Consider the following 72089-nt stretch of genomic DNA (forward strand, 5'->3'; position numbering starts at 1 on the left):
ACATCTGATTGTTTAGAGGCGGTTTTTTATATAAGATGTAACTCCTCTATCGATGTATGCAGATGTATTCAAAATCAGTAATCTGTCAAACTAAAATTTGCAGATGTTCATGAAAGGTATGAAGCCTTCGGCATAGCCGAAGACAGCGCTGCTCTTACTTGTTTTGATTATTTCGTGAGAATCAAATCATAGCACTTCTCAGTAATTTCCTTTTGGGTTGTCTTGCTGGTGTTAGTCGCATTGTTAGCCAAGGACATCAGGCCTTTTTAAGAGCAGATATCGACGCTTTCTGCACGGTAGCGTAAAATGGCTCGAAAATTTTTATCGTTGTGGTACTGTAGACAACCATATTTTTCGGTAATTTCTTCTGAATGCGCCCCGCCTCTGAAAAATAGTAGATGTAACTTCGAGTACTTAATTGCTTTGCAGATAGAAGGCATATAAGTCTTATGCATACTTCAAAGGAATTTGAAAAAAAAAATGAGGCATGCATTCTATGTAAGCTTTCTTTATAATCAGGTTGTTCATCGATTCCGTTATCATCGACTAGGGGCTCGGGTTCGTTTTCTCCACAACTTTCCGTCTTGCTGCCATTCAGTAGGGTGGAAAGGTGTTCTCTCCATAATTTAAGTACGTTCTGGACATCAGTCACTAGGTCGCCATTGTTGGTCTTGCTAGATCTCGCCCTGGTATTGAAACCTTTCTTAATTCACCTAACTTTCTGGTAAAATTTTCGGCCGCTTTTCTTGTCGGCCAACATTTAAAGCTCTTCACACTCACGTATTTCAGCCTCTCTCTTCTTATTGCGGCAAATACGTCTCGCTTCCCTCTTCAGTTCCCTATAGCGGTCCCACATAGCACGCGCTGCGCCCGATCGCAGCGTGGCCCTGTAGGCGGCATCCTTTTTCTCTGCAGCTTCTTGATACTCCTCATCGTAACAGTTGCTCTTTCGGGCTCGCTGAAATCCGACTACTTCATCGACGTCGGTATGTAATGAGTGGGTAATGTGACTCTACTGCTTGCATATTTCTGTTTGTTGAAGAGTGCTCTTTGAGAGCAGGTGTGAGAGTCGAGTGGCGAATACTGTGGCTGTCTACTGAGACCCCAGCTTTTCGACGTTGAGCTTTCCTTGCATCGTTGGACGCACATTGTTTGCTGAACAGAGGCGAGTGCTTATCTCGGCTGCAAAAAGATAGCGGTCCGAGTCAATGTTTGGGCCTCGGAATTTGCGCTCTTTTCTGCGGAAACTGTAGTAAACGTCGCAAAGCCCTACATGTGTCTTGCCTTGCTCCGTCCATCGCTTTTCTTGGATGGTGGAGATGTCAGCTTTTGTCTTTACGAAGCATCGACCAGCCGGGCAGGGGCACCTTCCCCATTAAGGGTCCCGACATTCCAGGTGCATGCCCTCAAATCGTATTACTTTAAAGGTGTGCCATGGTCGTTATCAAAAGGGGGGAGATCATCCAAGGCTTTATTGAAAATTATTCACTGGAAGTGGTTTTGACATGGCGGGTCCCAAATTCAGCGCAGAACTTATTGCTGGGAGGGGGTGGTTTCTCAATCGAATACGCGTTAGAACTGGATTGTTTCTTCTAGACTAGATTAATTTGTCAGTTCATTTAATTCGAACGCAATATTTGAATTTTTTCTATTTGTTAATATTTCTCATGTCGGGGGAGTCAGTATTCTTGAATGTCAATCGATGAGATCTCTGCAAGGCTCTGAAGGATTATTTTGCCAAACATTCGTAATCTTCTTCTGCTTACAGAATGTCTCTGCCTGTGATGTATTCTAAGGAAGAGCCTTTCTCCGACTAGTAAGTTGAAATAGAAAAGATTCAAACTCTGAAAATGCACTAGCGATTTCCTTTCCATTTCAATGACTTTATTGCGATACATTTATAATATATATTTTATTGTTCCACTTCCTGAGTAACGAACAACTTTATCATCCATTCAATGTAATAAATCAAAACTGCTTTTGTAATTCTCAAATTGACAATGGTCTGAGAACTAAGACTTTGCCAGTGTAAATAGTGACTTTGTGGATCACAAAAAAAAAAAAAACCGAAAATAAATGTTAATATTCACAAGCGAAAGCTGTTAGTCCTAGCACCGCCCCTAGGACTTGAAATACTTAAAACCGCAAAAGTCACATAAATCTGAAAATCACTTGTCGCATTTACCCTGACAGCTGAATGAGTTGTGTGCGATGGAGTGTGAATGTTTTCCGAAAGGGAAAGAGGCATTCTAGTTACTTTGATGCTGGCAGCAGAAGAAGTGATATGCATTAAATTTTACGCAATATTAAAAGCCACAAATAAACAGCAGTTAGTAACTCACTAAAGAGCAGAGAACGATAGATAGTTCTTAGGGAAGTAGAATGAAGAGCAGACCGCGTTGTACACCGAATTAGGCGCATTTGTAAGCGTAATTGTGTGTAAGAGTCCAGTTGTGTTAGAGAAGATACTTTAAGGACAGTGATTCGGTTGATTTTTTGGCGGATGGAGAAAATGGTTAAGGAGTGGGGTTACTTTTTGGCATGGTAGCAGCACATCATTCCACTTCATTGGTGGCTTTTGTAACATTTGTTTGTGACGTTAATTTATACAATAATTGCGGCTGTTCTTGTGGCCACACAAATAACAACAACCACTTTGGAATAAGACAGTGAATACGTAGTCGTGTCTACCCTCTGCACTGGTACCCTTAGTACGCGGCATAGCAAATGGACACTCGCGGGAGGGTAGTAACTGAGGCATCGTTTTTAAGCAATTGACTAAATGCTTGGCTCTGCTTAGTGCTTATTATTGTTGTTTTAAGCTACATCAACGGCGGCTTTTGCAGCCAGTTGACAAGCCTAACGAATCGCAGGCCAAACATTGCAAATGAAAGCAAATAAATAACTACGCCAAAAGAAGGTTTATTTGTACATTAACAAGACAAGAAAATAGCAGGAAAGTTAGTTTTGAATAAACACAGATAAAAAAATTCAAGATTTTCTTTTAATTAACTAAATTTTTTTTTAAGAAAAATTTTAAAGTTCGGGCTGATCGACTTCGACAACGCCGGAAACATGGTAGTATTAGTATGTTCAAGCATAAAAAGGTCCATCAAGCTTGCGTGGTTGTCTCCAGATCGAAAAACGAGAAACCAAATCGATTATGTTGTAATAGACGGAAGGCAAGATTCCAGCGTTTTAGACGTACGTACACTCCGAGGACTAAACATCGACTCGGATTACTATCTTGTTGCAGCCAAGATACGCACCCGCCTCTGTACAGCGAAAAATGTGCGCCCAAAAATGCATGGAAAGCTGAACTTCGAAAAGCTGCAGTCACAACCGACGGCAAATGCATTCGCTACTCGACACTCACACCTCCTGTCAAAGAGAACTCTTCATCAAACCGACATATGCGAGCAGTAACACCATATTTCTCGTTTATTAAGTACCGCCGCTGCAGAAGTAGTCGGACTTCAGCGAGCCCGAAAGTACAGCTGGCATGATGAGGAGCGTCCAGAAGCTGAGGATAAGAAAGACGAGGCCTTCAAGGCCACGCTGCGATCGGACGCAACGAGAGCTATGTGGTACCGATATAGGGGCCTGAAAAGGGAAGCGAAACGTATTTGTTGTGAGTGCGAAGAGCTTGAAATGCTGGCGGCAAAAAAAAAAATCCCGAAAATTTTATCAAAGAGTTAGGCGACTTACGGAAGGTTTCAAGACAAGGGCGAACTTCTGTTAGAACAACAATGCCGACCTGGCGACCGAACGTACTTAAATTATGGAGGGTACACCAGCTCCCAGTCTATGACGATGGAGTCGATGTCCCATCGCCTGATTATGACGAGGTACAAATAGTGCGGCTGAAAAACAACAAAGATACTGGAGTTCATGGCCTGCCAGCCGAGTCTTTCAAGTACGGCGGCGAGGAGCTGATAAGGTGCATGTATCAACTCTTATGCACAATATGGGCAAATGAATGCATGTCCGATAACCGGGGACCCCGCCATTCGCGTCAGCTACAGATTGATCAACCTTCGATATTGTGTGAAAGACTAACGCCCACCGTAAACGAGCTGATTGAGCCTTATCAGTGTAGCTTTAGAATTCAGAATTGAGAAGGACCTCTCCGAACCGTTTGATACTAAGCGAGATTTCAGACACGGTGACTCCGTTTCGTGTAATTTATTAACTTTACAAGTGCGTACAGTTGCTGGCGATTGTCGATGACATCGATTTCATCGGTGAAAACGAAGGTTACGTCTGTTTGGCGTAATTTAAATTTGAAATGATTTTTGGTTCTTAACCAATTGTTTGGTTAATATATGTACAAAATACTTCCAGAGTAAAATATAATCATTTCATGAGCATCCTCTAAGTTTATACTTAGAAACTTAAAGTTTGCCACCAGCACCGCTTTCGGCAAGAGAAAATATTTTGGAAGATGCGCCGAACCCTATTTAGGAAATTTTTTTTTGGACCACTCTAATGTACATACACAACAAACATATAGGAATTATTTGAATGTTGTTTGAGTAGAAGATGATTTTTCAGGTATCATCACACTCATAGAAAGTGTGGTCAAATGTACATATGAATCTATGTATGAAGGTACATACATATGTATACTTAGTTCTATAAAAATAACTGCATACATTAGTGGATACAATGCTCGCTCATCTTGTCAGGATACTTACATATACAGGTAGCTATAAAGGTGAGTATGTATGAGCGGCAAAAAATAATATTAAAACATAAAAAGGTGCGCAAACTGAAAGAGCCATTAACATGTTGCATGGAAATGTCATTTCAAAAAGTTTTGAAATGCAAATGTTGACAACGTTCTGTACAAGTACTTTTCTTTGTCGGATATTTTACACATTATACTTGTATACTTACATATATGATCACATATGCATGTACATTAGGGTGGACCAAAAATGCAGGTGAAAAAGTAAAATCGGAATTTTTATGTTCTCATGTGTTTAGAGGTCGCTCACTGCGCTCAAAGTTTTCCATGTATTTCATTTCGGATAAAACAACTTTTCGTAGAAATGGTATCGAATTTTTGAAAATCGCTATTTTTCGATCGGAAAACTTTGGTTCTCTTCAGAAGACATTCAATAATAATACCCAATTGTTTATTTAACCATTTTTTAATACAAACTATTTTTTATTGGTCCCCCCATTGCATTTTTAGGGGTTTTTGTAAGTTTTTGGTGGACCTATTAATTATTGCTGCCATGAAAAAATGGATATTCATTACTTTTCAACAATTTAAATCGAGAAAATTGCGTTTATATTGTTTGAGAAGCTCTCCTATCATAAAATAAATAATAAATAAATTTGTTTGAAACCTACGGTTTTATTTAAAGAGGCGTTGCTAATTTTTCTCTCTGACGTCAGAATTTATTTTAATTTCAAAGATAGATTAATTCCAAAAATTATTTAAAAAATTCGATGCAATATAGAATACAATTATGGGTACTAAATTAAAGAAATATTTAAAATTTTTAGGATTCATAAGGACGAATAGGTATTTTTTTAAGTTGATAAAGTTAGAGGGACGAAATTCGAGGATGTTATCGAGTTTATATCAGTCCTTAACATATAATTTTTTCAAAAACAAATATTGCGAAATTTCAAGGATACAATTTTGAAAGAACATTTTCAATACTTCTCAATCCTTATGCACAAGAAAATTGGAGCTGTTTAAATTCTGCAGAGTTCCTTTTTTAATTTCCCGTTAGAGTGAAAAACTAGAAACTCAATTTTACTATATTTGGCCCATGGTTTCGCAATTGTATTGATTTTTTGTGTAGTATTTACTATCGCGGTATATGTATAATGAGCTAAACATTTATGAAAAAAATATGAATTGTTAAATAAAAAAAATATATATAGCCAATACTTGTCAAGAAAATGAGTTTCTATTATTGCCACCAGTGCAAATTACAAATCCCGGGATTATTTGCTAAGAATCCCGACATTTTTTGGGGCCATAAAAAGGCCGGGATCAACATTCCTAGTACATATATATGTATGTACCTATACGTATGTACATGTGTATCAATTCGATTGTTTGTATACCTTTACAACGCGAAACATTCAAAATCCTCAGGTGTTAAAGAAACTTTTATAGAGCGTTTGAGTTAAAGTTTTAACATTGTGGCGGGTCTTAAAATTAGAGAGATACCAAACTAACCTGTAACAGAAACTATTTTTTTAGAGGAGCTTTATGCCACCTCGCAGATTACAAACTCAATTTCTTTTAATGAAATTTTTGAATGATTCGAGGTCACAAATATATTCAGCTAAGAGCTATATAAAAACCACTGTAGAATGTTGATGGTCCGCTATGAATAAGGTTAGACTGGGTAGAGCGGTCTTATTCACAACACCAACCAACCAGATATGTGTATGAGGCTTGAACTTATCCTCGTGAAAATCGTATGCCAAATATACTTTCAGACTCTTTGGCGATCGTCGACCGCTGGCCCTGTAGTTGAGCTTCAACGAAAAATATGACACTTCTCCTCGCGAGTGCTGGACATTAATGGATTATTCAGTCTTCTGTTAAGTGTTGCCATTTTAACTGTTTTCCGGCTAGATTTAGCCGGCTGCGATAGCAAACAGCCGGAGAAATTCCGATTTAGCCGGCAGCCGATTTGTTAGCCGTTTTGCAAAGAAAAAAAAAATAGCCGTCCTTAGCCGATTTTGCTATTTGCCTTGTTTTCTTAAAACTCAAATATATATGCTTCAATTTTTGACTAAGCGATCCAAAATCTGTTAGAAGTGGCTAATAGCCATATCGCGGAGAAAATTTTCATGGCAGGCTGGGTTATATAAAATTGGGCCGATTTCGCTTATTTTTATTTGAAACGAATTTATTTTTTCTAAAGAAGGCCGTAGCGGGGATTTTTTTTCATAAAATGTTTGCTATGAATGTCTTAATTTCAAGTCGTTTGTGTTTGGATACAACACATAGAATCAATATTACAGTTCTTGTGTTCCCAGATATCGCATATTCAATTCTGCCTTAATTACAAAACATCATTGTTGCCCACGCTTAATGGTTTAAGGTAAGGGAAAAATAGATATTTTCGAGCACTATGTACATATATGTATTTTTTTAAGCAAATTTCTTTTTGCTGGGAACTTATTTAAATTCCAAAAACCGAAGGCCAACTTTTAAGGAACCAACACTGAAATGCGTCAAAATGAAAATAAAAGAGCACAAATTTCTATGTAAAGTAAAGCTCTCTGGGAAGTAATGCGTTTGTTCGTCGAAAATTCAGCGAGAATTATCTTTCAAAATATCAGATAGTAAGAAATAACGCTCCCAAATTCTCTCTCAAGTAGAGAAACTCGCAAATTTCTGCCCGAACGCAAATTTGCAGGAATTTGCAAGTTTCCCTGCCAGCTAGTGTCCACGGTAGCAGTTCAAACATAAGAAATTTGTATAGAATTTTTAAAATTCTTTCAGAGGGGCAAAAAACAAGATCTACATATATATTTCTTATTATTCCCACATTCTTCAATATACTTTTCAATTTCTTTGTCGTAGTAACTGTCGGGTTCCATATATCGACTCTGGTTGAGATTGCATTCTGATTACGAATACAGTGTTTTTCAGCCGAGTACCTTTCAAATCATTGCAATTATCTAAATAAAATAAGTAAACAAGTATTTACTTACATTTTTCATTTTAAAATCGCTCAAGTTTGTAAATTTTTAAATTTAACGAACTTGTTTACTAAAATTATCGTCGCTAGAAAATCCAACCATGTGCTACAATCATATGTTTTTCCTAATTGCAAATTCTTGCCGGCAACATTTTTTCCAGCTTGAATTTGCAACTTCTCTCCAAGAACTAGTCTTTCTACTTGTGATTTATTTAAATAAAACATGTGAAATTTAGTTGAAACGGTTTAGTCGTTTTTAGCCGTTTATTTTGCCAATTTAGCCGGTTGGTCCAAAAAGTTCTGGCAACACTGCTTTTTTTTCTCCCTCGGATTTACATTTCCTGCACTTCTTGTTCGTTAGTTTATAAGCATTAAGCCCCGAGCCCAAATACCTTTCATAATTCACATGGTCCAAGAAGTTTCTACCTGAAAAAATTTCAGTCTTAAAGAAACTTGAAAGACCTACAGATCTCAAGTTACGCCCAATATACGGCTGCTCGAACCTAGCTCTCTATTTTTGAACCAACTTTAAAACTATTTCTGCACCTTTGCTTCAACCATCGTCCTCTATTTTAACATTAGGAGACTGTTAGAAACAACAGCGAGGAATCATGTAGCCAATATATGTACCATGATTAAAAGTATAAGGCTCCATGGCAGTTGTAAACGATATACATAATTTTAGCTACAAGATCTATCGGTGGCATGTGCGAAATGGTGTGAGGTGCCATCGTCGGTGTCAGTGTTGCCATCCTTTCAGTTTCAAAAAGCACCAAATCTTGGAAAAAGAGCGTTTTACCGCACTAAAAGCACAAAATTTTTTTTTTAACCAAAGGATACTCTTTTTATAACAGTTTGTGGTAAACAAAAGTAAGAAAATAAACAATATTTAAATGTATAAATAAATACACATTCATGCTTGCGAAGTAATACCGAAGTACTGCACATTAAAACTGGTACATCTGGAGAAGGAACAATCGAATCGCAACAAACGAAATTGAGTTTTAAAGGGGAAGAGTAATACTTAATGATACCCTAAGTAGAAATGTGCGAAAAGATTTGTTGTTTTATAATATAACCTCAAATTTTGCGAAAAACCGTGTTTTTACACTTAGAGGCTAGGATATCTCAAAAGTCTGACTTGGTATAGAAATTCTGCAGCTAGATTTGTATTCAACACCGAAGAATCTACAAAAACCGATGCACTCAGGTGGCAAAAAAAGTTAAAATTTTTCGAACTGTGTAATAATCAACAATCAAGAAAATAAAAAAAGTAAATACTTAACTTACCTGCGTGCTAGCATTTTCAACGCGAATACAATTAAACAAGAATGCAAGAACGTGGGTTTGCAACTTCATCTTTTATCAATCATGGTTTGCATTTTAGTGCATTTAAATTTGTAGATTCTTGTAAATTCAGAAATTATAGATCAGAAAAAAGCACTAAAAAGGGCACTAGGCACTAAACCATTTTTTTGGCGTTTTAATTTTCAAAAAGCACTAAATCTAGTGCTTAAAGCACTAAGTTGGCAACTATGATCGGTGTAGTCCTAATGGCTCCAGGAAATAAGGAAATTTCGACTGTCGCCGTAAAAATGCAGTGCGAGAAAAAACTCCCTAAATGTTTTTCTTACGCCATGAATAAGTAACCACGCGTTTGATGAATAATAATAATTGATTGGCGCTTACACATAAGATACTGATTGGCCGAGCTTCTCCTCCGATTTGTGGCGTGCGCCTTAATGTTGTCATACAAAGTGGTGGGACCTACAGTTTTACGCCGACTCCGAACGGCGATTGTATTTTTATGAGAAGCTGTTTTTCATGGCAGAAATACATTACAATACAGGTTTGCCATTGCCCGTCGAGGGGCGACCGCTGTTAAGAAAAAAGACATTATTTCCAAATTTTTTTCTAAATTTTCGTTCGATGAAACTTTAAGGAAAACGATAACAATGGATTACACGAAAGTGATAAGCCACAGCGCATTATTTTCCATTGCAATTACATATAGAATATACGAAGAATCCTCTGCAATATATTATTTTTATCCCTTTGATTAATGCATTTCCATAACATACATACAAATATTCATTTAAACCCCGATTCGGAGACATGAATATTTAATTGCATAAAAAATTGTACATAACCGTTGTTGATGGATTTGGTGCAAAAACGTCTACTCTCTCACAATCAATGATTGCACATACTAAGTGTGCTAATGTACCCAGTTATGTGGAAATACAATTTCTAACGTCCAATTCGTTGATCCTTCCATCCTTCGCATTATTGTCACGTGAATTCGCAATTTCACGCTAATACCACAAAACGCTGATCGATTATGATTGATGAGGATTTGTGCGGTTTGACGCTGTGTTGAATACTAAAAAAAAAAAATATTCTGAGATATGCTATTGTTGTCCATTCATTTGTATGTATGTGAATTATGCAGTTTGCAATTGAATTGTGTAAGTAAAGCATTTTCTTGAAAATCAAATGTAAATGGGCGATTGTGGTAGCAGTTATAAGAAGGCGTGGCTGTGATATATTTAATACAAATGCGGTTGCTTTTCCATTCTTACATGATAAATATCATATGTGTACATTTGTATGTATGTATTTTTGTATTACCTATAGTTTATACATGTATCGACTATGTACATACATGTTTGTACATAAGTAAGATATAACCCAGTGGGAAAATCGGGAATGCATTAACTTTTTTTACCACGAAAAAATTAACGACTACGATTGAACGAAAAGCTGCATCGCAATGTAAGCGAGCGGTTAATGTTTAGCCGAATATTTCAAGCCGAATCATTGGGATAACCGAATTGTTGCATTCCTAAACGGTCGAAGGATAATGTGTATTTATGAAACAAAAACAAAAACAAAACAAAAAGTTTGAGTACAAATTTAAGTAGTATGTATTTTTTCCATATTATCTCAACAGCTGCTGCAGCGTCTTCGACTACGAACTTGTTGGTCACTGCTCCAAATCCTGTGGCACGGACACAAATTCTGCTTTTGGTTTTCTTGTATTCCTGGTTTTGTAAAGCGGCACGCGACAAATTATCTTCATATATCTTATAATGTATTGACTATAGGGGCGATACATTGTTTTAGATGAAGTGAAATAAGGCCCGCGGAAATAACGCCCGTAGAATTTATTTCCTAAAAAAATGAAATAAAGCCCGCGGGCATTATATCCCTTTCGAAATGGAAATAAGGTCCACCGGCAAAAGGCAATAAAGACTGCGGAATTAAATTCCTTTCCGAAAGGGCAAAAATGCCCGCGTGCTTTTTTTGCTAAAAAAGGAAACCAAGCCGGTTCATTTTATTTCCTTTGGCTTTGTTGTATTGAAACATACTGATTGTAATTTTGTATTAAGATCGGAAAGTACACACCATGATAAAAATATAGTAAGGTAGAACCGCTGAGAGTCACTTTTAAAATTCTTGACGTTTCCAAACAATATAATTTTTAAATTTACTCACAAACTCACACACAGATTTTCATTTTCAATCTCAAGCAACAACAATTTCGAACAATTTCAATTTTTTATTTTCACTTTTATATGATTTTAAAATGTTGGCAAACTTCAAAAAAAAATCATGGCCGACAAATTGAGAGAACGGTTCTACCTTGCTATGTTTTTATCATGGTACACACAATGGAACGATATTTTAAACGTCACTCTAATTTTTCATAAAATATCTTTTAACTTATAGAAAATTATCCACAGTAGTTAGTTCTGCGTCCAATTTCCTTCTGCAGTATACCCATAAAATCGAACGGTATTTCTAGCTAATCACTGGTAAATTCTTATTGCTCTTAGGCTTCAATATTATGCGCATATTTGTTCTCAGCTTCTGACGTTTTCCCTATCGAAATGGAAATAACGTCCATCGACACACGAGGCCCAGTCCTCCAAGAGTGAACCGCAGAGGACAGAGTCGTCCTAGTTGCTTCATATCCGATGATATCTTTTCAAGGGTGGCTTTCCTTGTCAGGTCTATTAAAAAGTACTCTGACGCACCACCATAGCGTTCAGGGCACTGCTGGTCGCCTGACGTCAAACTCTTTAGCCTTGAGTCTACCCCTTCCTTGATGGCAGCCATGTCTGCCTGAAAGACGCTGCAGAAGGCCGGAAACCTGGTCGATCTGCGACAATCCTGCATGTAATATCCACAGGCGCAATGCTCAACATGACGTTAAACGTCAGTGGAGGTGAGGCCGCCATCACGAGCAGGCGGAGTGGCCCCATTGACTCTACGTTGAGTGCAGGCGCTCCGCCATGACAGTTCCGTCCCGAAATAAGCTCTATATGAGCCTTATTCGGTTAATTTTAACTCCCAAATTATCAAGAGACTAGACTATTGCCTCCGGAAGTAAATTGTTGAAGGCCCCCTCGATGTCGAGAAAGGCTTCACAAGATTTGTGATAGAAGGCTTCCTGTATCCACTGTACTAATGTTTGTGGACCGTTAATCACTTACGTTCCTTTGCAATAAGCATGTTGAGCTCTCGAAATACGGCCTCGAGGCATGCCGTTTCTTATGTCCAAGTCAATAAGCCTCTTCAAAAACAGACCGAAAGGCATCAAATCCTTAGGGGAAGCATGAGAGTCTTTATCGGTCTTCAGAATTAACGCAATCCTGATAACCCTCCAAGCTTTGGGATGTACGTGGTCCCCATGCAGTGCACTTAAATAGGAGCCAGCCAATTGCACGACACCTCCAGAGCCTTTTACAGCTCCGCATTATGATGCCATCGGATCGCGGCGACTTGAAGTGTTTCCACGAAGGCCATGTCAGGTTCATCCAGAAGGTGTGTGCGTTGCCCCAATCGAGATTTTTCGTGTGGAAGGGTTGCAAGGCAAATGAGCATCAAGGAGAAGCTTTAGCGACTCTTTCACGCTCTCTCCTAATTTCCACTTATGTATTCCAATCAGAAGACAAGTCCGACTTTATAAAAAACCAAATCAGAAGACAAGCCACTTCTACCGGCCCTATTAAAGAGTCGTCTGCTCGGTGAACCTAAACCGGGGAGCTCAGCGGTCCACCAGGGTGGTTTCTCTACTCTTACGAAACATCAGTAGACACACGCTCTCAAGAGTCTTCCTGCATGAAGTACTAAACACTTTTACCTACCTACTCTACCGAGGACCTGCCTCCAATACTCTAGCATACGATAGCGCCGAGTCGACCTCCATGTTCATGGCGTCGCCCACCTCTCTATATCCCTCTGCCGCTTCCGGAGGTTGTGGGTCATCAGCTCTGCCAGGGCTTTAGAAATACCTCTTTTTTTATGTTTCTCGGACTAGTTGTCTAACTCTGGACATACCGTGTGGTAGTGCGCACCTCTAACCGCCAGACCACAGCGATACATTAGCAAACATTTAATTTTTACACTGAGACGTAACGTACAAACATTATTTGCGACAAAAGTTTTTGTGATAATTTCTTTGAATGAAAGTATGTCTCGTTGGTTTTCAAACGCAGTAAAATATACCAGAATATTATTATCACGAAATTAATTGCGTGAAAATCGGGTTCGTAATACAGCTTTTGCTTGTTTGAAGCAGCTTATTTGCGTCATTATCTTCGGACTTTTCTTGCTTANGATTGCTTAAAATTCGGGTTCGTATACAGCTTCGTTTGTTTGAAGCAGCTTATTTGCGTCATTATCTTCGGACTTTTCTTGCTTAGATGCCAATTCGTAGTAAGAGATCCGTCTTTGTAAAATGCTTTATAATATTTTCGTTGACGCACCACAGGAAGGACAGACCATTCGTTTGGGACTTCTCAGTTTTCAGAATAACCCTGTACCCACACACTTTTTCTGCCCATTAAAATATGGAAAGATATATACCGTGATTATTAAACGAAAAAACTTTAATCCTTGGAAAGCGTCGCATGACAGCTTGATCCGCCCCGGGGATTAGAAAAGGGCAGAGATTTTCGGTAAGATAAATGTATAGGGCAACTTTGGACTAAGGAGCAATAGAATTAAATCCAAAAGCGTTGCAAGGCATAACTTCGAGAAAGTTCCTTTTATGCAGTAGGAGGGGAGCTAACTATGATTTTTCCGAACGCTATTAAGTCTCGTTTTCACTCATATTCTGAATTAAACTGCTGCTTTTCATAACAAATTTATCAAATCAATGTAACAATGAACAATGTAAAGCTTCTCTGAAATAATATTCTTAATATTTATACCAGTAGCATGGGAGCATTTATACGAGCTTATAAAATCTGTCATTGCAAGCGGCACAGTGCAATTAATTGCTTATCAATGACAACAAAAATCATGAAAACGTACACAAAGTTGGAAAATTAGCGAGATGAGAAGAAAATAAATTAGTTAAATAAAAGCAAAATATTGCCTTAACATAAAATCACGATTTTCTGGTGTTTATGGGCGTTTGTAGTATGCCTTAGGAGATCTGGAGAGCACCCGCTGTGAAACAAATGCATAAAGATAAGTTCTCTTAGATAGTACAAGTAAAGTTTATTGTGGTGGTGATAAAATGAAGAGGACGAAATTGTGGGTTTTGCTTATGTGGCATAAATTAACGTTTCAATTTTCTTACTTTTACCACCACTGTCGCTGGATAGCCACAACATTTCTTTGCTTTGTTCTTATTATCGCTGAATTTAATTGCAGGCATCTGAAATTAACAGTAATATATGTATATGAGAGGAGCATATGAACCAATAGTAGACATACAATTAAATAAAAATGGTGACAACGATTTTTTCAATGGCACAGAAGGCACTAACAACCATAAGAAAAAAGTACTTAAATAAAGTCGCCATTCAAAAGTAGATAATGAAAACTTCAACCGCTTTGCGATGCTATGGAGTGTACTTCTATTGAAACATGGATGCAGAATGGTGGAGAATCGTATCATACATACATATGTACATACATACATGCATAGAGTACATATAACTGTGTAATGCCCGGTTCTTGAATGGCTAGAAGGAGCGTCTATTGCTAACACCAGCGACTTCTTCAAGTGGTTCTGCTGCTTCAGCATCATTTCTGTTTCTTACGTCCTCCGTTATTTTTTCTGAGGCACATGAAAGTATATTGCTTTTGACATTTAACAGACGCCATTTTTATTACTGCATCTCAGCGCCACTTATCCGGCTTCCACCCCACGCGCCACTCGTCACTCGCTTATCCGCCACTTACCATTTCCCTTACTGTTTTTATTTCATTTCAGTTTATTTTTGTTCTCTGCAGTTTTAGAGACTTGAAAGTCATTGAAGCTGCAAAAAAAAAAAGCTTTGCGAATGCTCTGAAATGTTTTTGCTTTTCGCTTAATGATGTCGCACTCGAGTAACAACAGTTAAGTGTTTGTGTACGGATGCGTTCGCTTGATTGGCTCCTAGAACTGCGCTAAGGTTCTTATTATTTCAGCTTCGGTCTCAATAATTTCAAAAGTGCATTTGGTTTTCGATGCCTTTTGTAGATTTTTTTGCCACCGCCTACATATCGAACACCGCCTTTAAAAGAGGCACAACTCAAAATTTGTCATTTTTGAAATTATGCACCAGAAATGTACACAGAGCTTTTATTTACCTTTCAGCAAATGCTGGAGCAAATTTTTGTTTTAATATGTTAAAAAAACCTAAGGTGAGAATTCCCTTGCGCATATTATTATCATGCGCTAAGGAAATAGTTTTTCGCATTTTCTGACAAACGTGTAATTTTGAGTTGTGTCCCTTTTGCAGACGGTGTGCGATATGTACTTAGCATCAAGATAAAATTTTCAGGACAATTGCGCCGAGATAAATACATACTAGGGTGTTAGATACTTTATACAACCGGTTTTTGAGTTATTCGAAAAATTGCAATTACAAAAAAAAACATTTCCTTATTTTGACACTTAAAAAAAAACCGGATAAGCCCAGTTTATTTTTGCTTACTTTTCATAAGTAGTAACGCCAAATATTCCCTTTTTGGAATTAAATATGATATCCTGTTCACCCCCAATTAACCTAGGATATAAACTTAAAGCTATTTGGGGGTTTCCTTTGAACTGGAAAAAGTCGTAAAAACTTTGAAAAACTCAAAACTTTTATTTAGAGGTTAAGATTTGTATGAGACGAAAAAACCGGTTTGTTCGAAAAAAAAATATGGTTCATTCGACGGTATTCGAAAAATCAAGATTTCAAAAAAAAACAAGTAAGAGCAGCGGTCTTCGGCTATGCCGAAAGCTTCATACCTTTCATGAACATCTGCAAATTTTAGTTTGACAGATTACTGATTTTGAATGCATCTGCATACATCGATAGAGGAGTTACATACTTATATAAAAAATCGCATCTAAACAATCAGAGGTATGGAAGATATACTTTATATGGCACCAATCTAAGTGATTTTCACTGCTATGTGATCGGTATGTAAACCGGTAACACAATTTATTGGGTTTAGTTTCCTACATAAAGGAGATATATGGCAAAAACTGGTATCTGAACAATCAGTGCTATAGGAGATAAAGCTTATACAGCATAGATTTTGACGATTTTCTCAGTAGACTTTGTATTATTATTTATAAAATATCTTACGAAATTTATCGGTTTTAGCTGTTCAAATAAAGGAGTTTTACAGTAAAATCCCATATCTGAACAATCAGATGTATGGAAGATATATGTTGTAGTCACCCGATCCTTGTTATTTTCACTGTAAGTATTCTGTTAATAATGAGTGAAAATGGTGCGAAATTTCATGTTCCTAGCTGCATAAATGGAGGAGATATGATAAAAGACCTCATATCTGAACAATCAGTTGTATGGGGGCTGCAGGTTATAGTGACCCGATCTTCGTTATTTTCACTGTAAGTCTTCTGCTGATAATGAGTGACCACAGTGCAAAATTTCATGTGCCTAGCTACATAAATGGATGAATTATAACGAAAAATCTCATATCTGAACAATCAGTTGTATGGGAGCTATAGGTTATAGTTATCCGATCTTTTTAATTTTCACTGTAAGTTTTCTGTTGATAATTATTGAAAACAGTGCGGAATTTCCTGTTCCCAGCTATATAAATGGAGGAGTTATAACGAAAAATTTTATATCTGAACAATCAGTTGTATGGGAGCTATAGATTGTAGTGAACCGATCTTGGTAATTTTCACCGTAAGCATTGTGTTGATAATGGGTGCAAGTGCTGCAAAATTTCATGTTTGTAGCTGCATAAATGGAGAAGTTATAACGAAAAATCTCATATCTGAACAATCAGTTGTATGGGAGCTATATGTTATAGTGGTCCGATTCTTCCGGTTCCGACAAATGATTAATACATTAAAAAAATACACCCACCTACCAAATTTGATCCGGATATCTCTAAAACTGAGAGACTAGATTGCATACAAACAGACAGACAGACGGACAGACGGACAGACGGACATGGATAAATCAACTCAGCTCGACGATCTGATCATATAAGTATACATTTTAATGGGTCTATCTCTTCTTATTCTGGTACTTACAAACATCGGACCAAAGTTATAATACCATTTCATGCTCATGAAAGGTATAAAAACGGTGGAAACCGGTTTGAAAAAACCGAGTCGATTACCCTAATACATAACCATCTTGAACGTACAATAAAATATGCAGGAGATGGCGTCCTCGTTTCTTTCTGCTACCTGTGACACCAACAACCACTCTTTTAGAGTGAAGCTCTCAGGGTGTATTAGAAGTTTAGATCACTTTTTATCATCTTCTGACCAGATTTTCTGACAGGTTGCTTCCGCGGCCCATCTGTTATTTGCATCGTTGATGAAAATCGTTTTTAACCTGTCCAAGCAGGAGCCTGGGGAAATGCCCACTACAAAATAAGCCTTTGAAGCTATTCTATTTAGTTTCTAGGAGGGTGGTTTAATTAAAGTATGGAACGAAAAATTACACTGAAGATGGCACAACGCCGTCAACGGTTTGTCTTCAAAAAAATCTGACAAGGGATAACGGAAAATCGTTCCACAATACATCACAAAAAATAGAAATTTACATTGTACTTCCTCGTAAAAGCTACGATCACTGTTCTAATGGGGTTTACACTGACTACACACTTCTTAGACCCACGATGTAGAGATTAGAAATGGGGAGCCTTAAGAAGTAGTACCTCTACTCTGCTTTTGGTAAGTACTAAGTATGTTCTCCTACAGATAGTTACTCAAAAAATAATAAGAAATAACTAGCTAGGAATTCATGTTGCTGATTTCTTCGAGCCCAGCGATTCTTTATTCTTTTTTATTTTGCTATCTCTGAGCGTAATATTAAATTTTTCGTCTATCTGCCATTTTCTGTCGGAAAATTTCACTACCAGTGTCTACCTGTAGCATATATGTATGTACAATGTATGTACAACAAAGTTGAGAGTGAGTGAACCACCAAACCCATTGCTTTTCTTTGATATTTTTTTACCACCAATCATGCCTTTGTATCCCTATTAGTGCATTAAATATTCAAATAAAGCTATTTGATTTTAATTTATATGTATGTATGTATGTAGTAATATGCATAGAGTCATTTGTACATATCAGGTTCGTAAAACACTCATACATTAGTAGATTAAGTAAATGGAGGTTACATATAACTCCAGCAGAGGGAATAGCCATCGCGATGAAATGTAACAAAAAGGGGTTATTAACAAAAGTCCGAACAAATAGGGTTTGCACAAAATTACTTCGTAATTTGTTGCTTTTAAATTCCAAATTTAATATCAATGTAGAAAACTTACATATGTATGCATTATTATGGGCATGAGGACATATGTACATATGTGTGTGTATAGCTTACCGTTAAAAAGGGTGGTTCAAAACTTGGCTTTGTATTTGTTATCCCGAATATTTACATAAATAACCATATCGCCGGCTGAGTGGAAGATCGACCTATCTCGACCGCCAGTTTGAAAGCTCGCTATCTCATAAAACTTTCCAGAATTCGATTGAAGAACGTCCTATTTCAGACGACGTCTCTCAACATATTTGAAATATATGTATTTTCAGTTGAGATAGGGCGTTTTTGAACAAAATTCTGCGAATGGGTGTTTATAAATCAAATTAGGAGATCGGGAGTTTTTTAATCAAATTCCAAAATAGGACGTTCTTCAACCAAATTCTTGAAGAGCTTACGAGCCGGGTGCCGAGATTGGTCGATCTTCCACTCAGCCGTCGAAATGTATGTACATTAGGCCATACCGGAAAAAATTTCGCCATAGAACACTGAGTCCAAAGTAGTTTTGCAAGATAATTTCGATATTTTTTTTTGGGCGAGCGGAGGAGTCGCCAGTTTAGAATTTTTTCTGACACCTTCGGCATTTACAGTCGGATCTTAAAAACCATCAGGTCCTGTGGCGTCCTATAGTAGCAATATAGAAAACGTCTCGTACTGCGTATTAACGCAGCCGTGCCGATTTCTGGAGAATTCAAACCTTCTCCTTGTGTTCAAAAATTCAAAATTAATATTTTTGAATCACTCTTCGTCTCACGTGGAAGAGTTCAAGTATGTATGTACATACAATGTGCAATCTATTGTTTGTATGTATGTATGTATATATGCATGTGGTGTGCTGACTCTATCTGCATTAGTGCAAACATTTCAGGCATTTCACTTAAACAACCTAAAAATATGCAATTTAAATTGCATTATGACTTCATATGTTCAACAGCTAAATTGCTCTTGATTGGAGTTAAAGAAACAAAAGGGTGAAAAACCGCAACGCACAATAAGTATAGAAACAGCAACACCGTAAATGTGTTATTCTACACGGTGCGGTCGGTAACGGTTTTAGCGACAGTAGCAGAGGGAAAACGTTTTTGAGCCGGGCAAATTATGTTGTGTAGATCATTGTTGGCGATACATAAAATTTGCATATCATTTACATACATTAACCCACTGTACTTGTGGTAAGCCATGTAAAGGCAGTGGCTTTAGCTGTGACGCCGGCAAAATCGTTGTCGACTTCAATATTTACTGGACAGTGTTGCCTTTTCTCAAGCACCTTTAACCCTATCATACACATGTATGTATGTATGTATGTACTTCACTCACAAACATACAAACTTGTAGGCTTTTTGTAAGTGTTGCTATTTTAACTGTAGTTAATACGTAGTGAATTGTCTACTTGTTAATAATTTAATTATGACGGTACTTGCGCTGAATTTTATTGAAAGGTTCCCACCCGGCTTTATCAAACTTTTACGATTATCGAATGCATTTCGAATTGAGAATTGAAAACGTAGAACGGAAGGTTGAAAAGCTTATTTAGAGCGCACGTGAAGCCATCGCGCAAACACAGCTGGCCAATTAACCGACTGTATCGGCGGCCAATAGACGCATGACAGGCTGTGGGAATTCGCGGGCTTTTTTTTAACAGGCTGTCCTTCGGGTTTCGGCACCTTTTATTATTCACCTACCGCTGCCTCCCGTCACGCGACTATGTGCAATTGATAGTTTTCCTATGGTATTGAGTATTTTAAAAATTCACACGCGTAACTGGTGCAAACGCGTTGAGGGCGACTGAGACTTCGCATAAGTATGCATGTGCTATGCCTATTACAAGGCGGCATTTGCAGAGTGGCTGAAGTATTTAGAACAAAACTGGTGATATTTTGTTTCCTCTGCTCTTAATTTGAATGACGTTCTTGAAATTTTAATTAATTCGTAAGTTTGAATTCGTACATACACCACAAGGCTTTGTAAGTATGCCATTTAAAGTGATAAATTATGTGGTAACTAAAGTTCAAATACAAAAAAAAACAAATCGGCATTTCTTTGTCTTCCAAGTTTCAAAAATCAACTTTCGTCTGCCATTGCGGCAACCACCTAAAACAGTTGCTGTTCGCTTGTTTGTGACACCAATGTGATTGACAAATCACCGAAGCAGATAGCAAATGCTACGTTCAAGCAGCAAGCCATACTTCACACAGTGGTCACCGTTTCGACAACTGACAAAAGGTGTTATTGGCCGATCTCCCTCATTAGGCATTCAGCTGCTGCTTTGCGAAGAAATTTACGGCTGCTACGTAGCCTTTGTTTACTTGCATGCTTTTGAAATTTTCTCTCCATTAATCTTCAAATAGATAGTTGACATTTATCGCATAACGCTTGCGCCTATTTCAGAGCGAAACTTCTTCAATTTTGTAAGCCGCTGTTTTTAGTGTGACAAATGCTGACAATGGCACGGTATGCGCGATGATCACACACGTGACCTATCAGGTGAAACCTTGAATAGGGGCTGGATAATGTTAATTTTTTAGACTAAAACCAAGTTTAGTCTTCAAGTGTGAGCTTAAAAGCTCGTAACGTTTTACTTTTGTTGATCATATACGCTAAGGAAAAACTGTACCTTGTTGTTATTGCGCTGCTGCAAGATCCAAAAAAAGGGGTGAGAAGAGTTGAACTCGAAAGTGTGCTGTAGTGATATTTTTCACAAAGTTGGTAAGAAGGTGCTGCTCTGACTATGAAGAAGGACGGTAATTCCATAAACATCTTGGGACTTATCCAAACTATGCCTGCACTTATTAAAATTAATAATTGATACTACTCAAGGTGTTTTTAGAAAGTACTCACATTTACTCATACTATTTCGAAATGGGGTTACTTGGAATTGCTGAAACAAGAAGAGTTGTGTAATGGCTTTCTTATTCTCATCGGTTTCTTCTTTTTTATTTCTGTTTCAAAACGAATTCTCGATGATGCTACTAAAATCATAGGCTCTATCGAAAATAATTTGAAGAAAATAAGCAAAAAAAGGAAAATACCTGCAAATTCTATTAGAATTACAGAAAGTTTGGAGACCAGGGCAAACTCCTGTAAGATCCCAGTAACCGATGTCCAGAACCTACGCAGATTATAGAGCGAACCAATTTCCACATTTCCGAATGGTGACAGCCAGGGCTGCCAACTATCTTTCGCTATGAGGTGCCATATTGAGGATAAAAAAGTGCCAAATAAGGTGCCATCATTTTTAACCCTTCACACTTAGCAATAAAATAAGAAAAACATTTCTAAGACATAAGTCTAATGCCAAAATAAGATAAACCAGTTGAATAACCTTTAGAAACTAGGCAATTTTAATTGAGAAAAGGAAGTAGACACCAAGGATTTCACAAAAATGTGTTGAAATATTACTACTATTCAAAAGTGCCATTTTGGCACTTTGTGCTAAATTGAAAAATCAAGTGCCATTCGATTTAAAATAGGGCCAAGAATGACACGGTGTGAGCCAAGTTGGCAACCCTGGTGACAGCTCTTAAACTATTGGAGAAGATGAATCCGAATACCTAGTCGATGATGACGGAATCGGTGTCGCACAGCCCGGAGACGAGGTATCGACGAATTGAAATCTCGCTGTTGCAAAGGGCCTGCCAGATGAGCTATTCCGGGGCATCTCTACTCTTACATTTATAGAGTATGGTTGAACAAGTGGAAGCTTGAGGACTAGAATTCAGGTCCCCGATTTACACGAAATCTAACCACTCCACAAGTGTAAATTCCCGATGGATTAGCCTATTAAACGTCGCATACATATGTACATACATACATATAAAGTCTTTTCGAGCGTATAGCGTGAAAGGCTAAATGAAAGAACAACAACCTGATTGGACCTCGTATATGTATGAGAAAAAAAAACAAATTTTCTTCATAAGCCTTCCAATAGTAATACCCAACTGTTTATTTAACAATTATGCATTTTTTGTAGGACCTTTAAAAAATTGTTCCTGAAAATAAATAATGTTTTCCGATCGGAAAATATTAATTTTCAAGAACTCTACTATTTCTATGAAAACTTTTTTTTCATATATAATGCATGGAAGAATTTGACCGCTTTGAGTGACCTATAAATATTTTTTGATTATTTTTTGTTTGATAGAACAATCCTAGGAGAGATCATATTTATGCGCATATAAAAGTTGACACTTAAACGGTTGACAAACGGGATCGATTATTTGCATAAACAGCCTTTATTTGCTTTGCCTCATGCATTTTCCTCTTTAAAATGCGCATAAGCAACCGAACAAATGCACGAAATTTTTGGGAATTAACTCGGATCAGGGGAATTTTCGATGACAACACTGGTAAAAACGGCTAACTTTTGTCTTTTGTACAAGTAAGCAAACAAAGCCGGCGAGTTTCTCGTCCGCTGTAGTCGAGTGGTCAGAGTTGCGGGCTACAAGCCTGTAGCTGCCAGGTTCAACCCTCGGTTGGAGGGATTGCGAAACACTTTTTGGTTTTTATTATTTATTTTATTTATTTTTTTATTTTATTTGATTTATATATTTAATTTTACTTTATTTTACTTTCATTTGCTTTATTTTATATCACATTTTTTATTTTACTCTTAATTAATTTAAATTTTTATAGTGGAATTTTATTAAAAAGTCAACAACAACTAACTGAAAGCAACGAAAAAATGTAGGACTTATAAAAAAAAGAATGAAAACAAAATAAATGAAAATTCTACTGGCCGTGGGACTCGAACCCGGTTCGTTTATTCGCATTACTGCCGTTTGTAAGGGTAAAATTATTATGCGCATATGCATATGCAAGATTATATGCATAAGCTATGCCGTCTGAATTCGACACTAAAGGCTATGTTACATAAAACGCTGGCTTCGCTTCCCGTGGCAGGTTCGCTTTGACAGACAAGATGAAATGTATGATAATGCCTGAACCATGCCGAACCATATGTAGACAGTTTTAGCTGCAGCGTGAAGGGAAAATATGGCCAACTCCTTACCTTTTTGTGCGCGTTGACCATATTCTGGCAAAATTTCTATTTTGTTTCTCTCAATTTCGAGTTTTCATGCAGAGACATAAAATTTAATTACAATGCTGATATTTTTAAAAGTATTTATATAAATAAAATTAACGTGGCATTCATTGTAGCATACTTTTTGCGTCTTCCGCTCTGCTGGCAAAGTAATAAATGTCACGCAAAGCCACAAAGTTTGATCTGGCATGACCTTAAGCATTTTAGGTATTATGGCTTTCAGCGCTCACGCTGACATATAAAACCTATAGCTGAATAAAGCACTTAATGCTTGAAATGCGTTGGATACCGTAAAACTTTGGTTTGGATTCCTAACTTAAGTCCTTCATGCAGATTTTAAGCGTAGATACGTATGCGCGTAAAAGGAACCACGGCTTTACGCTAAAGTCTGTTAAACTCATTGATTTAACTGTTTATAGTATTTTTTTTTACTAAAAAGCTTAAAATGTCTAACTTTGAATACGGACCTTTAGTTATATATACAGTTAAAAATACTAGTTAATATATGGCATCAAAAATGTTCGAATGTATGTAGTGATTGCGGTACTTATTGCACTAACACAAATGCGTTACATAGTGAAATATTTGCACATAATTATAAAATAAAATGCATTTTTTATTAGTAATTAAAACATCAGTTTTCGTGTAAATTGTAATCACTTCGACGACACATTTCAAACTCGGTATGCGTTTACAGTCATTTAATATGCATACAAAAAATATAAATCCATTTATATAAAATACATATTAATGCATGATTCAACATATGCACATCCGTACTTATTTAAGTAGATATATATACATACGTATGTATGTATGTATAATTCACAAATGAATGTGAATATGTTCATACAAATGTATGCATGTACATACATACAAACATACATATGTATGTAATTTATTTGCGCCGTTCTTTACGGTCTGCTAACCAAATGAATGCCGAGCAGGAATCACAAAAATCAACCATCCGCATAAAAAAATAAAAACAATGTAAGGCCAACTAAAATAACAAAGAAAACAAAGTGCATATTCAAAAATAAAATAAAATTATGACAACAAATATGCAGGTGTGCAGTGACCATTTTGGAATCACTGCGGCAGGTTACGCCCCGGACGAATGGGACGCTTGCAGACTTTAATGTTTGTATGAAAAGAGTTGAATCAGGTGAAGCAAAAGAGTAAAAAAGTGAGTGATGATGGAGACAAAAAGTTAATTATGATGTTGCATGTGTTGAAGCAGTGTTGCCATTGTCGCCACAATGGGATCGAGTGGGACACTTGACAAGCTGTTGTTGCACCAATACTTATCCATACATAGAAGTATTACATTAGGAATATGACTTTTTTTTTTATTAAATATACCTCTGAGAGGATGAGGAATAATAAAAAACGAACAAAAAAAGGTTTTTGCCAAAATTTTGGGGAGCTCCAGGAAAGAAAAAAAAATTTACCGAAAAAAAACTCACACATACACATCTGTGGAAAATTGCATGTCAACGAAAGTATGGTTGCGATCAAAAATTAGGTTTAAGAGATATATTTATTTATATTGTGTATTTGGAATCTGTCATAGATGTGTATGTATATGTAAATATATTCATGTAAGCTTTTCAGTTACACATATCGCTAGTTTAGAGTGAAAAGTTGCTAAGTCTCATTTTGCAAATTTTATAGAAGAGGAAAACAACTCCTTCCTGTATACATATGTATGTATGTATTTACATATATCGTCGATGGCTTTGAAAAACCGCCCATCGACCAATTTCAAAACTGCTTATTTAACGGCACTCAAATTTTACAGGAGAGCGGAAAAACGGATTTTCTTTGAAGGCATCGGCTAATATGCGGTATTTTCTTTAGCTGTTATTTTACAAAACTATTGGTTTAATAATAAACGATTTTACGATTTTTATACATATATCTCGATAGCTGCAGTTCAGGATTACCAAATCTTATTTTTGCCACAACGGGAATTTAGGCGGTTTCGCAACTAATCGATGGGTGGTTTTGCAAATGCATCGGTGATATGTAAATACATATGTGTTATATGCACACACAGTGGTAAGCAAAAATGAGTATACGGCGATTTTTGTTTTCACCTTTTTTTAACAAATATTTTTTTTTGTTATATTTTTATTAAAATTTGGGCCATGCTTTAACGTAAACCATATACATATCAAACTTTCAAGCTTTATAGAGAGCTTAAAAAATAAAAAAAATGTTGACTAAGAACTTTTTAATCTGAATTTATATAAAATTTTTGTGTTTGCAATTTTTTTAGTCGGTTGAATTTTTGTATAACAGAGTTTAAGTTCTAAGCGGCTAAAAATCGAGCTGATTTTAAATAATTTTTCATTTGCCGACACCTTTCTGCGATGTTTTCCATATAACCTTGAATTTTGTATGGTAGAAATTGCCCAAGACTTTGGCGAAGAAAAAAAATTAATGCCAATTTTTATAAATAGCACGTGTTATCTATATGAAAAAATCCACAAAAGCCGTCAGCAAAAAAAAAATATAAAAAATCAGCGGCTTAAAAGTTTACAGGGTATAAAACTGCGCACGCAAAATTTTTAAAATTCAGCTTGAAAAGTTCTAAATTTTTATGAAAATTTGTTGAAAGTTGTTGAAGTTCTATAGTTTGATTTAAATATATAGTTTTGGTTAAATCACGAACCATATTTTTATAACAAAATAACAAAACAAAAAAATTTTGCTTTAATAACCTTGAAAATTAAAAAAAAAATTACCATTTATTCATTTTTGCGCCCTACTGTATATATGCCTTTTTTCAGTAAACATTTTTTCGAATATTAAAAAAAAAGTGGTTTTTTTCATGCACTCTTTATAGGCATATTTAATTAAAAAACGAAGTCATATGCCTAATATACATCTACTAAATATGCCTTTAACTTAAATAAATTCCATACAAATGCATGTGAATATAGATATAGTTGTAAATAAACGAAATACATAATATAGGAATTTCATAGTTAAACCTTTTTTAATGCATCGGCCAATCACAACTTATATAAATAAAATACATATTCATATGTATGCATCTCTACATAGCTAGAACCCATGCACATATTTTTGAGCGCATACTACTACGCTTATCATTTTTAAATCATAGTTTTGGAATTAAAAGTTCAATTATTATTTAATTATAATATTTTGCTCCCGTTCACTGCACCGAATTTCCGGCCTTTTTCATGCAGTTCTGTTGTCTTTTTGTTACTTCTAAAAATGTTCACTAAAATTGTAAACAAAAAAGTTCAATTAAAGCCACGTTCACGAATTGAAATTAAAAAAGCGTTGTAAAAAGAAAAAAATCTAAGAGGAGGAGTATAAGCGCAAAGGAATTCAACGGAAGTTTTAACTAATATATAAAAATTAAATATTCTCTTTTTCAAGTTCATTATGCAAATCTGTCTCAAAAAAACAAAAAAATAAAAGAGAAGAAGCAAAGCATGGGACAATTTTAATATCTTAGGTTCCGCCTAAAACACAAATGGCAAGCCAAAATAAATGAGTTACAAAGAAGAGGAAGAGCTGGTTACAATCAAACACAAAAAAGGACTAAAAGCTAGACTTTTGACAAATGACGAATATGTACGCGCATACATACCTACAAAAATATTTACAACTGAGCACTTTTTTTTTTAATGAAAAAATAAATTTTACTTGCCATGTTAAAAACACAAAAATGAATTTGGCTACAAAAAAAAGTCTTATTTAAAGTCCGATTTTTAATGGCCGTATCTTTGCTGGCGCCACGCAAAACAAATTCTTAAGGCATGGACAAAATGTTGTGCTTCAAAGCCGATTTAATTGAAAATAAAAACAAAATCCTAAGCTAAAGCCAAAGAAGAAAAGTAAAAGTTTCAAGCAAACAAATTTGCTACAAATCTTCCCAAAAATTTACCTACCTTACGCACCGCAGCGGTCCCTCCCACCTTTCTAAATCACAATCGCCATCGCTGATTACCTTCACCGCCTTTTCCGCCTTTCATCCAACTGAGAAACAAAATGAAATTAAGTATTTACTTATGGAAAAGTCGTTGAAATCATAACGAATGGTCTTTGCTATGTCTTCAGCGGGCATTCTTCATTTTGGTTTGTTAATTGAATTCGCTGACGCGTTCCAGCTGTTTGTTTTTCGACGATGCATTGATTTGATACGCCTGTATTGGTTTCTAGAATATTTAATTTGCTGTGGAAAAAGTGAGGAAATGTATAGAAGTAAATATGTACATATGTATGTATGTATGTATGTATGTATGTATGCAAACATGTAAATATTTTTGTATGTTTATACGGCAGATGTTCCATTGGTAATTAATGTCGGAAAATACTGCGACCAGCGCCATTTTGGTTTATTTAAGTTTGTTGATTTCAGGCTTATTAAATAAAATCTCTTCTAAACATCAACAAAGCTGAACAATAAAGATGCAAAAATTATTTTTATTTATGTAGACAAACTGTTTTTGGCTAAGTAGATACCTACTTCCTTTTTGCAAAGAATTTGGAGTGACTAATTGACTTGCATATAAAAAAACGCGATAGGTATCTCGTGACCGTATTTCGAGCGATCAATATGCTTACTGAAAAGGATGGTCATTAGCAAAGTGTATACCGGAAGCTTTCACCCGTTAAGATTTTGCAGTACCAGCCTTCCCCGGCATCGAGGGTGCCTTGAACTATGTCGTTCCTGAGGAAATAGTTAAATCTCTAAATAAGCTCTCGGTCGAAACCAACCTAATACAGACCATTTATAGTTTACTCTGCGACATATCTGTCGTGGTTCTATCAGCGATCGCCTACACACAGCGAAGATCAAATAGGGACACCGCACAAGGTAATGTCCTTTCATCCCTGCACCGGATCGGGGTCTTAATCGGCCTTTTGGAGGAGCTGCAGAAAATTGGCTGTCGGGTGATCGGCCTTACAGTTAGGCGAAGATTGGTCTGTCTCAAGGTTACCTGAACTTGCAGGCCGGCCGTCAACTACAGCAAGACTGAACATGTCATGTTTACCAGCAGGTATGAGATCACAGATGTGCTTCGTGCTTTTACCGGAGGTTTCTCGGACAGGTTCAAGTACCTAGGAGTGATTTTGGAAAGGGAGCTGACGTGAAGGCCAGATATTGAGAAAAGGACATGAAAGGCGTCAATTGCTTTATACTGCCGCAGGGGAGCTGTTGGTAAGATATAGTCTCTGGTGTATTCAACTAGAAAAGGCTACACTAGCTAAGCGATAAGAACTCATCCAACGAAATGCCTCAATCGTTAATACAAAGTGGGGCGCTTGACGACATGCTGAACAAAGGCCTGTAGATATTGTAGAGAGATACTCTGGAATTCTGGAGGGCTTCAATTTAATTTCTGAGTAGACAGATTTCCTCGCCGCTGAAATCGCTCCTACTAGCTTCTTCTCTAACTGACTGGGTCGGGCGGCGTGACTTGGGGAAAGGAGCAGTGAACTTTACAGGGATGGATCAAAAGGAGGGTTCTTCTGCCGCCAGCTTCCCATTAGAACTAAGTTCAGGCTTCCAGACTTCTGCAGCGTCTTTCGGGCGGAAATAGCTGCTATAAAAAAGCAATGGACTGGCGACTTAGCAAGGCAAGGCATCCTTGAAACGTTATCAGCAGACAGGGAGCAGCTGAGTACACCTATGAACTGAGCTTCAAGGGCGATCAAAGGAACTCTGTGCGCTTTCCAGACCTCAGATTTTTCTGTTGGTTGGGGTTCTAACAGATCACTGTGCGATTGGAAACCACGCGGAAATATTAAGAATCTTTCCAGATACCTCCTGTAGCAGCTTACAGGAGGATGATATGGTGGAATCACCTCAACGATTTTTATTAGATTGTCGAACCTTCGCTTGGCTAAACTAGAAACATATTTTGTGTCGTAATTCTTGACTATCCCTGACATCTCTTGCACTGAAAATTAGTTACGAATAGCAATTTCGCGGCTAAAAAATAACAAAGCTGCTAAGTTGTCAGCCTGCCAACTACACTATTCACGTATGGCAGCGAGGAATTAATAGGGTGCATGGATCAACCCACACGCAGAATATTTAAGTATATAGACGGTTGCCAGAACATTTTCATCGAAAAGGATAAATGGAAAAAAGCAAAATATCGATATCAAATATTTACTACAGTTACGGCTAGACTAACAAATCAAATATTTTTGGTCGTTATTATAACTTCATAACGGAGTACACCTCGAACATACCTTTCCTGGCCAACGATCTCCTGCAATATCAATATGGCCTGGTACCTAAATGAGACTGACCGGTGAAAATTCCCTCCCCAAATTCGAGCAATTTAACAGACATTCGTCCGCTTCATTAATGCTAGCTCTGCCTGATGCCAGCGGCCTGCATTAAAGAACCATTCACCGATACTTTCGTCAAGCTTCGACCCATCCATGTAGAAATTCACCGGTTTCGTCCTGAAACTACTGCTTTCCGTTAGCCTATTCCTAAAGGCGATGTGAGAGTCGAAAGAGCTCAAAAACCAGTCTTCCCACGCCGATATCGGATAAAGTCCAAGCCTTTCTCCGCCGAAGTTAAATATCGTGACATTTGTCGTTGTTTTTCATTCTATACCTGAAACTAAAAATCACATTGAACATTAATAAATTTGCAGCTAATATTTTGAGCAATCTAAGAAAAAAGCTAGAAGCTAAACAGGATGTTTCCTGCTTAACTCGAATAAAAAAGCTAAATCTACACACTGACCCTGTTATCAGCCAAATAGTCAGAGCACTTGTTCCTTTATTTCAAGTCCAACAAGTGCTACTTTGGACTTAGTAGGCAACTGAAAAGTAAAGTCTTCCCACGTCGTTCAAAAATCACACTCTTTAAGTCACCCATCATGTCGTGCTGGTGCATGGCGTAAAAGCCAAACATATCATTAGGCGGCTTTTGGAGTATTTGGGAGAAAGATTCTGTGGGAACTAGAGGGGCCTTTGCGCAATGGCAGAAAAAGAAATGATGAACTAAATAAGCTTTACTATGACACTCGTGTAGACATATTACTTAGACTTGATATTACCAATTGGCCTCAGAGCAACGACTGGCGTGCTTTATTGAATTTAAAAAAAAACTAGAATTTTGAAAAAAGCACAAACCTTTAGTTTCCCATTAGATTGAAGATCCAATTATCGCACTGCGGGTGGTCTTTTTGAGAAGCATTTTTTGTAAAAATTCCACTTGGAAGTTTGCCGAGAGGCTATTAAAATCTTTTATATTTTTAAGTTTGTCAAAGCTGGATTCGAATCTGGACCCTTCCGAGTGGTAGTGTACAACGTGGAAATTTTTTTTTGTAAAAAAATATCTACCTGGGAGTTGCATAGGGAAGTAACAGGTAGAAAAACAAAATCTACATTGAAGACAATAATCGTAAGTGCTTATCAGACGCCAGCAATAATATCTATATGTAAGTATGTACCGTCCAATCTCCTCATATAACAAGGTATTGCAAAATAAAGCAATAAATTCAAATAAAATAAATGCAATAAATATATGTAAGTAGTAGATATAGTTCTATCTGTATAGGTACATATCTGCTGAAAAATCATTTACTTAGACCATTCATAAGATAAACGCACCACTCCTTCTTCGCGTTTGCAACTACATACATAGCTCATTAATAATATGAATTTTCCGTGTTGAAATGAAAATGACTACGAAGACAGGCGGACTCCATACCCAGTACTTAACAAAAAAGTTGTCTCTGACCGAGGTCAGCTCATTGGTTTCCCCCTTCTAACCAATGCGGCGGCACTTGAATTTCATTTGCCAAAAAGCTTCTGGTTTCTCATTTTCAGAGCCTGAAATTTATGCGTGTGCGTTGTTAAAAAAAAAAAAACGAATTTACTACACATTAGAACCGAGTTTCAGCAAGGGCTTCGCGAAAGTGTGGGGTAAGGCAGAAATAAGCGCTGTAATGTGCTTGAGGCAGATAATATTTTGACTGGTGGTTATCTGTGTTCGAACATCATAAAATTGCTGTGAATGGTGCGCACGGAGGTAGAAATTTCGTACAAACCAACATATACATACCTAAGTATGTATGTATGTACACAAGTGTTTATTTTGTTGCCCTCCACGCATATGTTGTAAGAAATTGCGACCACAGCGTCATTACGAAAAAATACACTTACGAAGATAATGATCCCAAAAACCCCCTCCAAAATGCCACAAAATAGGTATCTCACAATGAGGAAAGTTTGAGCTTTGATGTTATGGTGCGGGTCTAGGTGGAATACTGCGGATGTGTGTAATATCCCTGTAGTGAAATCTCTACATTCTGAAATCACTCCTGTGGCTTTAAGTTTGTATAAAATTCTTGCTTTTTCCCATAAACCTTCCTTTACATGGGTAGATTTTTGTCGTTCAACCAAAATCGACCCTTGTAAATGGCACTTCAACCGTAAATTGTAAATGTTTTGGCTAGTCGATCTCCCCGTCGACCGAACATAAGCATTTTCACTGTATGAAAACTATATAAAATTAAACCGGTTTATTCAGTTTTTTCTTAATTTCAAAATAGGGAACCAGTTTTTTCAAATTGCGATTTTTCGAATAACTCGAAAACCATTTCTGGACAAAAGTAGAATAATCGAACACCCTAGTATACATTAGGGCAATTCTGATATCTAGATATCCGCTTAGATATTCGAGTGTACGTATAAAATCCGGTCAATGTTTATTCAATTTGTTATCCGAATGTGCGGTAAATATCCGTTCATTTAGTAACCCGAATATCTAGTTATTCTAAACAGCATTTAAACGGTTATCCGAATGTCCGGGCAATAGCCGTTCACTTAGTAAACATTTAAACGGATTCGCGTAGTTTTTCTCAAATTTAGTGCATTTGTCATAATAAGTAATAGAACACTTCGTTAATACCTAAACAATTGTTTTTTGTTGTTACTTTGTAGATTAGAGTATTCGGCCACTATCCGAATAACCGAATATAAACACACAATTAGAAGTATTGGGATATCCGGGTATTCTATTGTTCGAATATACCCATAGTCAAAAAACCCGGATAGAGCTTCCAGCCCTAGCATGTCTTCTTCTTGCAAGGCACTGCAACCGCATAAGCGATTCTGGCTGAGTTCGACAAGCACGCCATTCGTTTCTTTTCTGTGCCAACTGATGGCATTTGAAAATGCTAAGTGAAGCCCTTCTCTACTTAGTCTTTCCATCTCAGTGGGGGCCTCCCTATTCCTCTGCTTCCAGCAGCGGGTTTCGAGTTGAGTACATTCAGGACTGGAGAGTCGGTGTCCATCGGAACGACATGACAAAGCCAGCGGAGTCACTGTATTTTAATTCGCTGTTCATGTCGTTGTCAATCTCATACATCTCATCGTTCCATAGTCTGCGGTATTCGGTGTCGTCAACGCGCAAAATGCAAGAGCCGCCTTATCAGATGTTTTCAGTGTCCATGCTTCTGCGCCATACACCAGCAGCGGCATTATACAAAATTTAGTTTCTATAAGATATCCCACCAGTTCAGTCCGCTCGCTGTCATCAAAGCTCTTTCTATTCTGAAAAAAATAGTTTCTTGCTAACGAGACCTACTTCAACGTTCGTATCAACTTCATACCTACCTGGAATTTAAGTTATTCGTCCCGCCGTATGTCTTCCAGGAATGCCCCCAGTGAAACGGTTTCTCCAGTTTCTTGAATCCCTCCTCTTGCTGCTCGAAACTGCGTACATTCAAAGAGTAAGTAAGTGATACTAATCATTTACGAGTATCAAGTAGCAGCTGTCATTTTATCTGCTAGTTCGTAAAGATTAAACAGACGGCAGCGTTGATCCGGACTAACTCGGACTTAATCCGGATCAACTGCAGTTAATGCTTTAGCTTTTAGGGCCATCAACGGTTGACTAATGCCTCGGACGTGATCATCAGACACCACTTGAAGCACTGCGTACTACTTTTGTAAGCGTTTGAATCAATTCAACGGGTCAATCTGAAAGAAAGACGAAATAAAATTACTCACCGTATTGTTATTGCAAATATTTTCTTTTTCAATGAGTACTACAAAAATGATTATGCATACCTAAAGGTCTGATTATGCATACTTCGCAAAACTTCGCACAACTATTTGTACCAGGGCAATAAAAATGTAACTTTAGAAAATGTGCAGCAAAATTTAAACTCAGGTCGCTAAGTTTTTAAAAGTTCTGCTAATTTCTGGGTAATGGAATACATACAAAATACATACAAAGTACATACGAAATTACAGTTTGAAGTTTATGTGAAGTATGCATAATCAGACCATAAGGTGGGAAAAATCTTGTGGTTAGAAAAATGCATTTGCGGTTGATTCCAGTTAAAAAATCCTTGCCAGGAGCCTAGGAAAATTGAATCCAAGGTATGCAAATACATTGGTACACATACGTGTTAAGGGCCGGTTGTCCAATGTCTGGTTATCACTTCCGCCCAGTTAAACATCTTTATCGACGTTTTCGACATCATGCCGATCTGTGTTAATCATACATTGAACAACCGGCCCTGAGATTAGAAGACATAACCAAAGGTCTTCGAAAAGAGGTGGTAATGATCTAAACCTGTTCCAGAATAAACTTTAAAAATTTTAGTTAACTTTACCGACAGCCACGCGGTCATAAAAGCCCTCTCCAATCAGAAAATCAGCTCCAATCTTGTTAAGTAGTGTTAGCTCTTGGCACCGCGGAACAAGGTAACACTGAAGGTGCCCGTAAACCGGAATCATTTTAGGAAAGGAGTAGGTAGACTTAGAACGCAATAAGTGTAATAAGGGGAATGGTAGGGGAAACTAAACAGGTTACGCTATCTGAATAGCCTTTCGCTAGAAAAGATTTTAGTCACTGAAATAGAACTGACGACAGGCTCCTCGCGGGTTGGTTGATTTACAAAAGCGGAATGCAGGATTTTGCAGTCAGAACACATACTGCGTTACTGTCTGGTTTGGTCAGTCAGAAAATTATGATAACTCTTGAACAGTGAATGGCTTAAATATACTCACCTAATGGGACCCTTTACTATTTAATTAGAAAGCCAACGACCTGTAACTTGGGATTTCAGAATTGCACATTTTCAAAGAAGAACGGACTTAATAAAACACTTTGAGCTCTACTGGAATATTGTCTGAATATCGTCGCCACCGCTCTGAAAGATGTAGTTTTCATCCCATGCTCTGTCCTTGCATAAACATGCCTATCAGGCGGGGAATACTCTTAGACGGCTCTACAAAATCTGTTTGCCAGACTTAGCAACGCCGTCACTAAGAAATAATTCGTCTTGGGCATTTTTGTAGACGTTGAGAGTGCTTTTGATAATGCCACCTTCGACAACATGTGCAACTCGGCTCTAAGTCATGGAGTCGATTCTGCGCCGGCAAATTGGATTCGCTCAATGCTTGCGCAGAGGTTCGTTACGATTTAGGCAGAAGGACGTCAATATATTACGTTACGAGTTCATCGGGGCTGTTCTTAGGACGGTGTGCTTTCTCCCTTGCGTTGGTGTTTAGTAATTGGTCAAAGTTATCTACCCCCAGGCTGCATAGACCTAATTACAGGCCCTTTTGGGCAGTTGTGAGCAGGGAAGTCCAAATATCACTGAGTGTGATTGACACTTGGTTCGATGAGACTGGCTGTCCGCTAACCCAGCCAAACCTGGTGTCGTGCTCTGCTCTTCATTAAAAAAAGAAGGTTAGAGGGCCTTTTTCCCGCTGCCCTTAAAGGAGTAAATTTTTATAATTTTAGCGTTAATGTCTTAAATTTTTTGCTGCCCTAACATTTTCTTGGCTTACTAGAAGAGTACTTTTTTTACGTCACAAAGTACACATAAACGGTCGAATTTAGTCTTGCAAATGCTACTGCATGCTTAGAAAGACTTTAGTTAACACTACCTCACTAGACAAGCTTTTCCTGCAGGGTATTGTGAGAAAAAAAATATTCAGAAAGTTTTGTTGCATTTACATACTTGTGTATGTATGTATGTACGTACATATGTATGCATGCTTATATGTATTAAAATCATCAAAAAGGAAAATGTTGCTTTCTAGTGGAAAAGCTAGCTCTAAACTGTCTTCAGCTACACCCTTGCTACCAAAACAAAGTTCGGCCTTATTGTCTTCCAACTGGCAATTTGAGGACGACTGTCTCGAGCTCGGTGTGATACAATTGACCAACATGCTACTTATGCATTACCGCTGCCCGCTGCTTGATGCCACTTTCATCGCCCCTTGCTGGCTTCATGCATAATTCAGCAGCACATTCTGAATGATTATTCTTTATGGGACTGTTTATTTCATCTGACCATTTATTTCATTTTTCTTCGAGTTTGCCTTTTTTCGCTCACATATTTTTATTTTTTTTTTTACATAACAAATAAATATGTACATATACATACATATGTATGTATGAACATATGTATTTTCCTTTTTGTGGCATTTCTTAGATTCATTTTTGGCAGCTTTGGCTCCAGCTTCGATTTTCACTTGGAGGATCATTTACGTTTTTTGTTATGTAAGCGCTGGCGGATGAAGTGGGATGTATCATAATTTTTTTTTCTTGAATTTTTTGGGGAAGAAAGCTTCAGTCACTTTCTTACAACGCCTCCTCCAAAGCCGGTGATACGCATATCCACGATTTCTATCAAAATGGGCCGCTAAAGTTAATATGCGACTTAATTTTTGCAAGCCGGCCGCAGTGGTGTAATGGTAAGCAGTGCGCGCTTCCCCTCCGCAGGGCCTGGGTTCAAGCCCTGGTCAAAGCAATATTGCAAAAAAATGAAGAAAACAGTTTTTACTTATTTGCGGTCACCCCTCGACAGGCAATGGCAAACCTCCGAGTGTATTTCTGCTACGAAAAACAGCTTCTCATAAAAATACCGTTCGGAGTCGGCGTAAAACTGTAGGTCCCTCCGCTTTGTGTGACAACATCAAGGCGCACGCCACAAATCGGAGGAGAAGCTCGGCCAAACACTAACATATGTGTAAGCGCCAATCTATTATTATTATTATTAATTTTTGTATGAGACGTGGAATTGCCTGAGTAGCTCATGGAACTTCAGAGCAATGTCATCCAAGCAGTCGCTTCATAATCCACACTTTCTGTTTCTACTAATACTATGTACAATGACTCAAACAAATGACAACGTGTTGATTTTATTAAATACTCGTAATGCATTTCGAGAAAAATTTTTGTTTGTAATATTTTTTTCCAGAAATACCCTGGAAGCTTTAACCAAAACCACAGTTTTAAACTTAACACAAAATTCAACAAATTTCATTAAATTTTCAATTTTCTAAACTGAGCCATTAGAACAAAAATTGCGTTGATTTAAAGAATTTTTTTTTACAGACTGGCGTTCATTTCTTTTTTTAATTTTGTTGCGAACGGTCGCCCGCATTGTATTTCATAAGAAAAAAGCGTAAAAATCCGTACTCAAAAAAAGAAAAATCTCAAGAATCAACGGGATTTTTTAGCCGTTTGAAACTTACACTTCGTCAGACTAAAATTGTGTGGGCTATTAAATTGCATGCCAAAAAATGTTCTAGAGGTTCTCAATTTAAAAGTTGAAATTTTTATAAAAATTTGTTAAATTTTTTATAAAGTGTGAAACTGTGTTTTATATTGTTTTGGTTAATGCTGGGACAATATTTTGATACGAAAATAACAAAAAAATTTTACTCGAAAAACATTATGAGTATTTAAAAAAAAAATGAGCACGTGGCCACTTGTTAGAGTCACTGTATGTACATACTTTCCAAAAAGTTGTAAAGTATTTTTGTTCACATCAAGGGGTTTTATTTTGTTTCACTGAATACTGAGGTATTTTAAAGCTAAAATATTACCACGTTGATAATAGTTTGTTTATCGATATAATTTGTATGGAAAGTGGTATTGGATAGGCTTAATGTTAAATAACAAATTCCATTTAAGGTATGCGTTACATAAAAATATAAACTATGGAATCGACCAATATTTGATACCCAAACGAAAACTTTAAAAAGTGTAGGCATTCCGAGCAAAGCTCGGACAATCTTATAATTATATTATTTATTTTTTATTTTTTCAGACAATTGGTATTGAAATCTTAGTCATGAGCGATGAGGCACTGTTTCACCTTAACGAATACTTTAACAAGCAAAACTGCCATGGCATGTCATTCAAGAAAAAACTATGCACCCACAACGAGTCGCTATTTGATGTCGGGTTCTGGGCTGGTGGAGTGATCCGGGGGTAATTGGACCTGGAAAATATGTGGTTTCAACAGGGCAGTGGCACTTGACACACTTAGGCCGATATCTTGCGATTTGACACCTTTGTACTTCGTTCAATGGGGCTAGGTACCCTGTATCTTGAATTTTAATAGAATTACATATTTTTATACGAGAATCAACCGATGTTTAAACTGACTACGGCATACAATTTTTCATTACAAGCGATTCGATGAGTTAACGATTATTTAACATGCTTCGGTGATCGGGCTTATTTTCACCTTTCGATATGCAGATTTTGTATATTTGCAATGAAATTTTTGTGAACTATATTTCCTCGAATTTTCACAATTATCAAACTATCCCATGATTAGCTAATCATAACTTGAATAAAACGTATATGCCAATTTTAGCTACTGGAAGGATAATCAACCTAACCGGTGGTTACTGACTGATTTTTAATTTTTTAGTTAAATTCTGGTAAAAATTTCAAACGATGAGATATTAAATTATTATTAAAAATTAATCCTTCGAGACATTCGGGGCATGACTTATGTATACACATTGGCATAACGTGACTTGGCATTTTTCGCTTGAAAAAAATATATTTTTGCAAACGATAAAACCAGAAAATTGTTCATAACTAGGTTTAATTATGTAACATTAATTTTTTTAGCAACAGAATCGAGTTTCCTTAAAATTTCTACTTTGCATTTTGAACTAAAAAAATTAGTATAAAAAATTGAAAATTTTAAAATCGGGATCGACAAGTCTGTTCTAAATTTTATTAGCTTTCATTAAAACAATTAATACATTCAATTATCCGGACTATTTTGAATAGTAAATTCCAGTTTGAGACCACTGTGTGAGGCACACGTAGGCTGAAAAAGACAGTTGCGATACTACCGACAACAGGCCCTCCTTTTTATGAAGTCTGATTCGATACGAATATTAACATTAAGTTTTTAATATGCCGTATATTAAAGAAGAAAGTTTTAAAATTAACATTATATTTACAAGACCGATAAAAACATGAATATGTGTATGTAGTCCTTAAAATCGTTGGCCCATAACTACCTACTAAGCCTCTGGTTGGTTGTAATGATGTGCGAATTGAACTTATCAATAGATATTCAGTATATGTATGTGCATCCACCTGTACATATGTACATATGTAGGTTCATATGTAGAAGCCTTGGCGCGATTGAACTGTATGGCAATTTACAAAGGATTTTCGGCAGAACGACGGGACAAGTATCTTCGCATTCCGAGAGAAATTCTAAAAATCATACCAGCGGGCATCATCTTCTCAAACCCAAGTGGCCCGCAATGTAATGCCCACAAAGAGTATACAAAACAGTGTTGCCACAAAAAATTACCAAATTCCTCAAAAACAAATGAAAAATCCTCAAAATCAGAACAAATTATTCAAAATTTTCTTATTAAAGATATGGTAAATTGTGTACTGTATACTATTTACAGGTACTTAGTATATGTATTAATTACGTTCTCCAATTCAATTGGTACATTTGTTCGGTTCAAATAAAGTATCGCCGTTATTTTGTATGCCCTGGTTTGTATATAATATTGCTGCAACTATATCAGTGCTCAATCTGGTCCTCAAGTCAGTCGTACACATTTTAAAACTACCAAATACACGTTCTACTGAAGCATTAGAAAAGGGCTATATTAGTAATGCAGATATAATTATTTTAATTGGGAAAACTTATATAAACCTGAAGAATCTTTTGATTCAAAAAATGTTCTCTACAATTTTCTGGATCTAATGAAGAATCAAAATAAATATCCTTATGATCGAATAATGCGTGTTCTCTCCATTCGTTACCGAGATTTTGCAAGTTCAAAATAAGTTGAAAATATAACGATGGGATGAAACAAATTATCGATAACATTATGAATATTTAGCAGCAAACGCAGATGTGCTTAAGAGCGAAAAGCACCACCCACGGGGCTTGACAAACCAAGCGAAATATCCCTTTGCTTACAGCTACTTTGGTTGTATAGGGGTGTTTGAAGGTTTGAAAAGCAGTTAAAGAGAAATGTGAACAGAAATCAAAATGTTTTGACGTATTGACGTTTGATCAAACCGCTTACGTTGTGTATGATAAAATCGCCTAATTCTCAACCGAATTTTTACCGAATGAGGACGCAAGAGAGAAAAATCAAAGAAAACCAAACCCTTTTACATTGTGAACCGGAAGAAAACTAAAATTGTTTGCTTGATCGAGTCATGTTTGCGTGTATGGCGAAATGGAAAAAGTGGGTTTGACAAGCCGCTTGTGTGGTGTATTTCGCTCTTTATAAAACTTCGGAAAGCTTTTTGTTCAAAAATTTGTAAAGCGATTTAACAACTCTGTTGTGTAAAACATGATTGCATTTGTTAACTGCAAATATATCGAGAGAAAATTCCTCAAAATAAAAATCCTCAAAATATACTCAAGCTCACCCGAAATTCCTCACGTTTTGAGGAATTACTCACAAAGTGGCAACACTGATACAAAAATACGTACATACTATAACTATATACATACTATAGATATATGCATGTATGTATCTCCCGGAATAAGCAGCGCACTAGATACTATTTTGGCAATATCATACGATTTTATTATACGTGCGCGCATTCATAACAGGATACATACCCGCATCCATGCATTCGCCCATTTGTACAATCATATACTTACATATATGCATTTACGTGAGTGGGGGGATGCATGTACATTAGCGTGGTCCAAAAATACATTTGAAAAAGTAAAGTCGGAATTTTTATGCTCTCACCCCCTAGGATGGTTCTATACCGAAAAAAATATACCCCTATTTTTTATTTTAAAATCAAAAAATATTTAGAGGTCGCTCAAAGCGCCCAAAGTTTTCCATGTATTTTTATAATGGGGGAAAGAATCATTTTTCGTATAACTGGTATGGTATTCTTAAAAATCAATATTTTTCTATGGGACTACTCTGCCTCTNTATAGGTCCGCCAAAAACTCTCAAAACCCTGAAAAATTCAATGAGGGGACCACTAAAAAATCGTTAGTATCAAAAAAATGGTTAAATAAACAGTTGGGTATTATTATTGAAAGTCTCCTGAAGATAACCAGAGTTTTCCGATCAAAAAATATTGATTTTCAAGAATTCCATACCATTTGCACGAAAAGTTGTTTTTTTCCTCCATATAAAAAACATGGAAAACTTTGAGCGATTTGGGCGACCTCTAAATGTTTTTTGATTTCAAAATAAAAAAATAGGGGTATACTTTTTTCGATATAGAATAATCCTGGGGGGGTGAGAGCATTACAGTTCCGAATTTACTGTTTTTGGACCACCCTAATGTATGGTATTATTGTATGTGGTATGTGGTAAGATGTTATTGCTTGTGCGGTCGAAGTGGCCAAATAAATTTTATTTGTTTTTCTCCACAATTGAATAAAATGTTCTTTTAATGTTCTGCTGAAAAGTTCCAATCGCACTCAAGCTAGCTGGTGTTTTATTGCAGCGGGGATTATGATGATGGCTAGCACACATTTCGTAGATGTTTGGCTCCAAGGCAGCTAGCTATGTTGTTTGACTATTGGACAAATGGCGCCTTCGCTGACACTATCGCCATCGGCAGCTAACTGGCCAATCGTTCATTGTTTTGATAATCATTTTTATTTGGTTATGTGAATTTTCCTTTTATTGCTTTTACAGTTAAATGTTCGTTCGCCTGGAAATACTTTGGATGGATGCATATGTTAAGCATTTGCCAAAGGCATTTAACCAATTTTGGCCATTTCTTTTTTTGGCTTAGTATCAATTGCTTGCGCAGATTTAGAATATAAAATTGCTTTATTGAAAGGATGTGGTGAGTACTTATGTATGTATGTGCCTGCATGTATAGTTTTATGTATGTATGGTACCTGGGATCCCGAACTGTTTTCTATGTCCTGGAATCGCGGGATTACAGCTTCGGGAGCCTGAGATTTTTAATGAGTTTTTTTGCACAATCAATTCTAAATTCAGAGTGAAAGTGAAGTTTAAGACGATAAAATGAATTTACGTGTATTTGGCAAGAAAAACATGAAATAAAGAACACCAAAATTTGTAATAAAAGTGAGCTTCAGTCATTTGCACTCGGAAGTGAATTTCAGAAACTGCCTCAATAACTGTGCTTGTTCAATGCTGGTTTAAACTATTGTTAACTGAGAACTTGGAATATCAAAATCTGCATAAAAATCTTTTTAAAATAAATGTGAAATTGGGGTTCTTTTTTGACATTTTGCGTACACGCGGTATTGCACGCCAAGCGACGATACATGGCGACAATGAATCTGTGTTGTTTCATTTTTTGATTGCCCACTAAAAAATGCTAAGATTTTTATAAAAGAGAAATTTCGAAGAGTCCCGGATAGAGATGGGCCCGGGAATAAATACTTAATCTAGATCGCGCCCACCCCGACGTTATTCAGAAGTAGATCGCGGGTGCCGTGGGTCCCGACATCTATCACTAAGAAAAATGCACATGTATTTTAAATTAATTTTAAATAATTATATTCAACAATTTTTATTGAGCTCGAGGCCGTTTTTAAATGAAATACTATTGTGGACAAGCAGCAATAATTTTTATTTTTTGTTCGTTTTCGTGTCAATAAAACATTAAAAATTGCATATTTCACACATCGATTAAAAGGAAGATTTTCTGAATTTGCGGAGGTTGCGGTTTTATCGGGAGTGTAGGGAAAGGATTTTGGTTCCGTCCCGTTCGCAAAATATGTACAGACCTTTCCGATACCGCCCATCCCGGCCAATTTCTAGTCCCTGGATAACAATTTTTCGCAACCCGAAATCCCAAGATTCATAAAATGCTTCGGGATTGAATGACTCAGTATGTTTTTCCCTAATATTAACAAAAAACGTTTTACTTAAAAAACAACTTATTGGACTTTGGCTTTTTGTTTTTGAGCATTTAAACATTTAGATATTTTTCCATAATTATGAGTTTAAATAAATAGGACTTAGGTTGAAAATACCACATTAAAAGAGCTGAATATTGCTTGTATTTTCAGATTAAAAACAGAAATACCAAAGTCCAATAAGTTTGTTTAACCGACTTGTTTATTTCCCGCAAAAACCCAGGTGCAGCGATCACACACACGCACCTGTGCTTAAAAGCGATTCGTTTGGGCTTAAGGGGATATGCATTTTATCCACTCACTGAACTTCTTCAACTAATAAGTCGCTGGCATTCCCAACTGTGGTCAACTGTGGGTGAGTGGCTAACCCAGCTTGACGCATCGTCACACTCCACTCCAGGAGTGGACGGTAGCCATTGGCTGAGCACGCCTACGCTAAGCAAAGGAGCTCCCCCCAATAAGTAAATGGTAAAAGCGTCACATGTTGTATTACCGCTTCATCTGCCTGTTCGAATATCTCTCTCCCCCTCACTCATATTAGGCTTATGAAGTACGTACTTGGCTTAATGTGCTTCTTTAAATCATGTGACCTCATTGAGTTCGAAAAATATCTCGCAAAAAAGTAAAACCTACCTCGTATTTCTCTATCCCAACTCGAAGCCCGTTCTTCCTCGGCTAAACAAATTGGTTTTATTAAAAGGTAATATGTACTCGTATAATATATAGGGGCCCAAAAAGTACCACGACAAACTTGAGGAGAAGGTAGTTGGGGGGTGAGCTCCTTGTTTTTGATATATTGATATTTTTTAATAAAAAAAAATCGGGCCTTATCAAGTATTTTCTTTATCTGTATATGGGGCGTTCCATACCAAAATGGGCGGGGTTCACACCTCAAGCGTTTGATTTGTTTCTAATTTTTACGGTTGATGGATAAACATAAATAGTAAATTTATATGAAATTTGAGCTTGATTAATACATTTTTAAAAACTTTACAGCACAAAAACCAAATCAAATCGATTTAATAGTTTTCCAAATATTTCGACAACGGGGCGGCGAAAAAATTTAAAAAAATCACACATACACACATAAAACTTCTATGAAAAGAAATATTTTTTAAATTTTTTTTCTTGCGTTGATTTTTAATATTTTTTATGCTGACGGCTTTTTGCACTTTTTTCTTATGGACGAAAATGCGTAAAACCGTTTTCAAAGATAATTAAATAAAACTAACGGCAGTTTTGCAATCACTATAACTTTCACTTTGTTATACTAGAATTTAATGGGCTACAAAACTAAAAAAACATACTCAAAAAAAAATCTAAAAAAAAATTAGAAAATTTGTAAATTTGTAATGTACTCATTTTACTCAACTTTAGTGTAAAAAAAAAATCATAACTCAAATTATTGTAGAGTGCACCCGGTAATACTATACTTAAATATTGCGTAATACTCAGAGCTACCATTGTGATTTTTTTTTTTAATTTTTTTGAAATGGCAAATTTTCAAAAACTAATTTTTTTTTAACAAAAAATTTGTATATGAAAAATTTAAAAAAAAAAAAAAATATTAAAAAACTATTTCTTGTCATAGAGAATTTTGATGTGTGTAGGCGGAAGATATGCCCTGCTTATTATGGGCGTGAAGTAAGAGCTTATTTAGACGAAACTTATCGCCAGATTTGGGTCCGTTGGATATTTTATACTGAGGTTGTCTTAAGGACAAAATTTATTTAAATAAAGTTCAAAATCCCTAATCGCGACCGAAAATCGCCTACGTAGAAAGAAGTTCATTTTGTTATTTCGCTTTAGACCATTTATAAATGGAACATATATTTATGTACATAATTTGGTTCTTTTAATATGTGTAAGTTCGAGTTGCAATCGAAACTGTGCATGTATGCACTATTTCGGCTTTTGTGATATATTGCGGCTTTGTTTCATTGTACATATGTGTATATGATTTATATTTGTAATAAGTATATACATACATATATTACCCAAATACCTCGAATAATTACTCATTTTCATTGTTTTTTGTTTATATAAATCTCGTTAAACTAGTAACATATTTCTTGCCAAATACCAACAGGATTGCTCAAGTAGCTAAACGGAAATTTAAACCGAGTTCAGCGTTCTTTTGTCTCTCGTCTACAAAAAAATGCACCGATTAGATATTATTATTCGAATATCCGGCTTATCATATTTTTGGAAATATCAGTGAAATTACTACATTTTTGCAGGGAAAATTAACAACCGTAGTTTTGGCGAGAGACAAATTATCATCTTTTTAAGGAAAATTTAATTTCTGGATTATGTGTGTAAAAATAAAAGCATTGAATGTTGCCCACTTTTATACATACAACTTTCTACAAGAAACGCCATGAATTGCCAAATGAAATGTGAATGTCATAACTGGCCTCTTGGTAAATTTTCTGAAATCTTTGTCAGATTATTTTTCGGATGGTAGTAGTGATACCGGTGGGTTCAAAATTCATTTACTAAGAATTCATAGTAGATCTTCAGATTTCTTCGACATTTAAACACACATTTTAGTATATGTATGCCACTGAACGAGTTTTGGGTTAGTGTTAGGAGTGAATACCATGAAGTAGCTAAAAAGGTTATCTCAACTTTGCTTGCTTCTGTCACAACGTATCGTTGTGAAACAGGGTTTTCAGCGTGCACTTATACAACAAGTTCAGGTTGAAATTGGATGCTACCCCAGAAATGCGCATACAGCTTTTAGACATAATACCGATATATAAAGCAAAAATAAAACAGTGAAAACATTTCATTTTTATACCCGAACGCATTTTTGCACAAGGGTATTATAACTTTGTTCACATAACGGTTGTTGGTAAACGCTGCACCAATATCTTCCAAACTTGGCACAGTTGTTGGCCTTGGTACAGCATTCTAAATGGCCAAACATTTTTGAAATCGCACAATAACTACGCCCACATCCCATATAACGGTAGTTTAGAGAAATACGTAATCTTCGATAAATCAGTAAATATTAAATTTATTCGAAATTGATGCTTGCAAAAATTCTTCACCAAGAAATACGCTTATGACAAAATTTTGGAAAATGGGCGTGGCACCGCCTTTTTTATGATCACATATATGTATCTCGGTAACCGTTCTACCAATTTGTACCAAACGTTACGGTTATTGTGCTTGCCACATAAAAGCAAAACGTTAAAAATTATTGAAATCGGATTAAAATTACGGCCGCTTTTCGTATAATGGTAAATTTCAGAAATGCTTGAAACTTCAATATTTCGGAATATAAGGACGCTAATTTAGTAAAATTGATACCCCAGGGGTGTACCATGTAGCGGTAGCTTTCAGAGAGGTGAGAAACATATATTTAATACTTGCGCCGGGTATTTAATGTTCGGCTCCGCCCGAGCTTAGGCTTTCTTACTTGTTCACATTAAAGTTAAAGTGTGCATACTATTTCTAGTAAAAGTTAAATTGCTGTGCCTTTGGTTTTTAGTAATTTGATGTGGGGTTCCATAATCTTACAAGTTTGAGAACCCCAAGGTTATGGTTCTCTGCAGGTCTCTGACGCCTCTGGTAAATTCTGACTATCTTTCAGTTTACATTAAACACACCCTCCTGTATAAACTCGTTTATATGCTTACCATAGATCTTCTCACCAAAGTCAAAGTCAAAGTCATGTGAGATATAGCCAATGTAAAATTTCACGGATATGGAATGTGCCGCGCTCCCTTGAACAAACCCATTTATATTTACTTTACTATAAGCGCCTACTTTTGTTATGTATTCACACCTGTGGAATTTTCCACGCCTCCTTTTACAATCTTATTTATATATATGGATAGTTTACTTCCAGCGTCTATCATAGATCTGTCTTCATTCCAAATTTCAAAGTCAAGTGACTTACGGTTCCAAAGTTATTCCTAATTAAACACCTGCATGCCTAACATACATATAAGATATGCCACGCCCCCTTTACAAAAGTATACCAACCACCAAATTTCAAAGTCATGTGACTTACTCTTTCGATGTTTTACCCTATATTATATCTGGGACCCCGGTAACTGCTCAGATACCAGTTAAAGCCCCATGATCCATCCAGTATTTAGTTCCGGAGTTTAGTGAGACAAACAAACATACAGACAAAAATTCTAAAAATGGTTCAAATGTATTCTATTATATTACCTGCATAATTCTTTTAAAGAAATTTACGAAGTATAGACAACTTTTATTATAGTATAGATTATCAAGGAGCAATTGGAGACTTCCTCTGGACATTCTCACTGGTCACAATTTGTTAGCTAACAACGCCCTCCAAATGGGATTTGGAAGAAAATCGAGTTGTTGACCCTTTTTCAGATATATACATACATTCATATATGCTAACTAAAACTAGGTAGAGCCCTTTATTGTAAAAGAGAAACACTGATAAATTTCCACAACCATTGGTTCACTTGCACACGCACGTGCTGTTTACTTAACGGTACACAATCATTTATTATTTAAATTTGGTTTCAATAAAATTATTTTTATACACTGATAATTGCATACGCATATGTAATATTTATTTGCATTACGTGCACTGCACTGCAGTTTGTTCAACTGTAATTATATTTTTAATTTTATCTCAAATATTCGGGGAAAAATACTTTGCTGCTTGCGTATTGCGCGCATAAGGAAACTACCAAATAATTATGATGCAATTTTGATACTGCGCTTGCTAAATTTTACATCAGAAGCAGATGAGAACTGGAAGAAATAGTTTGAATAATTGAGATGAAATTTCTATGTAGATAGAAAATAGACCGACATTTGTCTGCGATGTTAAGAGAGTTGTGTCAGCGGAACCCAGATTTTTACCAACAATCAAAAGAAATGCGAAGAGCGAGGAATTTGGGCTGAACACACAGCGTCAGCCGATTGCATCATGCAATGCATAAACAACTCTCAATTCAAGCGAGTTATGCAGCATATGTAAATAATTTAATACTTATGTTATTTTTAATTATCTTTTATTTTTATTTTAATGAAATTGCTGATAAATAATAAACATACCTTATTTGTTAACTTTCAATTTTCACTTTTACTTGATCATTTTGCCTTCAGTTGCATGATATTTTGCTGTTATGTGCATACAGAGTACATCCTATGTACCTATTCACAGTTTTGTTTTTAATATTTACTCCGAGATACTAAGCTGAAATGTGTATTATCTTCAAATCACAGGTTTCGCTTTTGTACAGTATTTTTAGTGAAAACTTTTCCATTACAGAAATCAGTAGCGCCAATAATATCGCACAGGCAATTAGTTACGAAGTCAAAACAAATAAATAGATGTTGTTGCTTGAGCCCAGTGAGAAAAAATCGTTGGACCATGTAATCCATTTGTGGTATATTGGATTACTTACAAAAGTGATCCTCTGTCATGCTGTAGCGGACCAACTCGTGTCTCTGCACCAGTTTATTGTTACCCGACCGCTGCTCGTGTTTTAACGAAATGTGATTGAAGTTGAGCATTTGTGTTTGGCTGTAGCTGAACGTGCAGAGATGCTCGCTGTTAGTTGTTAGCTCCCAGCATGTTCAGGTTCGAATGCCATCAGAGGCATTTTTAATGTCATTTTTAATTTTTGTTTTTGGTTTTTTATTAATTTCGAAAAAGCATCTGCGAAGTGAAGAATAAAAGCGTGTACAAACGAAAAAATATAACAACAATGCCATTGTTAATATGTTGGAGTAGTTTTCCGCTACTCTGATGAAATGCAGAAATGGAGTACATGGTACTGCCCTAGGACATCGCAATTTTAATTTGACCACATTTTTTTATATGAATTTTGGTTAATTTTGGAGTACTCCTTGGTCCTTAGGGAGTACTCTTTAAATGCATGCATGGAGTAGTCGCGATTTTTGCAGGGTGTTAGCATTACATATGTAGTATGTAGTCTTATTTGATGTTATTGATGTTCTATTCGTTGATAATTTGCTGGTGAGAAGAAATTGTTTTGTAACTACTATTTGTTTATGCTATTAAATCACGATTATTACGTGTTGGCAAAAAAAATCCTGCACATTGACATAATAACTTATTTGAAATCAGCACTCTATTCGAAATTTAATTCTACTTTCAAAATAAAAATATTTCACAATGGTTACACTATGCAGCAGAGACTCAAATTTTGTTTCATTTATTTTATTATTTATAAGCTTTAAGAATTCTAACCGCTTTTTATACCCGAGCGCACTTGAGCACAAGGGTATATTAATTTTGTTCACATAACGGTTGTTTGTAACAGCCAAAGCGAATCGAGATAGATATATACAAATGTATACATAAATGATCAGGAGGAAAAAAGAAATCGATTAAGCCATGTCTGTCNTAGAGTTGTTACCCTCAGCTCCCCCGCAGTTATCGTCACCATGGGTAATTATTATCCATTACATCTAAAAATTTTGATAAACATTATTAACCCTTCCTTAATGAAAAAAGTGATATCTAGTATTTTTTTATATTCCTACTTAAAAACTTCAAACATTATTAATTTTTATTAAAAAAAAACATACTTGGCTATGCATAAAGCGAAACAAAAGCGCAGAATAAAATTTACATACATTCATTCGGTATCTATTCAATTAATTTTAACCGATTCCGAAAAATGAAACCAAAGTAAACCAATTTTTTTTTACATCTTAAAAAACAGTTTTATTTAAAGCAAACCTGAAAAAACCTGAAAAATGATCAGAAAAATGTATACACGCATACCCTTTAGCAAGTTCGGGCTACTTAGCTTAGTTTAAAAATGTTTATTATTTTTTATTACTTATTTAACTTGTCTAAAAAATTAGCATTGTAGAACATTAAAAAAAAATTCGACGAATTCCAACAAATGATGACCATTAAATCTTAATATAATAAAGTACACGTTTGAAGTAGCTTGGACATACCGTTGATTTTTGGCGATTTTTTGTTCGCGCATTTTCTTCCATACAAAGTTCCAAAAATTATTTTGTATGGAGAAAATGCGCAACACCTTCCACAAATTTTTTTTTACAAAAATCAATGGTAAGTCACTTAAAATTGGCACTTTGAATCGAATGGGCTACAAAACTACACACTCAGAATGCTTCGTAGATATCTAATTAAAAAGCTCGAAATTTTTATGAAACTTTGTCTAATTTTGCTAATTTTTGTACAAAATTGATAATTTTGACTTACATAGTCTTTCACTTTCATAAAAAGATAATAAACATTAAATAATCGAAAGGGGAATAGTCAAAGAATGCTAAAACGTCTCTTCCTTTTTATATTTTCGCCAGTGTATCTACAGCGCATATTTTTCATATCCATGATTTTTCAAGGGAATTAGTATTATTTTTTATAATTTCACTAAAATTGTTAGAATTGTTTCATTAAAAGAGCTTGACAAATCATTGCAAAAACCTTAAAAAAGGAACCGTCAAGCGCCCTCGTCTTGGTCTGCAGGCTGTATCGGAGAACAGCCGCTAAATTTAAACTCAGAATACGTGATATGGTTAAGAGCATATCCAAGTCAAAAACGAAAGCACACACTAAGAAAAAAATATCAAAAGCGATAATAATATCGATAGCAAAATCGATAAAAACATCGATAAAAAAACCATGATAGCAAAATCGATACAAATATCGATAATAAAACCGATACAAATATCCGTAACAAAAGCGATAACAATATCGATAGCAAAGTCGATCAAAATATCGGTAACAAAACCGATAAAAATATTTATCATAAAATCGATGAAAATATCGACAACAAAATCGATAAACATATCGATAACAAAATCGTTAGCAAAATGGATAATAAAAGATAGCAAAATCACAAAGTCGATAAAACAACCGATAACCTAATCGATAAAAAATATCGATTTCAAAATCGATAAGCATATCGATCATTATATCGATAAGTTCGGCAAATATCGATAGCAAAATCAGTAATAATATGGATAACATCATCGATAAAAATATCGATGACAAAAGCGAAAATAATATCGATAGTGAAATCGTTAACACAATCGCTAAAAATATCGATAACAAAACCGATAAAATATCGATGACAAAATCGATTAAAATATCGAGAACAAAATCTATAAAAATATCGACAACAAAATCTATAAAAATATCGACAACAAAATCTATAAAAATATAGATAACAAAACCCATAAAAATATCGATAATAAAATGGATAAAAGTATCGATAACAAAATCGATAAATAATCGTTAGTAAAATTGATAACAAAGTCGATAACAAAATCGATAACAAAATCGCTGAAAATATCGATAAAAGATATCGCCAAAAGTATTGATCATTATATCGATGAGTTCCGAAAATATCGATAGAAAAATCAATAAAAATGTCGATAAAAATTTCTATAACAAAATCGATAAAAATATCGATAACAAAACCGACAAAATATCGATTATTATATCTATAAGCCCCGGGAATCTCTAAAATCCCGAAATAGTTCCCAGATTGAGTCTCTGTGCATCTATCTATATCCTTTTCTCTACAACTGCCTTTGTTTTAATCTTTCTTCCTCTATCTTCATCTATACCTTATCGGTATCCTCATCCTCTTTTTCTTTATATTTATCTTTGTTTTTATTTTTATGTTTATCATATTTTTCATATACATATTCCCTTTCACCTTTGCTCTTATATAAGTAAAGTGTTTAAATTTACCTTGGTCTTCATTTCCGCCTATATCTTTACGTAACTTTGTGTTTGTTTTTATTTTTAGCTTTACCTTTATCATTTTCTTTATCTATATACGTACTCACCTTTACTTACTTACTTTTATTCTTGGTTTGGTCTTTTTCTAAGTGTTGTTTTACTTCAAAAAGTTTTCGCGTGTTATGCATACATGTGTTCATACATACATATATATATGTCGTCAATGTTCCTTAGGATTTTGAACTCTCAATATGAGAGTACAGTACAATCCGGGTGAAGTGAACTAATAAGAGACCATACCGATTATAAAAAATATAGTTAAATATTCCTTTGTAATTATTATTGAACAATGGAAAAGTAGTTTTCGTCTCCTCAGACGTTAGACTAAAAACTTTGTCATCTTCGCGTAGTAAGGTTACTTATTTTAAGACGGACAAAATTAACTTTTTTTGTGATATGGTCTAATAAATACACAATATGCACATATCCACCTTATTTTCATATATAGCTTTATTTGTTTTGATGATTTGACTGTCAACGAATCTTATCAAAGCGAACAGCAACAAGCGACGTTATAGGCAATCCCCAATCTACTGATAAGCAATTTAATACAAATTGCAATTTAATCGGACTTACAGCTCATCAAAACAAATTTAGTTGTAACATTTTAAGACAGACCATCGCTGCCAGCTACATTTATTCCGTGTTTTGAGTGCATTATGAGCGGTCGCTAGAAATTCCGTGCTCATAATTAAGAATTTTCGGAAATTTTACTAGCTTTGCGTGATACTTGCTATTGTTTTTTTACGAAGTATTAAATAATAACATAGAAACTATTAAATTTTAAACGTAATCACAAATTTCTTCCAAAATAATATTTTTACTAAGCATTTCGGTCTGTCACTTTGAATCAAAAATCATGTCTTGTAAAGAAACTACAAAATCCTGTGGAGAAGGTCCAAATGTAATTGGTACGTATTTCATCTTCCAGCTGTAAGCTAAGAAAAGTGCTTATAATTAAGATTTTTGATTAAATAATTAGTCGTAAAAGGCAGCACAGCCTGATATCCATATACATCAATGTGTTTGAAATCGAAGGAATGGCAGAATTTTTTTTTATTTCCCGCTTGAAGGGTGTTTTTTTCTATAAGTAAGGATATGGACTTCTGAGTTCACTGTGATTTCTACAAATGTATAAGAACAAAATCAATAAAAATGTTTTTAAGTGCACGTTTAAGCTATTTTTTGGAAAAACTTTTGGGCTTTAAGAACAATGGGCCATATTCATAGTCAATTCTAAAGTTAGTTGCAGTTCTTTTGATAGATATTCCATTGTAAATTATGTAACTTTCTAAATTTTCAGATGTATGCGACTCTGTTGTTAAGAGTGCTAGAAAAATATTTCCCGAGAAAAAATACAAGCAAGTGCAGCCGACGGGTAAAGAAGTCTCAGGACTGACACATGAATGTGGAGTATTTGGAGCGGTCGCTTGCGGTGAATGGCCAACACAGGTGAGTAAGCGAAATACTTGTATATTCGATTGCTGGTGGGTTCATCACATGTATCATTTTGAAGCAATATATCTAGCTCTGAAGATTGCTCCAGTTGAAGTGATAACACGCAGCACAATTACAAGTAGTATGTAACAGCATTTGCTCGACTTCATGAGTGTAAAAAATGCATCCGTATATAGCTTTAGATAAGTGATTCCCAAAGTGGTCCAGGTGGACCCCCAGGGGTCCACGGGAAACTCGACGGGGTCTACGTTGCCGTGAAAAAATATGGGGGTCCACGAGTTATAAATGGGGGTCAACGAAAATGTATCTGGTTTCGATAGTAGAGAACCTTGCTTGATAGCCACTTAACTTTAATTTTTGTGAGTGTCATATAGTGCTCTTGACGCACTGAGGCACTTAACGTCACTCTACGGTTTAATACCAGACCTGAGCCCGGACTCACACATTGTCGAATCTTGACTGATGGCTCTGGGTAAGGGTCTGGGGACTTTATCGATGTTAATAGGGATAAGCTTCACTTTTTTCTTGTGGAGTATGATTCTGTCTTCCACGCTGAGGTATTTTAAATCCTCACGGCCATAGACTACGTGGTGGAAAATAGGTGGAGGGGAAGGATTTTTCGTGTCTGGAGTGACAGCCAAGCTGCACTTAAGGTATTGGCCAGCCCTCTAACTACTTCCAAACTATTTCAGGGCAATGCAAATTTCGACTTAGTTATGTTGGTAAACTTAGCGAGCTTGCTTTACTCGGTGCCAGGTCACTGAGATGACAGGACAGGCGACACAAACACCTGACTGTGATTGGCATAAATGACTACTCCATTTGCCCATCCTACCTTGGAGAGGATGAGAGGGTGGAGCACTTTTTATGCCTTTTGCTTGCTTGGCTGTTTGTCATCGACTTTTCTAGATTTGGCCTTTTTTTCTATTATCAGGTTCTTAATCTAAAGTTTGGCGTAAAAAGCATTGCGGTTTTGTTATTTCAAGTTTTGTGTTCTAAAAATGTGAGTGCTAAATATCGCATCACTTTAAAACCCGGAGCGATAAAAATAAAAATTATGCCATCAGCAAAAAAAAACCATTTTAAAAATACGCCACATGCAAATTCATGAGTGAGCCGAACATGCGAGGAGTTTCTGGTGAATAGAATTTAAATAACGCTAGCGCCGGATTGCTCTTAAAAAATGTAACTCCTCTAAGCGAGAGAGTACTTTAATGGCTTTACGAGCTCTGTTTTTTAAACTTTGCAAGTGGTGGAATCAGTTTGCTTTAAATAATAGAACACGTTTGTCACTCTGAATTCAGTTTTGGAACTCACCCGCGATGCAAATTTACATCGTTAGATTTAATCTTCACATTTTTTGGGATTATATTAGAAATGTAGCAGAAGAGAGTCCACCGAAACCAGCAAAGTTAGTAAAGTGTTGAAAGGAGTCTACGATAAAACGTAATTTACAAATATTCAAAAAATGCTTATGTCAAAGAACATGTCAGAAGGGCCCACCTGAAACTGGGATGAACAATTGGCACAAATTCGTAAAAGAGAGAGGTAGTCGACAAGAATTTTTCGTCGCAGCCCAAACCGACAAACGGTTGTAGAGCTAAATAAGAAGATTAGTAAAACTACAGCCAAATCAACGGTTCTGATTCTGGGTAAAAACAAAGTGTAGCATAAATAAAATATTAGATTATTTACATAACATATTTATATCGCTAGCTTAAAGTTCAAAATTGCTAAGTCCATTTTTTTCTTAATTTAAGAGGAGAGGAAAAACTTCTTATAGCCATTTCCTTCAAGTATTTAGCAAATACAAAAGTTGTTAAGCAAAGCAAAATTCCATACGAATAAGAATTGTTCGATCTTTATTAAAAGATTTTGTATTATTTTGGTTTTGCCGGATTTGCGGGGAACTCTTTCGGACTAAGCAAATTTTTGTTTGACTGAAAACAAACGAGAAAAAATAAGACAACTACCTTAATCCCTTTCGAAACGATGCATTGTTAACATCACTTGCTTCCTATATCAAAATATGAGTTTTCATAAAACGTGGACTTACAAACTTTTCACTCTAAGCTGGCGATATGCATTAGTAAAGCAGCAATTTTTCCATTTCACTTTATCAAAAATTATTACAATTGCTTACTTAGCGTGAACATGTTTTGACAAATATTTTGAATCTCGACTATCTCGACGAAACAAGGTACTTAATTGACCTAACATATAAAAACAGCTACATATATTGTATACAGTCTTATACTGTAAACATCAAATTAAATGGCATAGAAACCGCTACTGATTGTAATCTCTTTGGAGAGAATTTTGTTTACGCCACCCTGGGCTTAATCTCAATAGGGTGAGTTTAAGGTTAATTCAATTAGCAACCAATAGCTTAAAAAACAGGGGAAAGCTTCTATCTACAAAAATGTACTTAGTCATATGGAATGTAGTGAAATTATTTAACGCTGTGCACGGGAAACTAAGATCATGTGTATGCCTTGAAATACTCAGATTTTATTCTTAGATGCTATTTTCAACAAATACATACATGTACATATGTACCTTGAAACTCATATTTCGAACGTTATCGAAATTAACTTAAAATCGCACACACGGAAGAACCAAAAACATTGAAAAATCATGATACTTTTTGCTTTCGTCTGTCGATTTTAGAACTAGTTCGGAACTATCGAAAAAGGGATGGAGCGGGGGGCAATTGACACATCCTAGGACATCGCCATGTTGAATTCTCCACTTGCTTGCATGCAAATGAGATTTATCGCGAGCCAGTACTGGGTCTAAATGTACTGGAAGCGCACCAGTTCAGAACTAGAGATTTTCCCCACAGGGACGAATTATGCCACTGAACTACTTTACACGAGAATAGAATATGTACGTATTCGAAAACGCGCACAAATACGCACAGAGAACAAAATCAGTGAGGCCCGGCCCGACACGACCGAGCCCTATTAGGCATGGATTATGTGCAACTCCGACAAAAATATTTACTTTAACGAAAAAATAAGCGTAGCTATATTTTACACAAAACAAGTTTCATGATAAATTTCTTACTTAGCATATATTTTAATTTTCAAACGTTTTCCTTTCTTACACTTTACAGTTTCAAATTTTTATAAAAATAAACGATCTTCTGAATTTAAGTATATGGGCAAATCTCCGGCACCGTTTGCTTTTGTGTCACTCACCTTTATAATAATTTTATTAATGTAATTTTATTTTTTATAAAAAATTTGGACCATTTTGATAACAAATGTGAGGAGTTCTTTTAACTTGTTTATTTTATTTTTTTATTTTAATAATGTCGTTTTAATTTTTATAAACAATCAAAGTAATTAAAATAACAGTTTTGACGTGTTACTTTGGGTACCTTTTGTATGTTTTTTGAGTATATATAACTTTTTCAGCGCAAAACGGGGACATTAAAAAAATCATGGCAAATAGTGAATGTAATATTGGAAAATGCATAAGGCGTCGAGAAAAATATGTGCTCCTGACTGGAAATAAACTGAAACAATTTGAAATCTGTCACTCGTAATTATCAAAAACGTAATATCTTAAGTTCTTTTCCATTTTAAACGATCACTAAATTGTTCTAATTTATTTATCTACATATTAATTACACATTAAAGAACACAATTAGACGTAATATGGAACGCTTTTCCGTCATCCTTTTTCAAATTTGGTTTGGAGACAAACCGGTTTCGGCGTTGTGCCATCTTCAGTGAAGAACCAAATTTGACAAGGTATGACGGAAAATCGTTCCACATTACATCACACTCCTACCCTGTCATTCTTCGTAAAGTTCGTTGAAAATGCTAAATACATTAAATAATTTTTGTCTAAAATACAGCGATATATATGTGTGTATGTAACGGATTTTCAGACCTTTGGGCAGGGCGGTTAACGAGTTTTTAAATATATACTCAAAAATGATGTTTCCAATGGATCTTAAGCGAAAATTAGTTTTTCGTAAATTTTTTTTTTGTCCCGCCCACTTATGTCAAATATTTGTGTCTCGAAACCACTTCACCAATCTGTAGCAAATCGGACGAAAACCGCGCCCTTAGATATATCGCTAACATAAAGTTTTCAAAAATTATCGCTTCTTACTTATACCTAACTCTTTAAGCATTTGAGAAAAATTAACCACAGAATAATTTAATTATTTGTTTTTGTTATTTATGACCTTATAACAATTATATTCAACAATTTTTATTGAGCTTGAGGCCGTTTTTAATGATTAACTAAAAATAGAATTATTAACAAAAACCAACAACCAAATGATCAAGTTTCAACAGCTGTAATAGCTGCGCTTGATTGTATTTGGCTCACATGAAAAAGTGGAAAAAGCAACAACAGTTTATAAGGCGAACTTCGCACAGTACGTAGGCAACTGGATGAGTCATATGGGGTCGTCGGTTCGAGTCCCGCTGAAGAATTCTGATGAGAAAATGTGGTGATTTCCGAAATAGCTATCGCTTCGACCAATTTTCCAAATTGTTGTTGCTTTTCCTTAATAGTTTTTCATTAAAAACGGTCTCAAGCTCAATAAAAATTGTTGAATACAATAATTGAATGTTTTCATGGATTTCAAACAATTTGATGTATTATTTATTTTTGTGCGTTAAATTTAAAAATTTACATTAAATTATGCTACCGCATAACTTTGGACCACGTGAACTAATTTCAATAATTCTTTTTTTATCGGAAAGATGGCACCTCAAGGATCGTCCCGTAATTTGTTTTAGATCTGATCATTGGATCATGGAAAATTAACAGTACTCCTAAATTTGTATATGAGAATTGAAGTCGGTTGTGTTTTTTACTTAAAAATTACTTGTTTAATAAAAAGTTCTATAAACATAAGATGCGCTCAACTATCAAAAGTAATAAAAAATGTTAACAAAGTGTTTTAGTGTTAATTTTCCTCGATTTCTTGTTTCTGGTTTTGGTGGTGATTTTTCGTGATTGCCAATTTTTTTTTTATATTGCGAATAACGAAAAAGTTAACCGAACTTGTATTTTTATTATGTAGCTCACTTTGGTGGAACGAATTCGAAGGTGGCAAATTAGATCTTCGAATCCTTGTTAAGTTCAAATCAGTGGTAAACTCTTTTAGGCTGTAAAGTGTTAAATACAACAGTAAGTGAGTATGCATTGCATATTTTTAGGACAATGTTTTCATTCGCAGTTAAACTTTTAAGAGCTCTCACGAAAAACGAAAAATTCATATAAAATGACCCACAAGAAATGGAAAAGTCAGCAGCTCTCAAGATAAAAATGCTCGTATATTTACTTTTTCAAGAAAATTTACAGCAAAAACAAAGTGCCTTTTCAAGTTCAACAGTAATATTAAAAAAATATTTCTTGTGATTTTTCTTGAGAGCTGTATTCTAAGCTTTAAGATACAGTTTGTATTTGAAGTTATTAGCATTAAGAGGGATTTGAACCGCAAAACCCTCCCCCGTGAGCTTATTGATTTTTTCGTACCTATATTTTGTATTTTTTTTTTTGTTAAGTTTTCATACAGAAGTCTTAAAAAATTTTTAAATAGGTAACCTAATCATGGAATAAATCTGTGTTCGTATGGAAAGGTAGCTTATGTCGAAAGGCGGGCTTTAGTATAATGCGGCAATCACTTTATTTTTTAAACGGCAAGGAATTTTTTGATGAGACCTAATAAGAATATTGACTTGCTAGTATCGGAACTATTTCTACCACGTTTAGTTGCCAAAAGTTGTTCAACGGCTTAGCGCCAGTGAGTCATTCGCAATCGTCTGCTGCGAATGCCGATTTATACTAAAGCCAGCCTTTCGACATAAGCTACTTTTCCATATGAACACAGAAATAATAAAAAAATCTGTGTATGAATGAAGTGTGTTTTGAAATCGAACAAACCTTATCTGAAAAGGTTGTGTTTGGCCCTGCCTCATGTATAGGCTGCTGGAAATATAAATAACAGAAAGTAGTGATATATTAGTTTTGAAATGACTTACAATTTTGCGTACAGAAGCACTGATGCATATTATCAATGTATGCCAATTTAGTTATTATTGACAGACCATTAGTCTGAGATTAATTACAATGGGCGCCGACAGCTACGCATAAAAGAGACAGGCCCCTCGCCTATCTACTGAAAACAGCACACTCTGTTCAGTGGACGTCATATACGTATGTTTGTACGCACATCCCTGCAGGGAAAATCCGAATTAATAAATAAAATTTTTAGTTCAGTACTAGTTCTTTATCGCAAAAAAGGAACCAATCTGATAGTAACGGGTGATTTTTTTGAGGTTAGGATTTTCATGCATTAGTATTTGACAGATCACGTGGGATTTCAGACATGGTGTCAAAGAGAAAGATGCTCAGTATGCTTTGACATTTCATCATGAATAGACTTACTAACGAGCAACGCTTGCAAATCATTGAATTTTATTACCAAAATCAGTGTTCGGTTCGNAAGCTCTTAAAAAATCACCCGTTACATAACTACATAGATACTCACCAGTCCAATAGTGAAATGTGGCACTTTTACAAGACAATTTTATTTTACTTTTTAAAACTACATGTTCCTGTTAAAATTACAATTCACAAAAAACTCATTACTTCACTCGAAAAACTACTTTTGTTTTTTTATCAAAAAATTTAACTCCATATATCGCATGTTTAATAATATTGAGATGTAACTCAAAATTTACGTTTTTGGGGATTTCCTCATAAAATTGATAAGGAGAAGATGTTCAGTCTAACGGGTGGCTAAACTTACCAAAAATGGCGATGACATATGTTTTTCCAGCTGACTTAAATCGAACAGAACAGAATCGAAATTTTGAAATAATCTTGTAGGCATATTATTAAGCGTGCGATATGTATATATATGCATACATACTTATTTATTTCGAATTTCTAATGGCTGAAATTATTAATTGATCATTAATTGGTATGTCTTTATCAGTATTGACGACAGCATTGAATTAATGTTGATTATTATTGTAGGATTTCTTTTGGTCCATGGAAAGCTAACAATTAATTACAATGGACTGATTTCAGGGGCTTATCAAAGTAGCGCTGCGCCCGCTTGGGGGTCTAAGAGTTGTCGTAATTGTGGTTGTTTATAAATCTTGCTCTTGTTTATTTAGGTTATTATTGTTATTGTAGTCGATTTCTGACGTCAAAACGTAATATTCCTTTATAGGTCATTGTATTTGTAGCTTGATTGTCTCACTTAAAATACTCATGAGATTTCGTCACTCCAGTTACGGACATTGATACAGCTGTACAAATAAACTCTTATTTATTGCCTTTTCAGATTGATATTGCTCAGGTCGTTTGCCTCGGATTGGTAGCACTGCAGCATCGTGGACAGGAATCGGCTGGTATTGCCACTAGCCAAGGCAAAAATTCCAAGAATCTTAGCATTCACAAAGGAATGGGAATGATCAGCAATCTGTTTAATGATGATTCGATTAGGAGATTAAAGGGAAATCTAGGCATTGGACACACGCGATACTCCACAGCAGCGGCATCGGAAGTGGTGAATTGCCAACCATTTGTTGTTCACACAGCCCATGGCGCGGTGGCGATCGCCCACAATGGCGAGCTGATCAACTGCGAGTCGCTGCGGCGAGTTGTAAGTATATAGTTAATTAAAAGATTATTTACATATATGATGCGAACGCCACTCATCTCAACTAATCCATTAAGGTGTTGGAACGTGGTGTAGGTCTTTCCACTCACAGTGATAGTGAATTGATCGCACAGTCTCTTTGTTGTGCACCCGAGGATGCCAGTGAGCATGATGGTCCAGATTGGCCAGCACGCATACGCCAATTTATGACACTCGCTCCACTTTCATACTCGCTGGTTGTCATGCATAAGGACAAAATCTACGCGGTACGCGATTCCTACGGAAATCGGCCGCTTTGTATTGGCAAGATCGTTCCAATCACACTCGGCCATGGAAGGCCAGAGGATGCACCTGCCGAGGGTTGGGTTGTTTCGAGTGAAAGCTGCGGCTTCCTCTCGATAGGTGCTCGCTATGTACGTGAAGTGGAGCCAGGTGAAATTGTGGAGCTGACACGTAATGGTTTCCGTACCGTGGATATTGTCGAGCGTCCCGACTACAAGAAGGTGGCATTCTGTATCTTCGAATATGTTTATTTTGCGCGAAGCGATTCCACTTTTGAAGGACAGATGGTGTACTCGGCACGCCTGCAATGTGGTAGACAATTAGCTCTAGAAGCACCAATTGAAGCAGATATTGTTAGCTCTGTACCTGAGTCGGGTACGGCGGCAGCGCATGGTTATGCCAGAGAGGTAACGGACACAATAAAAATCAACCAAATTTTTTAAGCTCTAATAACGCTTTTCCTTAGTCTGGTATACCGTTTTCCGAGGTGCTTTGTAAGAATCGCTATGTCGGTCGAACATTTATCCAGCCTTCCACGCGGCTTCGTCAATTAGGCGTGGCCAAGAAATTTGGTGCACTCTCCGTTAATTGCGAAGGTAAACGAGTGGTTCTGATTGATGACTCAATAGTGCGTGGCAACACCATTGGCCCCATCATTAAGCTATTGCGGGATGCTGGTGCCAAGGAGGTCCATGTTCGTATCGCTAGCCCTCCGCTCATGTACCCCTGCTATATGGGGATCAATATACCAACAAGGGAAGAACTGATTGCAAACAAACTGGAGCCAGACGAGTTAGCTGAGCATGTCGGTAAGTCAATGTGCTCCAGCGACCATGACTTGATTAGTTAATACATATTCTTATTTCTATACTCTTATAGCCGCTGACAGTTTGAAATATCTCAGCGTGGCCGGACTTATTAAAGCTGTCGAAAGAAACAAGGCAAACACAAACCCTATTAAATCCGGATATTGCACAGCATGCCTTACTGGAGAGTATCCAGGTGGTCTGCCTGAGGAACTTAGCTGGTAATTTATAAACACGCAGGAGCAAATATTTTTACGTATTTAAGTATTTGTAGCTTAATTAGGGTTAAAAGACATAGATTTAATTTATTTATACCTCAGTTAAATAATGAAGAAGAATACATTAACAAAATGTAACACTTTTAAGAAAGCATTAATTATTATAAATTACATATAATATAAATTCTTATAAACATTTGGAGAAACTAAACTCTAAAAAAAGGATTCATATATCATCGTAGATCTTATTTCGCGGCGTTCCAAAGAGAGAAGCATTTTTTTAATCTTCACTTTTTTAAGTGAAAAATACGCGTTATGTAAAAACTCTTCCCGTGAAAACGAGGGAAGTTGGCTACATATATGCTGTTGTGGTCAGGCCCATAATCCAGGTCCATTGGCATGTTTAGGCCAAGAAATCAACATCTAAGCCGAGCTTGCTCCCATACAGGAGGCTAACGAATGCATAAGTGCAGAAGCAATAGGAAGCAATATCATCTACAATTTCTCAGACAGTAAAGCAATTTTGAAAGCTCTTGATTCGGTCAATTGCAACTCAGAAACTTTAATAAGTAGCCCCAGATCACTTAGCATTGTAGCAGATCAGTTCACTCTTCACCTGTTTGCAAAGAAAGGAACTTCCCTTACGCCTTCGCAGCCCTGCAAGAGGTTGGTTAAGCAGCTCGCTACCTACAAGCTCAGCTATTTATTCTTCTCCAAAACAGCCGAACGCTGAAACAGCTCGAAATCTGCCCAGAGCAAATGTGTTCTATAAAGCTTTATTAGACAATCTCTTTTGAAGGTTGCCACCTATCCAAAAGCCAAACCTTAAAGAAATTTCAATGAAGAAAGAATTATCAAATATCCAGCGTACTTCGCTCCGTCTTCAAAGTATTTTTGTGATGTTACTCGCTCTAATTACTCATAAAAAAGAAGTAGATCTAAAGAGCTTTATTAAGTAAATGGATATTCATCTAAACGCTTAAATGCCTCGTAAACGCGTAAACTACGTAAATAAATCGGTTTTCCATATAAAATGAAGTATGCTTACGAGGCTTACGCGGTTATGAGGCATTTACTCGTTTATATGAATACCCCTTGAGATTTTCATAAAAATGTTCGGTTTATAAAGCATTTAAATTCTTCTTAATTAGTATAGTAAATGTATTTAGAAATTAGACAAAATATAAACTTTCTCATGGAAATTCAATTTATAATCTTTAACTCGAGTCTAAATATCTCGCACTTTCTTTAATGTCGTATTACTTCAATATTTGCCGTTTTTTATACTGTGCGGAAAAAAAGCTGAGATCTATTTTTTTGCAATTTGAAAAAATCTGCCTTCTTTAAAATTACCTTCGAAATTTAAAACAAAATTAGCTAAACGTCTAGATGTAGTGAGAGGGAGTAATAATCAGGGCTTCAAACCGGTTTTGAACCGAACCGTCGCTTTTTTCGGGCTTCGAACCGAACCGTTTTTATTTTTAAATGCCAAAACCGAACCGAAACCCATCCTAAAAAAATGGTTCGGTTCAAAATAAAAATCCACTACAGCATTTTTCAAGTTTTGTAATACACAAATTTGTCTAAAAATACAACCGGTATAGTAAAACTGCAAATTTTTTTTTTTGTGTAATGGCAACTCCGCGAGTTGTAATTTCGTTCATATTAAGAATGATTGATTTTTTTTCTTACATGAAAAAAATGCTTAACAACGCCTGCACAAACAAAATTTCAAAAACTTGATTTTTTTAAGTTCTGATTAAAAAGTTTGGAGCTTTGATGCAACGTTGTTGAAATTTGCAGTTTTTCAAATTTGCATACAAAGTTTGAAATTTGAACTTATGTGATTTTTATTATAGAACGAGCTATAACTTTTATAAAAAATGTGTGGACATTAAACCCACAAAAGAAAAATAGTCAAAAGCCGCACTCATATTATTTTGACCATAGGTACACTTGTACAAAGGCCTACATAGTGTAAGCTCCAACCTACCGAAAATTAGAATTTCAGTATTAAGCCAAGATTTTGAGCATCAATTCAAAATTCTGATTATGCTGCTTTGGCTACCAGACTAGCTAGGCTCACCATTTGTCCAAACCTTAAAAAGTTTATTTAAATTTGTGTAATTTCGCCTTAATCGTGTTGATTTTAAATAATTTTTTTGTTGAAGGTATTATGCATTTTCTACCATACAAAAAATTGAAAAATTTAAAAAAATTTAAAAATTGTCAGTAATCAACTTAAAACTTTAAACTTTTTCCTAGAAATTCTTATTAAGATGTTTGCAATTTAGATGAAACTTTGCAGAACATTAATATTTTTTTCACAGAGTTTAAAACTTGGACCTCATATGGTTAAAAAAATAAACTTTAATAAACAAAAGATAAATAGCCAAAACTTGATAAAATGTCGTGTCCCTATTTATTTGTCCACCACTATACTAGGGGGTGGAAATTAAATTTTTTGCTACACACAGTTATGCCAAATTTAGTTAAGCTTTTTTGAAAACAATCGCGAAATTCGATTTTTTCTAGAAAAATTCGATTTTGTCCGAATTTTAGCACCCCAAAGTTCGATTTCGAAAAATCGCCATTTTGGAACTAAAATTCGATTAAACTCGAATCCCTACACTATATATGTGGATATTTGAATTTGATCTCTGTAACAAAGCCTTTAATATTCATATTATGGATTTGTCATATTTTTGTAATATTTGTATCCTTTAGCATAAAGAAATTGAACCATTTGAACCGAACCGAACCGCGGTTCAGAGATATTCGTAATAACACAAAAATACTTTGAAGGTGCAGCGAAGAATGCTGTAAATAATACGCGAAGGAATTTTTTGTCCAGGACAAAGGATCTGTACCGCACGCTCGATTTTCAAAAATGAGATGTCAAACTGAAGCGCTTGTTCTGTAGATTTGCAAACTGGTTTTGGTTTTTCGAAAAGAGTTGCCACTTGTTGTAGTTGTGTTTTTTTTTTGCATTTCAGCGATGATGTCAGATACGCCCTTTCCATACCATACTAACGATATGTACATATGTATGTATGTAAGTATTAATCATAACATCCTAAGATGTCACATTTATTTTGAAACACCTTTATTAGCCACAATTTGGAGTTTATTACCAGCTTAGACCTGCAGAAAATTCATTTTGTCACTTAAAATATCATAGCTGCCACTTTAAATGCAAATTCGCCAAAGTCATACGACATAATTATCCTGTAACACTCACTGTCACAAGATTACAGTTGCTTCAAGTGTGCTGTCATTACGATATCCTTATTTTTCACCCCAGCTATGACCACATTATCCTTCAGAACGCATTCAGGGCACAGGGCCTTTACGTATGCATCTATTTACATATGTCGATGCATAAGTACATACGTATGTGTGTATGCTTTGTATACACGTTTATACATACATTTGTATATGCACAAATATATGACGAAGTAATCACAATTCATTTCTGTGTTTGCTTGCCTTCACTTAACTTCTTTGCTTTGCCAACATTCTTGCCATTTTTAATTCATTCTCCCTTTGTGGTTAGATAAAAAAAAAAAATTCATTCAATATGTTGGCAATGACACGATAACTTCCAGAAGCTGCGCCAACATTGCGTTGAAGTGGTATGGGGACTATTAAATGAAGTCATAAAAGTGAAGGCGCGTGCAAAAAAATAATAATAATGAAAGAATAAAAAAATTGCAAACAATATTTTGCCGAGTTAAAAAAAAAACAATGAATCCGTGGATTTGGGTGCGGGTGTACAAGCCTCGAAGGAAACAGTGGCACCGTCGAATGGCTAAACATCTAATGGGCGTTTAATACGTGCGCCTGAATGAATCCTTGTGTTGTGAAAGCTTCTCAAACTTATTTGAGTTTTTCGAGGCTGCGCTTAGTTAAGTATGCGTGCATATACATATACATATGTACAAGTGAATGTGCGCCACCGTTTTTACTCCGGAGCAATAATTCACTGTGGTATTTTAATTTTGTGCGCAAAACTGTTGGGCAAAAATTTCGTGGTAATGGAACATTTGAAAAATAAAATAATAGAACAAAATTAGGTAACTTAGTAGTAAATACGAGCAGCCTTTAAACAGCGCTGAGCCATGGAACCATGGGTATTACGAGTACACATAAGTAGTCTTGGTAGTTTTAGCGATGAGCATATCATCGAACAAAGCGTCGATTACAAACGTGTATATTTTAGTAGAAGTTGGAAAATACCTTTGCGAATATTAGGACCATGAAATGCCTCCACTCGAATGTAAAATTTTCCATGTTTTCTTGCATCATGAGCTGATCCAGAATAAACCTTGACAAAGGTTTGTGGAACGAATTTATAGTTATGTACCCTTTTTGCTTGCAGGACCATTGTAGTGTCCTCCGCCCCTCCAGAACGGCCTATCGCCATCTATCCTGACTGCCAGGCTGCTATCAAATTTCTCAAAACTAACAGAGCAACGTCCAAAGTAGCCATAGATTGCAGGAATACTCTCAAGCTGCTGGCATCAAAATGCTCCTTCAATGTTCTATAGATCCGTGGGCACAGGGACATCCCTAGCGAGGGGGGGGTAAAGGGTGAACTCATCGAGGAGGTAAATACCAGGTGGGCTGCGGAAACCACCTGCTGTACTACCAGACACTGCGCTTGATCACTCCTCTCTCATATTTTAAGTCGCGATAATCAACGGACACTGCGCTTGATTGGCGCACACGGAAAAAGGTTGGGAATCCTAACTTAAGATACCCCACCAACGATTTTTTTTTCGCAGTTGCAGAGACGAGGAAGAGATGAGGACCATCGAACATTATCTCTGCCATTGTCTCACCCTGGCCAACATGCGCAACTAATTCTTCAACAAGTACTTTCTAGATTGTTTAGCCAACTTAAACTCGGCGAACGTCCTCGACTTTTTGTGCTATATGAAACGCACTCGCTTGTTCAATTATTTGGGGCGAGGGAAAGAAACAAATAGCTTCGGCCGGTGGTATCACAACGGGCTTTTCAAGCGTACGTTTGCTCCGCGCACTGCACGGGGCAGCCACTCTACCTTAACAATTTCAAACAGCCAAGCGGCTAGTCAGTTCCCTCTATTAGGATGATCTTCTTCAAGCTTGTCAATGAGTTTTTTTGCCACTATCCATGACCGCCAAGAGAAAATCGGAGCCAGGTACTATTGTAGACTATGTGAATTTTTTTTTGTATAACTCCTCTGTAAACACAGTATTCAGCACTATTTTTTGAACTTAAAAAAATCATTGAGAGCAGTCAGCCATCATGTTACGCCCACGAGAAAAAAAACGGTTGTGCAATAACAACAACCTCTATGGCATAGGGCGGATTTTGAAGCAATATTTAGTAGATAGCAACATTTTTGCAAAAACATGCTTCATTTTTTTTTAATATCGGTCGCAAAGAGCTTAAAAAAAAATACCCGAAGAAATGGTATTGCAAATGGCAACACTACACTGAGAGAAAAATCAACCAAAAATTGGTTAATATCACCAAATACAAACTTAAAAAGGAATCAACGTGATTTTCGGTTAATATTAACAATGCCTTGATTGATATTTTCAAAAATTATTTGGTAATATTAACCACAATTTTGTTTACATTAACCAAAATTTTGGTTGGCAATTTTTCGCTTGAATACGTTTATGTTCTGCACTACACAGATGTTTTTCATAAATCGGAGATACAAAACAAAAATTTTTATTATCATTCTAACATGTTGCCTCTGGCGGGATTAGCGAATTACAGCAAGCATCTCTACACACTCCACTTTATAAATGTGTCTTCAAACGTTCAACTTGAATCAATTTTCTTCGTCGTTTTATTTGGTTCTGCACTTCACAGGGGCTTTTTCGTAATTAAAAAAACACCAAAAACAGAAAAAATAAAATAAAAATTATGTATCGCGCTGACGGCATTTGTACTGCTGAAAGCCAACAAATAACAGCAAGCACCTCTGCTCGTTCAGCCACTGCCACACATACGAATTTGTTCCCAAATGTTCTACAAACCATAACTTTGTCGAAGAAACAATTGTGCTTTTGGCTCAGTGTAGTACAAGCAAGAGTGAAGATGAGTGACTATATTGTTTTTGGGTATTTCTCTCGTACTACATGCATACATATATGAGTGTAACGCATGGAGCTTGCCCTCCAAGGATCAGCATTATAATGGAAGGTATGAGCAATTCAGTAAGAGTAGCATTAACTGTTCGTTTCAATGTACATATGTATGAAGATAAAATGTGGGTGCTGCCTGCACACAAGTTATGTAAATTAATGTTTACTTAAGTTCTTTTTTCCGGTTTATTATTTTTTTGGAGGCTGTTATGTTGCTCTCTAGTATTTAAAGCACTGATAGCGCTATACCAGAAGATGTCTTTTAGGCATATATAAATTTCTCGCACATGTAGTATTTATGTATGTATGTACACACTTGAATATGTACTCGTACTCGCATCAAATACGCTCAACTGCCATGATATAAGTAGTGGACTGACAGAAAAGCTGTACAGTGTACATTATTGCAAAATTTAGTTATATAAAATTTAAAGGCGAGTAATATGCGATTGAAAAATTTACAGATTTTTGTTTTTCAAAAACTGTAAAACTCAGGTGAAAAACTGTATTTGAGACCAAAAAACTACAATCTTCAAAAATTAAGAGTTTTTACAAATTAAGGTCTTTTAATTTTACAAACATAACATAACATAAAATAACATAAACCATTTAAATTTTACCTAACCAAACGAAAATCGATTTTATAAAATGGAATATTCACATAAATCACATTTTGTTTAAATGAAATTCAGTTTCAATACCAGAGAGCGCTGGAATTTTTAGTTTATTTCTGGTTTTATTACAAGCTTTTTTCAAATTCATTTGAGGAATATATTCTTTCCACATTTGTTGTGGCGAATGGAATGCACAAAGCAGTTGAAAATATTTTTGTTTCAAATGAGGAAACTCTGTGCTTCATCGTCCTCTTTTATCTTAAAAATTTACTTACAAAAAACCGAAAGAGAAATTGTAATTTATAGTATCCATTCAAATCGGAATGTCGAAAAAACTTTAATTCGTACTAGGAGGTAATTTAAGCAACTAAAAGATAGTACACATAGGCAACCCTATAAATCTCCGGCTCCGGCCATCCTACAATGAGCAAGTGCCACGATAACTAAATGGCTAACAACTATGACATATCTATAGGGCACGATCCAGAAAAGAAAGGTCGCGCCATTCGCGGACCGCTAACCCTCTCTTCGTCGATTTGACAGCATTCACCTAATCGCTGACGTCATAAAATACTTTTGTTTACATTCCCTGTTGCCAACTTCATGCTTTTCGCACCAATTTAGTGGGTTTGGTGCTTGGCGCGTTTTTGGTGCTTTTGTTTTTAGTTTGAAGACACCAAATTAGAAAATCTTTAAAAAAAAATGGAAGCAAAATTTATAGCAATTGTAAGTGTGGTAAGCAACTTTACAAACATTTAACAAAATCATGGCACAGTGACAATCATAAGCGACAACAAAATATGTGGCAGCACCTTCAATTATGCCAGAAGAAATCAACCGTCGTGCAAGAAACATTCATTTTTATTAATTTGAATCGGCATCCTTACAATAAAATTATGTATGCATATAAAGTCTATAAAATACTCCAATAAAAATTTGGTGCTTTTTCAAATTCAAAACTTGGCAATACTGCCTTTTGTCCGATGCTTCCTCTTTTTCTTGTCGAGTTCGTCTTGCTCTCTCATTCTGGTATTTATTGACGTCACGGCCGGTTGCTCTCAGCTCGATTGGCGCAATCTTGTATTCTATCATTCTTGTCTATAGGGCGAGTCTCTTCCTTGCCGATATTCCAAAGCCATGGAGGGAGGTAAGAGAGGTCTTCATTTCAAAAGCAGGGAAGATGGCGAACAGAAATGCAAACGATTTTAGACCAATTACCCTCTCATCATTTCTCCTCAAAATAATGGAGAGGATTTTGAGTCTGCAGATCACGCGACGCGTTACTAGTGAGAACTTCAGCGAGGCCCTACAGGCTTACCGCGAATGTAAATCGGTTTGAAACCGCCTTGTACGAAGTTGTTGGGAGCATAGAGCAAGCGTAAAACACTAAGAATACGCGCTGGCAGCCCTTTTGGATGTGAAGGCGCCTTTAACAATGTCGACTTTAAGTGGATCGACAAAATGTTGAATACCAAAAGCATCAATGGCTCCTTGGGATTAGCAGATGTATGGAAAACAGCCACACGTTGTACCCCTCAAAGGGGGTGTTATCTTCTCTGTTTAGGAACCTCGTGCTAAACGAATTCGCGCTACGCACATCGAAAGCCACTAAGGTCGCTGCGTATGCGGTTGACTTAGTCATTCTGGTCGTGGGGAAACACGCCACGACGGTCCGGGAGATAATACAATTTGAAATTACCGATATGGCAGGATGAGCAGAAAGAAACGGTCTAGAGATTAACCCCACCAAAACCGAACTTGTTGTTTTCACCAAGCGATATGAGGTAGACAAATTTCAAAACTCCGTCCCTCTGTGAAACATATCGTCGATTGTCAAAAGAGGCAAAGATTTTGGGGGTTCTCTCTCTGCATGGTATCGCGTCCGCTCTGGTCATGCTCGACGAACGAAAAACACGGAGTTTATTAAGGCTTTCAAAGCCAAACGTTAGGCTTCTCACAGGAATACTAACGGACACTGGGCCAATAGCGACATGTCCGCCAAGTTCGGAGCTGCAGAGATGAGGAGGAGATAGAATCCGTCCAGCACTTCATTGCGAGTGATCAGCACTCGGAGGAAAATGCCTTAAATTTCTTGCGGTGGTTCTTCTAGAGCCTGGATACCTATCGAAATGGGCTTTTGTGGCCTCCGAGTGCACTCTTATCAGAGCTGCCCGTTTAACCTAACCTAACCTTGTTTAGAAAACTGTAGTTTATAGTTAAAACTGTGAATCTGGCAACATTGGTTGCAAAATAGCTTAGGCTGTTAAATTTGTCTTGTATTTTTCAAATTTCAGCATAAAGCTTTATTTAAAAATTACGCAAAAAACTCTATACTGCTCTCTACTAGACACAAAGATACAAAAAGTACGGTGGCGAGCAAACAAGTTTTGGATATTTTTTCTTATGTTTATTTAGTGATTATTATTTTTTTGGAACACCTTAAGAATAGGGGCCGTTGAGCTAAACAAGGAAGTAGGCGTGGCCCGTCCCCTCTTCCTGATTTTAGTGGCTGTTTTTTTTTGTTTTTCGTTCAAATTAAAAGGGGCGGCGCTAGGGGGAGCTAAACGTGAAATTTTCAACATTTCTAAAAGCTTATGTTATATGGACGCAGTTCATAAGGTGATTGAAGAATCTTTCAATTGATATATGTATGTATCTTTGTATATAATGTAAACGTGTTTCGAGAAAAGGTAAAATAACGAAATTATGGCAATTTTTTTTTGGAAAAATTTTTGTTTTTCGTAAAAGTAACGTAATTAAAAGTACGTAATTAAATATAATAACAAATATGTTTATCAGAAAGAGCGCAAAAATACCTTTAATTTGATATATGATTTGTAACACAAAATTCTTCTGCACTTCATATTTGACTAAATATATATTTATATGAAAAAAGAAAAAAACCGCCGCAGGTGAAAAATCACGCGATGTTTTATTCCAAATCATCAGATATATAGTAAACTATCGTTTTATATAGAAAATTGAAAAAAGCGCCGCAGTCGAAAATTTAGTGCAAAAATCGGGCAATTTTTTATTCCAAATTTTCATTATATCGCAACAGCGTACATTACGGTTTATTAAATTTACCAAATATAACTGTTTAAAATAACAGCGCGCCAATTAATAGAATATAACATTTATAGAGTTGTTTTATGACACTGTTGACAGTTGTATTTAAACCTAACTATATCCAATTAAAGGTATTTTCATACTCTTTCTAATAAATCTACCTTTTATTATAGTCAGTTAAGTATTTTTTACGAAAAACATACATTTTTATAAAAATATGTACATAACTTGTTTTTTTCTTTACGTTTTCCCAAAATATTCACAGATATATATACATATATGAATGGTCCTTCAACCACCTTTCCAACTGTGTCAATATTTTGAGAACCGGGAACGGAATTTTTTTTTCAGGAAAAAGATCTGTGCCGTTCGCCCGATTTTCAAAAATGATATGTCAAATTAAAGCGCTTAGTTTGTAGATGTTCAAACCGGTTTACTTTTTCGAAAAGAGT

General features: G+C 36.0%; 1 protein-coding gene and 4 long non-coding RNA genes across 5 annotated transcripts; 2 read left to right on the plus strand and 3 right to left on the minus strand.

Annotated features, from left to right (window-relative positions):
- Positions 1-4279: 4279 nt before the first annotated feature.
- LOC108367498 (uncharacterized) lies at positions 4280-26199 on the minus strand. Its single transcript, XR_001848260.1, has 3 exons — positions 26188-26199; positions 15264-15267; positions 4280-4385 (listed from the first exon to the last, which is right to left on the minus strand). It is a non-coding gene; the product is annotated as an uncharacterized LOC108367498 (long non-coding RNA).
- A 228-nt stretch (positions 26200-26427) lies between these two features.
- Positions 26428-33294, minus strand: LOC108367497 (uncharacterized). Its single transcript, XR_001848259.1, has 4 exons — positions 33117-33294; positions 29727-30108; positions 27413-27696; positions 26428-26736 (listed from the first exon to the last, which is right to left on the minus strand). It is a non-coding gene; the product is annotated as an uncharacterized LOC108367497 (long non-coding RNA).
- A 13776-nt stretch (positions 33295-47070) lies between these two features.
- Positions 47071-48021, minus strand: LOC108367496 (uncharacterized). The gene is made up of 2 exons (XR_001848258.1): positions 47693-48021; positions 47071-47583 (listed from the first exon to the last, which is right to left on the minus strand). It is a non-coding gene; the product is annotated as an uncharacterized LOC108367496 (long non-coding RNA).
- Positions 48022-51978: 3957 nt separating this feature from the next.
- On the plus strand, positions 51979-62032 carry LOC108367499 (amidophosphoribosyltransferase-like). The gene is made up of 6 exons (XM_017622118.1): positions 51979-52309; positions 52702-52850; positions 60184-60504; positions 60579-61190; positions 61250-61592; positions 61663-62032. The coding sequence occupies exons 1-6, from the start codon at positions 52258-52260 to the stop codon at positions 61812-61814; spliced, it is 1629 nt and encodes a 542-aa protein (XP_017477607.1). The 5' UTR covers positions 51979-52257; the 3' UTR covers positions 61815-62032.
- LOC108367500 (uncharacterized) lies at positions 57077-57374 on the plus strand. The gene is made up of 3 exons (XR_001848261.1): positions 57077-57103; positions 57173-57174; positions 57234-57374. It is a non-coding gene; the product is annotated as an uncharacterized LOC108367500 (long non-coding RNA).
- Positions 62033-72089: the final 10057 nt, after the last annotated feature.

The sequence above is a fragment of the Rhagoletis zephyria genome, unplaced genomic scaffold (genome assembly GCF_001687245.7).
Source record: "Rhagoletis zephyria isolate East Lansing unplaced genomic scaffold, Rhagoletis_zephyria_1.1 Rzeph_scaffold_02703, whole genome shotgun sequence".
NCBI classification, from domain to species: Eukaryota; Metazoa; Arthropoda; class Insecta; order Diptera; family Tephritidae; genus Rhagoletis; species Rhagoletis zephyria.

Bases quoted from the DNA above. Each gene is read 5' to 3' on its own strand.
- LOC108367499 (XM_017622118.1), top strand. From the start codon at position 52,258: ATGTCTTGTAAAGAAACTACAAAATCCTGTGGAGAAGGTCCAAATGTA. The intron at 52,310-52,701 runs GTACGTATTTCA...CTAAATTTTCAG, and splicing joins AGAAGGTCCAAATGTAATTG to ATGTATGCGACTCTGTTGTT. The intron at 61,191-61,249 runs GTAACGGACACA...GCTTTTCCTTAG, and splicing joins CGCATGGTTATGCCAGAGAG to TCTGGTATACCGTTTTCCGA.